The sequence below is a fragment of the Protopterus annectens genome, chromosome 10.part0, assembly GCF_019279795.1.
Source record: "Protopterus annectens isolate FY-2018-M chromosome 10.part0, PAN1.0, whole genome shotgun sequence".
Lineage (NCBI taxonomy): Eukaryota > Metazoa > Chordata > Ceratodontiformes > Protopteridae > Protopterus > Protopterus annectens.
In genome coordinates, this window is record NC_056744.1 from 1354864568 (window position 1) to 1354936656 (window position 72089).

Sequence of the window (72089 nt, forward strand, 5' to 3'; positions counted from 1 at the left end):
AAAAGTATTAACATCTGTGCATGAAGATTTAGTCAAGTGAAAGAACTATTTATATGAACAGACACCAGCCTGGTTAACAAAAAACAGGTTGGAATATATGTGAGAGATGCAACCATATTGCCAAACTGGAGGCTGAGCTCTCTCATCTCAAAACTGGTGTAACCAGTCAGGAGGAGAAGGTAACCTCACACAGCACAATTCCAGTATCACATAGTCCCACCACAACAGCGAACCAAACACATAAAAACACAAAAACACACTCGGAGGCTCTAAATAAAAATCTACCTAAGCAACAGAGACCTCCAAAGCAGACATCCAAGCAAACGCTACCCCAAAACAAAACACGTGCAACATATAGCACACAAAGTCAGTGTGCCAAGCAGTCACAGCCCTTAAGGCTGAATAACACACCTGATACTCTTGTAATAGGTGACTCTATTGTCAGACACACTGACGTCCCGCTCACCAGGCTGAATAAAGAGGTCACAGTGAGCTGCCTGTTGGGTGCTAGGATCCGCCACATAATGCAAGCACTCAGGTCACTCCAAAGCAAATACAAATATGACTCAGTCATTGTACATGCTGGAGTGAATGACCTGAGACGTACCTCCCTCGACTACATAAAAAGAGACATAGAGGAGCTCTCTGATCATGTAGCCCAGGCCGGTATGACCTGACCATGAGCAGCATCTTACCCTCACCTAGAATGATGCCAAAGTATAAAGACAAAATGATCGATTTTAACAATTGGCTAAAAGTTTGGTGTCATTCAAAGAGGATCCAGTGTCTGTCAGCCTGGGATGACATGCTTGACAAGCCACGTTGCTTCTCTAGGGATGGCTTGCACCTGTCACCCCTGGGCTTTCGGATATTGGCAAACGCTCTTGCCACCCCCATAGCGCCTTTTTTAGGCAAGGCTCAAAAGTCAAACCCACCTCCATAGACAGTACAAGGAACAAGAAACTAAGGGTAATGCTGCTGAACGCCAGAAGTCTTAACCTCAAGATGCATGCACTCGAAGCTCTCTTCAGTTTGAAGAACATCGATATCTGTGCAGTGACAGAAACCTGGTTCAAGGCTCCAGAGAGCACCCCAGCACTACCAGGTTATACCTCATATCATGCTTTTCGGCCCCAAAACCCGGACCGAACCACAAAAGGAGGGGGAGTTTCCATATTTATCAAGGATATCCACACCTCCAGGTTAGTAGCATTGCACGAAGTATCGGAGACCATCCAGGTGCAACTGACAGTGGGCAAGACTGCTTTTCAGTTTATAGCATGCTACAGACCACCCTCTCAAAGTCAGGAATCCCACTCGGCTTTCCTAAAAACATTGGAGAACATGAAGATCTCTCCAAACACCATTATATTGGGCGACTTCAACTACCCAAAGATAGACTGGGAGCATTACTCAAGCCCCAGCACCTTAGCCCAAAGGTTCCTGGAATTTATAAACTCAAATGCTATGAAACAACTAGTCACCACTCCCACAAGAGGGGAAAACATACTAGACCTGATCATTACCAACATGGGGACTCTATGCTCCATACCAGAAGTATATCCCTCATTGGTAAGATCAGACCATAAATTAATTTCACTGGATATCCACATCCCGACCCCACCCCCAGCCCAGAAAACCACAGTGAAAAACTTCTCAAAAGCGAACTTCACACTTCTCAAAACCGAAGTGGAATCCTTCAAGGCCCCAGAGCCAGTGGAAACTACGGCCCAAACTGCAGAATCCTATATAAACACATTCTACGGACATCTCCAGGAATGTATGGATCATGCTATCCCAAACAAAATCAAGACCCAATCATCCAAAGGCAGGCATCCAGTCTGGTGGACCCCAGCCATAAATAAACTGTACAACAGAAGGAGGAAGCTACTACATGATAGAGCAAAATCCCTAAAAGGGAAGGCATCTCTGATCAGTACTAGCAAAAAATTACGATCCCTCATAAAATCCTCCAAGGCCAGCTTCGAGAGAAAAATTGCACAGGACACTAAAGACAATCATAAGGCTTTTTTCAGTTATGTTAGGAACCTGGTATGCAACTCCCAGACTTGTTCTGAGTTGATTCTAAATGACAAAAAATACACTAAACCCACAGACATCGCCAATATCCTGGCAGACATGTTCAGTGCAAACTTCTCCACCCCCTCCCTCCCAAAAGAGCAAGTATCTATCCCGGCAGAGTGCAGCCTCCCAAACATCTCTGATGCTCAGGTGAAGGCCGCCCTCTCCAAAGCAAAAAACACTGCTTCCATGGGACCAGATGGCATCCTGGGTTGCGTCCTACATGAACTCCAAGAAGAAGTAATCCCTCAAGTAAAACTGCTGTACAATCTCAGCCTCACTACAGGATATGTTCCCAAAGAATGGCGTACAGCAACAGTGGTCCCACTCCACAAAGGTGGCGCCTCTGCGGACCCTGGAAACTATCGCCCCATAAACCTGACTAGCCTAGTCTGCAAGGCTATGGACAGGATCATCATGGAACTCATTAACAAAGGCATTGGGGACCTACAGACACTAGATCCTACCCAATTTGGCTTCGTCAAGGGCAGATCCTGCCTTTTGAACCTGGTCGACTTCTTCGAAAGAGTCACCAAGGCCATAGATGAAGGGAAGGTAGTCCACATAGCCTATCTCTACCTTGCAAAGGCATTTGACACAATACCCCACTCGGGCATCATAGATAAGCTATCCAGCCTAAATATAAACCCCTATGTCACAAGATGGGTCGCAAACTGACTCAAAGAGAGAACCCACAGAGTCAGAGTTGCTGGAGCCATGTCAGACTCGAAACCGGTCACAAGTGGTGTCCCACAAGGTTCTGTCCTGGGACCTCTCTTGTTCAGTATTTACTTTTCTGAGGTACAGGCCAATGTGGGAGGACTATGGCTCACCAAGTTCGCAGATGACTACAAACTGGGCGCCATAATTGACTCTCCAGCTGACACAAACATCCTTCAAAAAGGTCTTGCAGAGACGGATAACTGATGCCAGAGCCATGGTCTAAAGCTAAATGCCAAAAAGTGTATAGTCATACCCTTTGGCAAAAACAATGTGCTCACAAATTACCACATAGGTGGTAACCCATTAAGTACAGAGAAAGAAATTAGGGATCTGGGGACCCAAGTTGATAGCAATTTCTCCTTTGACAACCACATTGCCAAAGTGGTTAGAAAGACCTTCTACATAGCCCACCTCATCATGAAAGGATTCACATCTAGATCAAGAGAGGTAATCGTGCCCCTTTATTCATCCCTCATCAGGCCCATCATAGAATACAATGCCCCCTTTGGGATGTACCTTACCAGACACCTGCAGCAATTAGAAAGACCCCAAAAGTACCTCACCAGGAGGATCAAGGGACTCAAACAGATGCTATATGCTGCTCGGTTAAAAAAACTCCAGCTCTACTCAGTTGCATACCGCCTACTTCGAGGTGATCTATGTCTGACATATAAAGCTATGTCCAACCCAGAATAAATGGACATGCTCCACCTCAGTAAATCTAAATCCCTTAGAGCCACGCGCTCGAGGGACTTGAATCTCAGCACAGAAATAAATAGAACATGCTGGAGGGACAGATTCATAACCCAGAGGCTCCCTTTGCTCTGAAATAGAATTCCAATTCATGTTAGGCAGAGCACCTCACTGACTCTCTTCAAGAAGAATCTTGATGAGTGGATGGGGGATCGTAGGTTTGTCCCGGGGATTACTTCCGTGTCACTATTAGACAGAGGCACAGTAAACTAAACTTTAAAAAGGGCACAGTATACTCAAATCAAGGGGTGGCGTAAGCCAAACACAATCGGGCTAGGCTTATAAATGCCCCAGGGCAGATAGCCTAGTATGAACCTATGAACCTATGAACAGGAAAAACAATCCTCCTACTTAAGAGCGAATCTGCAAGCTATCCTAAAAACTATAGACCATTAACTTGCCTTCCAATGTCATATAAACTATACACTTGGATTGATGCCAGCAGTTTATGGTCATTTAGAAGAAAACTCAATCATGGCAATAGAACAAAATGGTAATAAAAGAAGGTCATATAGAACAAAAAAAAAATCATTTGTTGTTAAATAAAGTCATAATGAAGAACTGTAAAAAGGGGAAGAATCTAAGAATGGCATGGATAGACTACAAACAACATTTGACAGTATCCCATGTTCATGGATATGAGTGCTTAAAAATGATAAGATAGTGACTTTTTTGTCACCACTGCTCTTTTGTCTTGCCCTTAACCCATTAAGCTGTCTGGGTCACTGCTACAGTTTGGCTCCCAGAAAACAACAAAGCGTAAAGATGTTTCATCTTTTTTGTAGATGATTTAAAACTGTATAGTTCATTAGATGAGGAACTGAAAGCACAACTGCAGGTGGTCAAAACTTTTTCAGATGATGTAAGAATGTCATTTGATCTTCATAAATGTGCAAAAGTAACCTCTAAAGCAGAAAAAAATGCATCATCAACAAAACATCAGTTTTGGACAAGAATGTGAAATAAAAGAACATGAGCAAGAGGAAGTGCACAAATACTTGGGAACTGATGAAGGCTCTACAATAAAACATGAATAAATGTGAATAAAACTTAGTAAGGAATATTTTAGAACAGCGACCGGTCCCCAACCACCAGGCTATGAGCCAGTACTGGGCATGGAGTGAAATGAAAAAGTGAATGTGTGTGTGAGTGTGTGTGTGTGTGTGTGTGTGTGTGTGTGTGTGTGTGTGTGTGTGTGTGTGTGTGTGTGTGTGTGTGTTTCAGTCTGAATGTGTGAATGAATGTGTGCATGAAAGCAAAAGTGACCGTGTGTTAGAGAGAGATCAGCAGAGTGAGAGCGATGTGTGAATGAATGCATGTACGAATGAGGAAGTGACTGTGTGTGTGTATGTGTGTGTGTTTGTGTGTGTGTGTGTGTGTGTGTGTGTGTGTGTGTGTGTGTGTGTGTGTGTGTGTGTGTGTGTGTGTGTGTGTGTGTCTGAGATCTGGAGAGTGAGAGCAATATGTGAGTGATTGCATGTATGAATGAGGAAGTGACTGTGTGTTTAAGAGAGTTCAAGAGAGTGAGAGCGATGTGTGAATAAATGCATGTATGAATGAGGAAGTGACAGCGTATGTGAGATTGGGAGAGACTGTGACTAATGTATGAGCGGATGCATGAATGACTGCAAAAGAAATTGTGTGTTTCTGTCTGCATGTGTGACTTAATGCATGCATGAAAGCAAAAGAGACTGTGTGTGTGTCAGAGAGATAGAGAGAGAGACATGGAGAGAGAGAGAGAGAAAAAAGTGAGAGTGATCCCTGGCAGCATCAGCAGCAATAAAATTTGTCTAACTCTCGACCATACATAACCTCTAACACAACAAATCTGGACATCTCTCTCAACCGCTTAGATCAAGAAATCTGGACAAGCCAAAAATAATGAGGGGTACAAAGGCCCAAAAATAGGGACACTTTTAAGTACTGCTCTTACAAACTTAGAGCATAGATGGAAATACATGTTTTGCATTAACACAAATTTTCTGAAGGGTATGAAGTATGAAACTCAACTGTCTGTCATTATTTTCTGACTTCAAACTTCAATGATCTGCCAGTGATTTGCCAGAAAACAATTTTATGAGAAACAGACCAACAATATGGAGCACAAATCTGGACATTCTGCGAAAATCTGTACAGTTGAGAGCTATGTTGGACAGAGCCAAATAATAGAGACAGATTTAAAATATTGTTCTTATAAACTTAAAGTCAATAAGTTTGCCATTAGGTTTATGTACCTCTCAACCATAGTAGATCAATGCTATGCTATTAAGTAGAATGATTTTTTTTTTGGTAATTATTCCAATTGTCTTCTTATTGTACTTTGGAGCTTTTCTCACCAGGTCTCAGCTGAAAATGGATTTCTAGTTCAGTCGGGCCTACCCAGTAAACAAATATCAAATAAATAAATAAATAAATATTATGCACTTTATTATGTGTGTATGATGGCTGGTCTGCGGAAAAATTCTCTTACATGAAACCATTCCTTGGTGCAAAAAAGGTTGGAGACCACTGTTTTAGAAGACTTAAATTAATACTGAAAACAGCATTGACCACTAGGAACAAAGTCCAAGTGATAAACCAGTTTGCTCTTCCTGTCCTAGCTTACTATTTTGGACTGATTGACTGGCCCCAAAAGGTGCTAGATAGGCTGGACAGGAAAACAAGAGGGATGCTTCATGCTCATCAAATGATTTATAAAAATCAGTGCATACCAACATTATATATTCTCCATTCGAAATTGGTTATATATATGTAGATCTGCAATCGTGGCACTGCATACATATGTGCTGACCTCACAAGACCCAAGCATAGTGGAATTTTTGAAACATGAGGAGAATAAGTCTAAGATGACTTTCCTGCTTAGTTTAACAGACGCATATTGGCATCAAGCAGGAATGGAAATCAAACCAGAAGTAGATAAAAATCAGGCAGCAGCTGAATGTGCTTAAAAACAAACGAAAGCATATAAGGTAAAGGATCAGATGAGAAGGCAATAAATGTAGAAAATGCATAAATATAGTTGCAAGTATAGAAAACTCTTGGAACAACCTCATATTGATCAGGATCAAATGCAGGAATGGTTAAGGAGAGGTGAATTTAAACCAAAAGATGAAAGATTAATATTGGTGGCCCAAGATAGTGGACTGCATATACGTTGGTTTACAAGTCCATTGAACATGTGGCAGAAAGAGGCAACTCTAGGTTTTGTCAAACAGAACTTGTTGATGATTGTGATATACTAATGGTAGAAGGACTGTGCAAACATTATGGTATTGAAGTTGCTGAAAAACACTGGAAACATAAGCCAGAAAGCATTATAGAAAATGAAGTTTATATCACATGGGATCACCCATTACCAACAGTTCAAAAAATAGTTGCGAGAAAACTAGCTATAGTAATCCATGGAAAGAAGAGAAATGTAGCATTGATCACTGAAACTGCTACACCCAGTGACTACAGTGTCTTACACAGAGAGAGACAAAGTCTTAAAATACCAGGATTTGCAAGCAGAAACAATGGCAATGTGGAAGAAGGATACCCAGACAGTTCCAGTAGTAGTAGTAGGACCAATGTGTCTTATAAAAAAATAATTGACAATCATACTTAGATATGGTACCGATACATGTATCTCCATACGAATTGCAGAAGTCATCATTACTGGGTTCACTGCAGGTGCTGCAAAAAGCACTTCTGGCTAGCAGCAAAGCCTGAAACAATTCTAATTTCATGAATTTTAATCATACCATTCCTATCATGGTATTAGAAACCCAAAAGACTTGGAGAAATAAAAAAAGCAGGTAAACTTAGAAACCCTCCTACAGGCTTATATTTGTGTATGAAGTAGGTACTGCTCTCTCTGGAGTACTGATGCCCCAGTGGAACCCTACCCACTGTTATTCTAAAATTATGGAATCTGGCTAGGTATGTTCATGCCTGAATACCTCAAACCACTTACCCATCTCTTTGAGATATCTGTATAACAGTGCCACCCCCTCATCAAAAGTGCTTCAATTTCCCCTCATCTTTTTCCCCAGTCTCCTGACATGACAAAAGCAGAATATTCCATAGCCTTTAACCATTTCACCTTTTCCTTGTAATTATATCTTTCATTTACTAATCCTGTCTCCTACAAATCAATACTTCTCTCTTGATCAGTGCACCCAATTTCATCTACTAACCAGTTCTTTCCAGTCATTTAAAGACACCAGGCCTCTAATGTGTCTCTACAGCCCAGATTTCAACAAAGATGACAGGCCCCTACATGTATTTATCCAGAGGGTGACATGACCTAAACTATTATTTAGCAAGGCTATTTTCTTCGCATTATTATTATTGTAATTGATGTTTTGTTGTTGTTGTTGCTATTATTAATTTGCTAGTGGTTTAAATCTGTTGTGCACAGGTGCCTCTTTTCAGGATCAAATCAGGAACAATATGGGTGCCCCATTAATCCTCCCCTAGTAGATGTAATGGAAAGTAAAGTTTGCTCTTTAAAGGAGTATGGGTCTCAAAGCATGAGCACTTGATTTTCAAAGTTAGTGTGACTACCCTATTCACAAACTAGTTCAGATGGTGGCACATGTAGTACAATTCTGCTTAATATATAGAAGCCATTCAAGCCACAATTATTGTTATTGTTACAATGATACTAGTTGTTAATGCAGTTCCAAAAAACACCAAAACAGCAATTTAACAGGAGTTTCTTACAGTAAATAAAGGAGGAATTATTAAAATAATATAATGCAGATGGCACAGTGAACAAGAATATTTGATTATTAGAATGATATTTGTATGTATATGGGTAAACTAAGATAAGCATTCACTCAGTGATAAATCAAACCAGGTTAGCTATAAAACCTAAATATGCAAGTTTGGGTTTCTTATTTCAGAGAAGGAAGCATATTTGGAATGTACACCTCCTTACATACAATCTGGAATAACATTAATTTAATATGTAAATCATCTGTGTTTCCATTTCCATAGCCACAATATCGTCAAATGGGAGTAAACCACTAAAAAACTGTTATGGAGTAAAATGATAATGATTTTTGTTTAGTATTGCTGATTGTTCAAAAAACTGGCTAATAGTAACTGCAAAAGAACATTTTAGAACATTAAGTTATTGACAGCTGTCCGTGAATGTTTTAAAAAGACATTGGAGTTTCTATTGGTATATCATATCTAGGGAAGAATTCACTGCATCTTTAAAAATGTTTACTGCCTGAGAGCTTTCAGTAACAATGTTCTGAAATGCTGTTTAATCTATATTTGAACAATTGACAAGACCAAAAGAAAGGACATATACGAACATTGTCACTGCCATTCTGCAGGTATACCAGCAATGCACCAGTTTGTACAACAGCACTGATAAAATTATCAAACTATGGCACTTTACCTCGCTTTTCTTAAGACCCAGCACTAGCAGACAAATGAGAAAATTGGAAACTCAGATACTATTTCCAACACAAGCAATAATGTCATTGTGTAAATAATGCCTACCCAGGAGTGTTATGGGGCCCGAAGTTGCAGGCTGTATGTAAAATTGTGCTTTACTTGTTTTTTATTACTATATTATTTTATATATATATATATATATATATATATATATATATATATATATTTTTTTTTTTTTTTTTTGATGTAAAGTAGTTCCTCTGCCTAATATTTCAAACTTGCTGTTATTATATGTAAATGATGTTGGAGGAAGAATTTTATACCCAAAATATTACATTTTCAAACAAATATCCAGATAACGACTTAATTTTTTTTGGGGGGGGGTCCCTCACTCCTAAAATGTGTGGTTTGTTGCCAGTCGTTGGGGGAATGAATTCAATAAATAATGACATACATTTGATCTTCATTTTTTGTTTCCTTCAGAAAATGCACGTGAAAACAAACCATGTTATAACAACTTTGTAATTTTATAATAGCAATATTTAAAATCTGTTCCTATTCTTAATCCTTTGTATCCCCTTTGTCTTAGGCTTTATCCATATTTCTTGAGCTACGAGGTCGAGAGGTATTCAAACTTCTGAACTCTGCTGCTACAGCTCAATTGATCTTACTCCTCACCCCCAAAGATATTTGTGGTTCAGAAAATGCTAAACATAAGTCCTGTTATTCAATAATCTTTGCAATTTTCTTCAGGTATGAGGTCAAGAGGTATACAAATCTCTGAACTGCGGCTGCCACTGGTCTAGCAATCTGACTGAGTGCCTCACACACACACACACACACACACACACACACACACTCACACACACACACACACACACACACACACACACACTTCTGCTTTCACGCAAGCAAGCACACATACGCTCACACATGCAGACAAAAACAAACACATACACACAATTTTCTTTCTTTGTTTCTTTTACTTTTACACTCGCTAAACATCAAAAGTGTTCTTAGCGAGTATAAAATAACGAAGACTGATCTGCTTCTCACTGTCATGCAAGCATACACTCACATGCACAGACAAACTTGCACACATACTTTTCAGTTTTTTTTATACCTAGTAAATAGCAAAAGGCTGCTTAGCAAGTGGAAAATAATGGCAGACTTCAGCTTTCAGTCCAAGATCCATGGCAGCACTGAGGAGTCATATTTCAGTGGGCATTTAGCCAAAATACCACATATTAACTTAAAAATTCTGACAATTCTGGACAGCTGAGTGGTATGCAAGCTGTGACGCCCGTGCACTGGTCCAGCAATCAAGGAGCCTCAATCCTCTCCAGTAACACCATTGAGGGGCGTCCATTAAGGGAAAAGATAATAAATACCCACACAGTAAAGTACAATTTCCCTTAAGAGCACACAGAGATCAGTCAGTTTAGGGCTGGTTTCTCCTTTCTCTCCAGGTCCCCAATAAGACTCCGCACTGGCACAGCTACAGGGTCCAGATCTCAGCCTAGTGGGCAAGCTAAAACCTCCAGCAGCCTTTCTGTCCAACCAATGCTTCATCTCCCTGCCCAAGTAGCTGACACACACACACTTATATAAGTGTTACATACAACCGCACAGACACTCCTGGGGAAGGCTGGCACAGATTCTCCAGCTGTGCACCTTTTACCCAGATTATATGGTAGAAAACACTGCCGCTGCCCACTAATATTTATCAGCTACCAAAAGGCACTTATGAAAGGGTGTCCAATAATACTGTGCAATATTATTATTATCCAAATGGTAAGTGTGACTGAACAGCATGGCTATTGGAGTGGCTTTGTACAATATCACTACATACATGCAATGTACTCTTAGAGCTTAAATTATCTCTAAACAAAATTGCAACAATTGAAAGGTTTAAAATGTTTAATAATAAATAATAAAAATACAAGACAATACTTCTTACTACACAGTGCTAGTCAAGAGTTCAGAGATCACAGGAAAATGCTTAAAATAATATGGTAGAATAGTTCTGACATCAACACAGAAAAACACTTAGTCGAATCTTCCTATTTCCTAGCTATTTCTAAGAGAAACACTAAAGTCTAAGATGCTACTTACATACAGACACAGGCAAAATGATGAGTTGGATGTTCTCAGGACAAATGCTCAATGCCCTAATTTTTTTGTGTCCTTAAATTGATAACACAGTACCACTGATTAATTTTAGATTACATCATTTCTTTCTGGTTCCCAGGCTAACAGAAGCACATAGGTTAATAGCCTGTTTGATCTTGCAGCTGATCAGGAAGCCAGAGCAATAAAATAAATTATACATGCAAATTCTAGCCATTAACTCTGCCCTCAAAACAATAGGCAGAATGCCTTTATCTAGACATCTTGGCTCAGAGTTTTAGATCAAAGAATATCACAGTGATTGACTTATCAGCTTTGTTACAGTAGAGTGCACTGTTGTTACATTTTTGCAGTTCCACATGTAACGTCATTTTCTTCCATTTAAGAGAACAAGCCTGTGGCTTATATTAATATTTACAAATGACAGAATTATCTACAAAATTCTATCTGGCTAGGCTGGCAGCCTTCACCTATTTTCACACAAGCAATCATTTAAAACAAATTGCGGCACCAGGAAATGAAAGCACCCAAGGACTTTGTGACCTTATTTGGCTTTATGTAAAATTAAAAAACAAAATTGTATTTTCAGTTGTCTATCTTATTTTCATTGGCTTTTTTTAAGTAAAGTACAATCAGCAATTGGAAACTAAAATTATTATTTAAATATAGACATGAACTTGAACAAAAAAAATCAGACAAATTGCACTGCTATGAAATAACAAATGCCGTCTTTTAATCTAGAGTAAAATAAATGTGCAAGTGCTCACAGTCAATAGGAAAACATCAGAACTAAATTGCTTTAGCATTAGTTTTATCAGGGGAATGAAAACAATCCTGGAAGTGTCAGCATTGGTATATTTAAAGTAGGGAAAAAAAGGGTGGGAAAAGAAGGTGATGTCAGCTTGGTGGGAGGTACTCTTTGAGTAAACTCTAGAGTGAAAAGCCCTGCAGATGCAAACTGGTAAAAAAAAGAAAGAAAATGAAACCAGTAAGCAGAAATTAAAAAGCATTTGATGTCCTTCTATTCCCATGTTGCAGTATTCAAAACCTTTGGGTTATCCTCTGCTTAGCAACCCGAACGTCTGGTCAGTATACAAATGCTGTAGTCACTGTGAGGTACGTGTGACATCTGACACTGGCCGTACGGTGTGTTGGCCATAAAAGTGACATCTGCATGTACCTTTCCTCAGAACTTCTCTGCCACCAGTCGAATGCCAGCTCATCCTGCTGTTTCTGCTGTCAGATCCTTTGAATTTAAGATAAGTACCCTGTTGGGGCTATTTTCTTCTTCTCTTTTTGGTCACTGCATGCCTGCTTAGGCTCATGTCACACAGGAAAGGAAAGTGTAGGTGCAGAGGTCAGATCCCCCATAAGGATGCCCATGACCTCTGCCTTTTCTGCCGCCTAGGGCACAAACATGCCCATAAAACCTGTGTGATGTGTCAGGCCTCTCCACAGCTGTCTGCATGTTTTAAACAACTTTCTAGAAAACCAGCATCTTAAACGTCTGGCTTTGGTGATGGAAGGGCTGTCTGGTCAGACCACTGAACCACCAAAAAAGAAGGCCAAAGTTTTCAGGCCTGAATCTATTGCTGCACCTCCTCCACCTGACGTTAAGTCCCCTGTGGCTAATGTTCACCCTGGAAGAATGTACAGAATCAGCGGATTCAGGTATAATGGGTACCGTTCGGGCTGAAAGTATGTCTATGGAGGTTTTTCAGGTGTCGGGCACAAACAATGAGGGGGAACCTTGGCTCACAATGGACTCCCAGACCGGTCCTCCCACTGCTTTAGAACAGTCTGTACCTAGGCTCTCCTAAGGCCCTATGCCCTCCAGGCCTGTCCCTTCCTTAAAAAGGAAGCAACAGACAAAACATGTGTCTCGTATTCTGAAAGCTTGCCTGATTGGCAAGCTTTCTCTCAGAGCTTATTTAATGCCTTCATGGCCCTGAGGCTTTCAGTGCCAGCCTTTCTTCTCGCTGCCCCCATTTATTAGTCTTAGGCCTCAGACTGAAGATCCTCTTCCTCTTGAAGCCAAAGACTCCTCAGATTCCTCTTCAGAGGGCTCCCTTTCCTATGTCTCTCAAATGCCTTCTCCCTTGGGTATGCCTCCCCGAGGAGGACTCTGCTGAGGCAGACTCCCCAGGAGAGGACCTCACCTTTCCTGAAACTATCTCTTGAATGAGAGAATTTTTTAAATGGGATTCCACTGAGATATCTGAGGTTCAAAAGAGGTACTATGAAATCTTACAAATGGACACCCTTTCACCCTCTGCCATTCCTCCAGTCTTACCAGCCTTTTTAGACACCTTCAATGCAGCCTCTAAAACCCTGAAGCCCAACTACCAGCCCCTAGAAGGCCTGACTGGTTTTATAAGGTCCCAGAAGGGGCCACATTTCTGAACAAAATGCCCTGTTGCAGACCCTGCCACTGTTTCAGTCTCTGCAGACAAGCCCTCTAGATTACTTCCCTCCACCACTGTCCTTCCAACTGATAAGGACAGCAATACTATGGAACACATTAGAAAAAGGTATACACCTCTGCCATTTTGGCTTTCAGGGCTGTTAACTACCAGATGCACATGTCTAAGTATGCCCTGGCCCTTGTAACTCAGGTTTCTAAACTTTTGGCTGATCTCCCAGACTCGCCTTGTAAGGCTCAAATATCTAACCTCATTTCCTTGTCCTCTCAAGTGACAAGACATTCAGATGCACCTATGATGCTGCAGAGGCCTCAGCCAGATCTGCAGCTTCTGCTTCAGTGCTCAGAAGGTACTTTTGGCTGAGACACCAGCCCCTACCTGACAACATCAGGGCTAAACTTCTGGATGCTCCCCTGGAGAATTCCGACCTTTTTGGGGCCAAGGTGGCAGAGCTTTTCAAAACCCTTTAACAAAAGGGGAAGTAATTGCAATACTTAAAGCATTTGTTTGTGGCCCCAATCCCTAAATTCTATAGGAATTATCCCACCAAAACACAGTTAATCAGGAAACATTCTGCTCCTACCCCTCATTCCAGGAGCAAAAAGACCTCCAGAAAACAGCAGCCTCCTTCCAGGCCTGCTCAGACTCCTGTTCAGAAACCTCCGTTCTTCTCCTTCACCATCTCCAGATTCCATTCCCTTATCCCAAAGACTCTCTCACTGTTTCCAGTCTTTGAAAGCTTTACCTCAGACAAGTCAGTCTTGGCAATTATAGAAAAGTGTTACTTCATGACTTGGATCATTCCTGCCTCCTTAAGAGGCATCACACAGCCACCAAAGGACCAACTACCCCTCTTCCAGATAATCTTAGAAAGCCTCCTCTCACAAGGGACTATACAACTAGCCCCTCTGTCAGAAAAAGGAAAGGACTTTTACTCCAGACTTTTCCTAGTTGCAAGGAAAGATGGCCCATGGAGACCCATCCTGGATCTCTCCCACCTCAACCGTTTCTACAAGTACCCACTTTTTGCATGCTTACTCTACATACTATCCCCCCCCCCACTAATGCCTCAGACATTTCTGGCCACCTTGGACATCAAAGATGCATATCTGGATATCCCCATAAGGCCCAACTACAGGAAGTATTTAAACTTCTTTGTGGTTCCTCACATTTGCAGTTCTTTGACTTGCCCTTTGGACTATTCATTGCTCCAAGGGTATTCATCAAGTGTTTGGCTCCAGTCATAGCCTATTGCAGGGTCTAAGGGATTTAAAATTTTCCATACCTGGATGACCACCTGATCCAGACAGGTTGCTCCATTTCCCTACACATCCAGCTCCAAAAAAATGATTTCTGTCCTGCAGTCCCTTAGGGTTCGACGTCAGTTTCCCCAAGTCCAAACTAAACCCCTCCCAGGACCAAGTTTTCCTGGGATGCAAAATCAGGACAGATGTTATGAGGGCATTCCTTCTACTACAAAAGGTGGAAAACCTGAAACAATACCTGCTGTCTGTTCTCCACACCACTGTTATGACAGCAAGACAATATCTCAGACTCCTAGGACATATGGCCTCCTTTGTACCCATGTTGCCACTGGAAAGGCTCCTCATGAGAAAACTTCATGGTACTTGAGATACACATAGAACCAACACTCCCACCCCTTGGACCATACCAGTCCCTTCTTGCCATGCCTAAGGAAGGAGATCCTCTGGTGGATTCATCAAGCCTCTCTCAACGCAGGATTTCCCTTAGAACCCCTCACCCCAATGTAGGAGATGTACACAAATGCCTCAGACCTGGGTTGGGGAGAAGCTATGGGCAGCATCTGGAAAGGCACATTCAAGAGGGAACACATCAATATCAGAGAGATGAGGACCATCACCTTTGCTCTGAGGGCCTTTCAACACATTCTGAAGCAAGGCCTTCTGAAGTTGATCACAGACAACACTACAGTTCTGTGGTATGTGAACAAATGGAGGGAACAATATCCTACTTGCTATAGTGACTTGCACTCCAGGCCTGGGAATTGTCAGTCCAGCATGGAGGGACCCTGCAAGTGGTCTACATTCCCTCAGCTCAGAACATTCAGGCAGATACCTTGAGCAAGTCCATGTCATAATCTCATGAATGGATGTTTCACATAGATGTGTTCCCAGACATAGTCCACAAATGGGGTACACCACAAATATACCTGTTTTCCTCCCCTCTGAATGGACAACTTCTACATTTCTGTATCAGGGCACCCAGGCTCCAAGCGATGACAATGGAAACCTTTTCTATCTCATGGAAGGTGATGTTTCTCTATGCACCCCCCTTCCCACTTTTACAAAAAGTCCTATTGAAAATTCATCAGGACAAGCCAAGAATCATGTTGGTGACTCCCTTTTAGCCAAGACAGCATTGGTTCCCCCCTCCTTCTGCATTTAGCCAGGGGCAATCACCATAAGTTAACTCACAGAGTGGATCTTCTCTCACAGAACAAGGGATCCCTGATCCATCCTCACTTCCATCCCCACTTGGAATCTCTGAACCTAACCCTTCTGTGTGATAGAGTTTTGATCCCTTTCAGATGTCTTTGCACTGAGGACATGCTTAATATCCCGCAGGAGGTCAGGAAACCCAATACTAAGAGATCTTATTTGTCCAAATGGAAAATATTCTCCAAGTGGCATCTTCAAAGACAGATAGACTCATTTCAAGGAGAGGTGCCTTTAGTGCTGTCCTACCTGTGTGAATTGTTGCAAGCAGGGCTGGCATATTCTTCTGTTTAGGCCCATCTGGCTGCTATTTCTGCTTGCCTGCCTCTTGACCCTCCTCTTGCTTTCAGACTTCCAATGAAGTTATTCCTAAAGGGAGTACTGCATCCCAGACTCCCTAAGAGGCCAGTTCCTCCACCATGGGACCTGAACTACATTTTAGAGAAGCTCACTGTTGCTCCTTTTGGGCCAGCAGCTACAGCATCTTTAAAATATTGCACTTGGAAAAACATGCTTTTGGTGGCCCTGACATCACCCAGGCGACTGTCAGAGATCCAGGCTCTCATGGCCAACCCACCTTTTCTAATCTTCCACAAGGCTAGAGTGATCCTAAGGACCAACCCATCCTTCATGCCTAAGGTGGTAATGAGCTGTCCCTGAACCAATATAGCCACCTCATCACCTTTTTTCCACATTCCCAGAATGACAGTGAGAGAGTCCTGTATTCCCTTGATGTTCACAGACAACTGAGGTTCTACTTTGACATGACCAAGTCCCTTAGTAGATCAGAGCAATCGTTTATCTCCTTTCACCCCAGAGCTCTGGGGAAAGCAGTGACAGAGTATTTCTGCCTGGATTTCCAGGGCCATCTGCTTTTGTTACTCCTACATTGGCAAACATCTAAACTCAAAAATTAAAGCCCACACCACTCAAACCATGGCCTCATCTGAAGCCTTCTTCAAAGAGTTGGACACTGCTTCCATTCTAGAGGCACCTACCTGGACATCTGTTCGTACCTTCACCAAACACTGCAATTTGGACCACATTTCCAGATCTAGAGCAGGTTTTCTAGGGCAATCCTGAACGGATTCTTGGAAAACAGTTCCATACTACTCTCCTCTTCTTCCCTTTGAGCTTTGACACTCATCCAAAGGTTTTGAATACTGCAACATGTGAACAGAAGGACATAGAATAGGTGCGTAAATCTTACTATAACCATAGATATCCTTCTCCTCCACATTGCAGAATTGTGTCCCACCCCATACCACCTTTATAGAATTAGAAAAATGCTTTGTTGGATGACACAAGACTTGTGCATCTATCCCAGAACTGGGATCCAACTGGGGTGCTCATGTCTGAGGAAAGGTATGTGCAGATGTCACTTTTATGGCACATGCACCCTATGGCCAATGGCAGATGTCCCACCTACCTTTCAGTGACTAAAGCTTTTGTATACTGACCAGACGTTTGGGTAGCTAAGCAGAGAATAACCCAAAGATTTTGAATACTGCAACATGGAAGAGAATGACATCTATGGTTATGGTAAGATTTTACACAACTATTCCTTACTTTCATAAAGAAAGTTATGGATTGGTGCAATAAAAGAAAAAAAATGTATTTTTACACCAGAACTTTAACACTCTCCCTTTAACATCCCTCCTGGCAACAACACATCTCCACTGGAGGATATCCTACACTGGATATCCATAACAGTTCCAGAAGTAAAAATAATACCAGGGGATGTCAATATCAATAGATTGGGCATAGCCTCTAACTCCCCTACATCTAGCATGAACTTATATGGTTTCACATAACTGATTAATAACCCCTTACATTACAGCAAGACATCAAAATCCTTACTACTGCTCTAATATCATTCACTCACTCTATTGCTGCATCTCTTGACAATAATAAAATAGTCTCATGCCTATTCCTTGACCTCTCTAAAGCCTTTGACACTGTATCTCACAACCTCATTCTTTCTAATCTAGTTCACCTCAACATCTCCAACTCTTCTCTCAGCTGGTTCTCTAATTACCTATCTAATAGATTACAATCTGTCAAATGGCTTTCTGGATCCCCTTCGTTTCTCCCTATCCAAACAGGTGGCCCCCAAGGCTCCATCCTGGGACCCTTGTTATTCAATATCTTTACAAACAATCTTTACCAATCCTGCCCACACTCCACACTAATACAGTATGCTGACAATTCCACCATCATCTCCTTTTCTGACAATCTATCTCACCTACTCGCCCTCACACAAGAATCTCTTCACTCCATAGAAAAATGGCTTACATCTAATCAACTACTACTCAACCCTAATAAAACAAAACTCCTTCTCTTCCTCCCCAAGTCTCTGCATCATCTTAAATCCACCTTCTCTGTCTCCTCACTAAATAACACCACTATCAAAGCTGAATCTTATGCTAAACTACTCAGGGTTTTCATTGATGATGAGCTTAAATTTGACATCCACATAAATAATTGCATTAAAAAGACACGCCAGAAACGTGGACTACTTTATATAAATAAAAACTTCCTAACTCAAGAATCTAAATTGTCCTTAGTTCAAGCCTATCTACTCCCTACCTTATTATATGCTGCCCCTATGTTTACAAACCTCCAAAAAAATCTATCAACTAAAATGGAACTCACAATAAGATTGCCAGATTTGCTAGTAATCTCCCATATTGATCACACCACTGTCTTTCCCTGCAAAAACTTCACTGTCTAAAATTTCAACATCAACTCATCTTACCTCAGCTTTTTCTGACCCACTCCATCCATCACCAACCCCTAGCCTGTCCTTTTCTTACTACTCTTATCTCCCTCTATGCTCCCAATGGTGAACTCTGTAGCTCTGATCAACACCTCCTCCAAATATCCAAACACAAAAAAAAAAAAAAAAAAATAGTCAAAATACTATACAGTCACTCTGTTACTTCTGCTTGGAATAAACTCCCTCTCCGTATCCGATCACTTAATAGCTTAAATAGCTTCAAACCAGCACTTAAGGAATATCTGGAAAACTTCTGGATTTTCCCCTGCAATGACCATGCTTGAATACTAAACCTACCACCTCTGCCACTGTTTTTCTTCTTTCTTTTATCTCTCAGTCTAGCTATGTATTTATCAGTACTATATACTCCTGTATCCAGGGCTGGCCTTAGCCGAAATGGCACCCTAGGTGAAGTAGTGCTCCGGCGCCCCTTAAGCCACACCCACACCACACATGAAATACCCCTATTTGAGCCACACCCACTGGGTCATTCCCCAAGAAAGCCACTCCAGTCATTTCCTTAAATTATTTAAATGCTTAGGAAGAAAAATATATCTTGTAATGTAGTTAAACTGCAGCTACCTTTGCATATGTATTTTCTACTTGAAATACCAGAGCCAGATCATGGTCAGATAGGGTCCTACGAAGGGTAATAGCCCGCCACCCCAGACCAGCCCCTCCTGCAGCAAGCCCCAGCAGCAGCCCCCTCCTCAGCCATTCCAGAGTTCCATTATTTGGTTATCTCACCAGTTACCATGCATACTGTTTTATTTGCCTCTACAATGATTACAGATATTAAAATAAAATAGCACAAATACAGATAGCCACTTGCTAAACAAACAATACAATCTCATAATGAAAACAGACTTAGCATGAGCAGTAAAATTCTCTGCCCTTGAAACTCACATTCATTGAAATGGCAAAAGTCACATTCATTGAAATGGCATGAAAACCCACATTCATAGAAATGTATCTGGTTGGTGGAGAATTAAGTTTACCTTTGGACTGTTTTCAAAACAGACTCCTTACACACATTTTTAGGGCCATGCATACGTGTATTTATTCTTTAATTCACTTTCCTGATTGTATTGATTTATATTGAATTATATTCCTTGTATAATACAGCACCACTTGTTAGAATATGTTTTAAATTTGTAGTTTTAAACATTCTTTTAATAAGCAATGAAACAAAATGTATGAACCAATAACTACCCATTCCAGAAAATTTCAACAATAAAAGCCCACTCAAGACTTCTATCATTACAATCCACCAATATTATTCCACATGCACAATCTCTGCAGAAGTAAAATCATCTGAATTCCACATTAAATAAATCCTTAACTAATGAAAAGACTGCTACTAGCAAACAACTTTACATATCAATTTTTATCTACAAATTCAGTGCCTGCCTCCGTTGAATAATTAATTGCCTATATTACATTAAAACTTGGTTAACTGGTAATATTCCAACAGGAAATGACTAAAACTGACAAGCTCATAGTTGCTAGGCATCTCATACGAAGGAGGACATACTCAGGAGTGCAGAACCCCTATCTCCCCTTAAAATGCACCAAATAATCGGCAATTGAAAGAGCACCGCAATATCAGCTCTCCATCTACATAGTGTGGGAGTAGAATCCACAGTCTCCTGCACCAAAGACAATTATGCTACTAACACTGCTCTCAGATTCTACAACACAGTGTGCCATTTGATAACAAAAAAACAGCTAGTTGCGCACTGAAAACATTTACACTTGTTACAGTGTTAAATTTGTAGTTTTGAACATTTTTCCAGTAATTATTTTATTTATTTTTGCTTATTCAAACATGCATGTGCAACAATCTTATGTTTGTCAATGTTAAAATACTTCATGTTTTTAGTCCTTTATACCTGTTTGTATAACATTAGCTTATTTTTACTGTATTATGGAGTTTTTCTCCCTGGGCCTCTGCTGAAAAAGGTCTATGGCTCAGTCAGACATGCCCAGTCAACAAACATAAAATAAATAAATAAGTAATGAAACATAATGTATGACCCAATAATGACAAAACTGCCCATTTCAGAACATTTTAGCCATAAAGGCCCCTCAAACTTCCTCAAACAGTATCAGTCAGTAAGCACAATCTCTGCAGAAGTAAAATCTATCTGCATAATTCTACATTAAAGAGATTTGTAACTAATGAAGAGGCTATTACTGTCAAAGAACTTCACATTTCACTGTTCCATCTACAGATTCAGTGCTTGCTGCCCTTGAATTAATTGCCTACATTGCATTAAAGAAAAAAAAATGGTACACTGGTAATATTGCAATAGAGAATGACTGAGAAACAGACATGTTCATAGTTACTAGGCATCTTAAACAAAGGACGGCACACTAAGGAATGCAGAACCCCTATCCCTCTTAAAATGTAACAAATAATTGGCAACTAGGACATTGCAAACCATGCCTCCATACCTCTCAACCTCTTAGCACAAGAAATCTGAACAAAGCCTAAAATAATGAGGAGGAAGGTGCAAAGGCCTCCAAACGGGCAGATTATAAATATTGCTCTTATAGACTTAGAAAGTTGCTAGAATAACAGCATTTGTCTTAGCATGCATTTTCTGAAGGAAATAAAGGCTGAACATCAAATGTATGACATTTAGTTATTTAAATCCTCACTGATTTGCCAGAAAAACTACAAATTTTATGAGGAATAGGTCAAAAATATGAGGCAAAGGTCTGGACAGTTGAGAGGAATGCTTACCTCTCAATCTCTTAGTGCAAGAAATCTGGACAAAGCCTAACATGATGTAGATGCAATGGTAGAAAAAGTACAGATAGATTTTAAATATTGCACTTTTGTAACTTAGAAAGTAGATTTTTTTGATCTACAAAAACACTAACATAAAACTGCTTAGCTTAAGATCATTCTTACATTAAAATGGCCCGCAAATAAAAAAAAAACAAAACAAAAAAAAAAAAAAACTGGGTATTATACAACTAATATCAGTATTCGAAAAATGTAAACTTGAATAAAAAAACAAAGTAAACGCAACCACGCTGCTCTTTTAAATAGACACACACACACACACACACACACACACACACACACACACACACACACACACACACACACACACACACACACACAGACACACACACACCTCTCAACCTCATAGAGCAAGAAATTTGGGCAAAGGAACAAATAACGGGACAAAGGTCCAAAAATAGGAACATTTTTAAATATTGCTCTTATAACCTTAAAACATTGATAGAATAAAATGTTTTGCACTAACAAATTTTCTGAATGATATGAAGCCTAAACCTTAACTGTCTGTCAATGTTTTCTGACTTAAGTCCTCAATGATTTGCCAGAAAACCACAATTTTAAGAGTAATAGACCAAAATATGAAGCAAATATTTGGACATTCCACAAAAATCTGTACAGTTGAGAGGTATATATATATATATATATATATATATATATATATATATATATATATATATGAAAATCATTATTTTAGGTGACTAAGTGGTAAATTACAGAACTACAAAATTTGAGGACAGTTGAGAGGTATGTTGCACACACATGCAGCTGCTCTCTCTCACATTGCAACACACATACATACACACCTACTCTCTCACAAAGAGCAGTGTTGGCACTAACTTGAAGCTGCATGAATATCACCACTTCATAAATTAATGCCGATGCTGATATTGTATTTGCGGTAGTGCTGATCGCTGTAGGGCCGGAGCGCTTATTGTGTGGAGTGATTTTGTAGTAATTGTATCAAGCTATAGTTTCAGCAATCAGCTTGCTACAATGACAAACACAGTGTATGAATCAGAGATTAAATGTTATGAGGGACGCATAACAAGAACATGAAATAAGCAACCCTCCAGCTATTTTGTACGGGTCTATAATAGAACATCGAAATCTCACAATTTTGAATGTTCTAATATCGACCCCTATTCAGCGCTGAAAATAGCGAACGACAGAAAACCAAATTTTTTCCTAGGGAAAGAATTTGGTTGTCCATTTCGGTCGTTTCGCTATTTTCAGCGCTGTGGTGGAAAGTTACGGGTCGGGTGAGTTAGGGTTAGGTTATGGGTTAGGTATGTGTGCGATTGTGTGCACGTGAGGGTTAGGATGGGTTAGGTGAGTTAGGGTTAGGGCGTGGGTTAGGTATGTGTGCGATTGTGTGGACGTGAGGGTTAGGGTTTGGGTTAAGGTAAGTGGATAGCTAGTGGTGTTTGTACAGTTTAGTGTAGGGTTAACTGTAAGATTTTAGGTGTATGTGTGTGGATTGCTGTTTATTTGGTGTGCTTGTCTTGTGTGTATGTGTTTTGGAACAGCAATTTTTTTCCCTAGTAAAAAATTTGCTGTTCTGCATGTTCAATGTTGTCAGCATTCGCTGAAAAGGGGTCGATGTCAGAACATTCGAAATTGTGAAATTTCGATGTTCTAATATAGACCCATTTTGTACACCTCAAGTGCTGACTTCTAAGTAGATGCATAATTTCAAAGTGAAGATATTACAGCACTCTGCTGCAGTTCCGTTTGATTTCTGCAACTAGAAACAAAGGAAAAAAATTACTTTTCATATCACAACAGAGCTGTTAATTCTCTGTATTTGCAGTAATATACATAGCTATGTTTTCTGTTACTGTAAACAAAATAAACCTCAAGTCCGATCTATGATAACGGAATTCAAGCAGCATTGCCTATGAATGAAGAAAGTTGGGTACTTATTTACACTGAAACTTTATTTAAATTAAATGTCTTTGGAAACTTCAGCTTTGCAGCTATGTATAAACAGATTACACAAATCTGTGGCCATGCAAAGTCATGCTGTCCTTCACAGAAATAAATGCGTTTAGGAACTGCAAATATAAAATTGGTTCCTAAACCGCTGAAAGGGATAGTTATTTACATAGAAGAGCAGATCATGGATTGGTCTGAATATTTTCCAAAAGAATGTCATACCCAATAAACTTACAAGTGAAAGAACAAAACCCAGGTACTAAATGTGGACACAACTTTAATGAAGCGCTTTTGCGCTTCATTAAAGTTGTCTCCACATTTAGTACCTGGGTTTTGTTTTTTTGCTTGGTCTGAATATTAACTTAGGAGGTGGTGTCAAACTACAGAAAGCAATGGGTGTTATGAGCAATCGAGATGAGCATCTGATCCAGCACTAAAGTAATGTGAAAATAAGGAAGGATAAAACATGGCTTAGAGTACCGCTTTCCTTATATATAAGGAAAACTGCAAAATGAGGCAAAATGCACAGTACTTTGTAGTTTGTTTATATTTTGAAAGGGTGAGATCAAATGTTATGGCGGAAAGACTTGATTAATAAGAGACAATATTGATATTATACCATAGTTGTCCTTTAAAGGTAGTGGAAGCCTCCTGATCACACTGCAGGTATAAAAGTAGGAGAGCACTTGTCCCACCCCCCTCGCCCTGTGATTCCAGTGGCCTATGGTTTATTTATTAATTTTAATTAATGTACTTTTCTTATTATGTGTTCACACAATAAGAAAAGTAAATTAATTAAAATAAATAAATGAACACAAACTGCGCCCTTTACTAGGCCGGCCTGTAGCTCCCTAGGCGGTTGCCTAGTTCGCCTGTGCCTAAGACCAGCCGTGCCTGTTTCCAAGGTTGCTTGTTCTCCTACTATGTGTCAATGAAAACCCTATTTTTTCTTCTGTGTATAATATTGTGTATTTTTTAACTTCTGTCTTGACTAACTTTGTACTTCACTGTAATAATCTGTTTTTGCACTAGATTTTAACAAATTGATTTTGTAATGGAGTGTTTCTCCTCGGGTCTCTGCTGAAAAAGGGCCTTTGGCCCAGCCAGACTAACCTGCTTAATAAAAGGCAAATAAAATGTTTGTTTGTCTTTTCAGCTTTTCCCGGTTAGGGGTCATTCACAGTGGAACTCTGGTCCGCTAATGATTGGCAGTCGATTTTTATGGTGCCGAGTTGCCAGCCCGATGCCCTACCTTCAGCACGCCCATTCATGCATGTCTTTCGGAGGCCACTCGACCACGGGGAGGACATACAGACTCCACACAGAAGGCACTCCAGCAAAAGGCAAATAAAATAAATAAATAAAATAAAGAACCACATATCACTATGTCCACTTTTACCTTCAGACCTTTACCCACATCCTATATGAAACAACTCAAACGCAAACCATGCTCAGCTTCAGCTGATGACCTTCCAAGTGAGTATCTTAAAATAGCAACCAATAGCATTGCCCATCCTGTATCAATCCTTATAAGTAGGTCAGTCCAGGAATACCATGTTCTCTCTCTGGAAAAAATCATACATTATCTTTCTACACAAAGGAAAAAAATGAAACTAACTTTAGACTTGCAGTAATCTTATTCTCATAGGAGAATAGTAGGCCAATTGGCCTGAAGGGCCATTTAAGCTTAATCAGTAACCCAAGGTCAGAATCAAACCCTGTACTTTGTGTCTATATTGTGAAAACATTAACCATTATGCTGAAGCTACCCACTCAGAAATACTTGAAAAATGTATTGAAAACATTGGTAAACTATCTCCTGCAGGAAGAACTACTATCCCCACACAACACTGCTTCCATACCGCCCATAGTACTAACACTGCACTTTTAACCCTTACAGATACTGTCAATAAAGCTAGACATAATGACAAACTGGTGCCAATGCCACAGATAAAATTCAACACAAAGAAATGCATTATAGCACCTTTGAGAAATTGTCCACCCTAGTTAAATACTCCATTGATAAAACAACCCTAAGATTTGGCCAGATAGTTAGGGATCTGTGAACATATATAGACAGTAATCTGGCCTATGACCAACATGTAGCCAAGACAGTAAGAAAATCATTCTATGTCACCCAACTCATATGCAAACATGTGGCATCCAAGTCCAGGATACTCAACCCTCATCAAACCCATTATTGAGTATAATGCCCTCTTTGGCATGTACCCAACCAGGCACTTACAACAGCTGGAATGCCCTCAAAAGTTCTTCACCACGAGAATCCAGTGCATGAATGCTTTGTCCTACACAGATCACCTTAAGGACCTATATCTATATTCAGTCTCCTACAGGTTACTCTGGGACCATCTATGACCAGCATATAACGCATTCTTAGATCAGCTGTGATGGGTCTCTTGCACATCCACAAAACAAACAGCACCAGAAACACTAGATTGGAATACCTGGACTTTGACTTTGATGTAAATAGAACATACGAAGTATGTCTTAAAAGATCCCATACTATGGAATAAGTTTACCATCTACATGAAGCAGAGATCATCCCCCGATCCTATTCAAAAGAAACCTTGATCATTGGCTGGGAAACTAGAAATACACCCCGCCCCCAGTCTAGCTCTCATGTCTTTGATGGACAGAGGTCAATAAGGAAATTAATCTCCAACTAACATACCCCACCCCCACAACCCATAGCTACCTCTTCAGTAGCATACACAACCATATAGGTGTCCAAGTAACTCAAAGACAAAACTAGGTTGGATTGCATGGCTAGGCTTGTAAAGACCCTGGTGGTCTTTAGTCTACTTACTTACAAATAAAACTTGGCACAAAAATACATTGAATATATCATTCATACTTGTTTCTTCCTACAAGATATACTTCAAATTCAAAAGCTGATATAAATAACTAAATAGAATTTAAATAATCTCTCAAAATATAAAAATGTACACTAACCAGTAACATTCTTCAGTAGGCTTGTAAGCATATACCACAGTGTCTTACTGAAATCATGTTTTTGTGTGAAGCAGGCCACTGTTTCAATGGAGCCAGCAGGAAAACCTACCCAGTATTTCAACAATAAAACTTGTTTGTAATGACTACCACATACAGCAACAGGAGGCAAGTCAGAACTTATGTTTCACAACCCTCAATAAATCGGTAATCTCCAAGTGTAGTACCTTGCAGTTAGTTCTACATAGGTTTGGGCGTGCCATCATTGATTGGCATTCCAAATGGGCTGGGATATCCAGGAAGACTGACAGGCATGCAAATTTGCATGTCACTTTGTGTAAACTGCTATATATTCATTATCACAACAAACTCCATCCTATGATAAATTCTTACTTGTTCTCCTTTTCAGGGGCAAGCCCCTGCACCCCAATGGGGTGCTGCCCCCCCACACCCATGCTTTCTTGCAAGCACATGACCTTAAAGCCGTTAAAATGTAATACTATAGGTTCATAAGTTCATAGGTTCATACTAGGCTATCTGCCCTGGGGCAATTATAAGCCTAGCCCGATTTTGTTTGGCTTACGCCACCCCTTGATTTGAGTATACTGTGCCCTTTTTAAGGTTTAGTTTGCTGTGCCTCTGTCTAATAGTGACACAGAAGTAATCCCTGGGTCAAACCTACGATCCCCCATCCACTCATCATGATTCTTCTTGAAGAGATTCAGTGAGGTGCTCTGCCTAACATGAATTGGAATTCTATTCCAGAGCGAAGGGAGCCTCTGGGTTATGAATCTGTCCCTCCAGCAAGTTCTATTTATTTCAGTGCTGAGGTTCAAGTCCCTCAAGCGTGTGGCTCTAAGGGATTTTGATTTACTGAGGTGGAGCATGTCCATTAATTCTGGATTGGACATAGCTTTATATGTCAGGCATAGATCGCCTCAAGTAGGCGGTATGCAACTGAGTAGAGCTGGAGTTTTTAACAGAGCAGCATATGGCATCTGTTTGAGTCCCTTGATCCTCTTGGTGAGGTACTTTTGGGGTCTTTCTAATTGCTACAGGTGTCGGGTAAGGTACATCCCAAAAGGGGCATTGTATTCTATGATGGGCCTGATGAGGGATGAATAAAGGGCACGACTACCTCTCTTGATCCAAATGTGCATCCTTTCATGATGAGGTGGGCTATGTAAAGGTCTTTCTAACCACTTTGGCAATGTGGTTGTCAAAGGAGAGATTGCTATCAACTTGGGTCCCCAGATCCTAATTACTTTCTCTGTACTTAATGGGTTAACGCCTATGTGGTAATTTGTGGGCACATTGTTTTTGCCAAAGGGCATGACTATATACTTTTTGGCATTTAGCTTTAGACCATGGCTCTGGCACCAGTTATCCGTCTCTGTGAGACCTTTTTGAAGGATGTTTGTCTCAGCTGGAGAGTTGATTATGGCGCCTAGTTTGCAGTCGTCTGCGAACTTGGTGAGCCATAGTCCTCCCACGTTGGCCTGTACCTCGGAAAAGTATATACCGAACAAGAGCAGTCCCAGGACAGAACCTTGTGGGATGCCACTTGTGACTGGTTTCGAGTCTGACATGGCTCCAGCAACTCTCACTCTGTGGGTTCTGTCTTTGAGCCAGTTTGCGACCCATCTTGTGACATAGGGGTTTATATTTAAGCTGGATAGCTTATCTATGATGCCCGAGTGGGGTATTGTGTCAAATGCCTTTGCTAGGTCCAGATAGGCTGTGTGGACTACCTTCCCTTCATCTATGGCTTTGGTGACTGTTTCAAAGAAGTCAACCAGGTTCAAAAGGCAGGATCTGCCCTTGACGAAGCTGAACTGGGTAGGATCTAGTGTCTGTAGGTCCCCAATGTCTTTGTTTATGAGCTCCATGATGATCCTGTCCATAGCCTTGCAGACTAAGCTAGTCAGGCTTATGGGGCGATAGTTTCCAGGGTCTGTAGAGGCTCCACCTTTGTGGAGTGGGACCACTGTTGCTGTACGCCATTCTGTGGGCACATATCCTGTAGTGAGGCTGAGATTGTACAGCTGTTTTATTTGAGGGATTAGTTCTTCTTGGAGTTCATGTAGGATGCAACCCGGGATGCCATCTGGTCCCATGGAAGCAGTGTTTTTTGCTTTGGAGAGGGCAGCCTTCACCTGAGCATCAGAGATGTTTGGGAGACAGCCCTCTGCCGGGATAGATACTTGCTCTTTTTGGGGGGGGAGAAGTTTGCACTGAACCTGTCTGCCAGGATATTGGCGATGTCTGTGGGTTCAGTGTATTTTTTTGTCGTATAGAATCAACTCAGAACAAGTCTGGGAGTTGCATCCCAGGTTCCTAACATAACTGAAAAAAGCCTTATGATTGTCTTTAGTGTCCTGAGCAATTTTTCTCTCGAAGCTGGCCTTGGAGGATTTTATGAGGGATCGTAATTTTTTGCTAGTACTGATCAGAGATGCCTTCCCTATTAGGGATTTTGCTCTATCATGTAGTATCTTCCTTCTTCTGTTGTACAGTTTATTTATGGCTGGGGTCCACCAGACTGGACGCCTGCCTTTGGATGTTTGGGTTTTGTTTTTTTTTGGGATAGCATGATCCATGCATTCCTGGAGATGTCCGTAGAATGTGTTTATATAGGATTCTGCAGTTTGGGCCATAGTTTCCACTGGCCCTGGGGCCTTGAAGGATTCCACTTCAGTTTTGAGAAGTGAGAAGTTCACTTTTGAGAAGTTTTTCACTGTGGTTTTCTGGGCTGGGGTGGGGTCGGGATGTGGATATCCAGTGAAATTAATTTATGGTCTGATCTTACCAATGAGTGATATACTTCAGGTGTGGAGCATAGAGTCCACATGTTGGTAATGATCAGGTCTAGTATGTTATCCCCTCTTGTGGGAGTGGTGACTAGTTGTTCCATAGCATTTGAGTTTATAATTTCCAGGAACCTTTGGGCTAAGGTGCTAGGGCTTGAGTATTGCTCCCAGTCTATGTTTGGGTAGTTGAAGTCGTCCAATATAATGGTGTTCGGAGAGATCTTCATGTTCTCCAATGTTTTCAGGAAAGCCGAGTGGGATTCCTGACTTTGAGAGGGTGGTCTGTAGCATGCTATAAACTGAAAAGCAGTCTTGCCCACTGTTAGTTGCACATGGATGGTCTCCGATACTTCGTGCAATGCCACTAACCTGGTGGTGTGGATATTCTTGATAAATATGGAAACTCCCCCTCCTTTTGTGGTTCGGTCCAGGTTTTGGGGCCGAAAAGCATGATATGAGGTATAACCTGGTAGTGCTGGGGTGCTCTCTGGAGCCTTGACCCAGATTTCTGCCACTGCACAGATATCGATGTTCTCCATACTGAGGAGAGCTTCGAGTGCGTGCATCTTGAGGTTAAGACTTCTGGCGTTTTGCAGCATTACCCTTAGTTTCTTGTTTCTTGTGCTGTCTATGGAGGTGGGTTTGACTTTTGAGCCTTGCCTAAAAAGGCACTATGGGGTGGCAAGAGCCTTTGCCAATATCCAAAAGCCCAGTGGTGACAGGTGCAAGCTGTCCCTAGTGAAGCAACGCGGCTTGTCGAGCATGTCATCCCAGGCTGACAGACACTGGATCCCCTTAGAATGACACCAAAATTTTAGCCAATTGTTAAAATCGATCATTTTGTCTTTGTACTGTGGCATCATTCTAGGTGAGGTAAGATGCTGCTCAAGGTCAGGGTCATGCCGACCTGGGCTACATGATCAGAGAGCTCCTCTATGTCTCTTTTCATGTAGTCAGGGAGGTACATCTCAGGTCATTCACACCAGCATGTACAATTTTCTGACAAAAAGGGAATTTCGGGGTACCTGGTGTTTTGCCTTAAGGGCGGTCCCGCCCCGACGGGGCTATGTGTTTCTTTTTGTTTTGGGGAGCGGGGATGTCGTTTGGGGGTTTTGGCTTTGGTCAATTTTTTTTAACCCCAAAAGTTTTTGTGTTTTTTAGGTTTTGGGCTGTGGTGGGGGATTTATTTGGGGCATTTTTGCGGTTTTGTTTTTGGGGTAGCCCCTTTGGGTTTGGATTCTCCTTTTTGGGGGCCTGTTTTTTAGGGATTTTTTAAAATTTAGAGCCTCCCAAAATTTTTGATTTAATGGTGGGGGTTGCTGATTTGGGGCATGTGATAAAATTAGGGAAAAAATTTTCCCCACCTGGGACCAAGGGGTTTTGAGATAAAGAGTAAATAGTTTTCTTATGGTTTAAAATTCTAAAATTTTTAATTTAAATTTTTGGAAGGAAGGGGCCTTAAATGAGAATTGTGTTTAAAAATTAAAATTAAGCGGCTAAAAGGGGAAAAATTGGGGCGACCCTTTTTGGGAAGCCAGGAATATTTAAAAAAATTAAAACGGCCTGGGGAAAAATAATCCCCAAAAAGGGTTTAAGAGAAGGAAAATCAAAGGTTTAATTGCCCCAAAAAGGAAAAAAACTTAATTTGGAAACCCCTAAGGGGCCAGGAAGGTAATGTTTAAATTTAGAGAAAGAGAGTTCCCTTTTAAAAAAAAAAGGTAAGAAACTTTGTTGGAAACCGGAATAATTTTTTAAACCCAAAAAGGGGGCCGTTTTTTTTTTTGGCTTTTCAAAAAGCAATTCCCAAAAGAGGGGTTTAAAGGAGGAAAGACCCCCAATTTAGTTTGGAAGACCCAAAAAAAGGCCCAATTTTAAAAAACATTTTAAAAAAATCCCAAAAAGGGGCAGGAAACGCTCAATTTTTTAAAAACGACTAAAGCAGAAATTTTTTAACCCCAAACCCAAAAAAGGCCCCCAAGAAACTTAAAAAATTAAAAAAACCCGAAGAAAAAAATTTTTTAAACCCAAAAAATGGGGCTTTTTTTTTTTTTTCCCCTTTTGGTGGGGTTCACAAACCCCAAATTAAAAGTGCCAAAAACCCCAACATTTAAAAGGAGGAAGACAAAAAATGAATTTTTAAAAACCAATTTTAAAAAAAAAGTTTTTAAACAGGAAACCCCTAAAAAGGGCCAGGGGTGCTCAAATACGACTAAAGCAGAAATTTTTTAACCCCAAACCCAAAAAAGGCCCCCAAGAAACTTAAAAAATTAAAAAAACCCGAAGAAAAAAATTTTTTTAAACTCAAAAAATGGGGCTTTTTTTTTTGTTTTTTCGGTGGGGTTCACAAACCCAAAAAGTTAAAAGTGCCAAAAACCCCCCGAGGCAAGGGAAAGAAAAATAAAGTTTTGAAAAAAATGGAATTTTAAAAAAAAAGTTTTTAAACAGGAAACCCCTAAAAAGGGCCAGGCGGCTCTAAATCAGACTAAAGCAGAAATTTTTTAACCCCAAACCCAAAAAAGGCCCCCAAAAAAACTTAAAAAATTAGAAAAACCCGAAGAAAAAAATTTTTTTAAACTAAAGTGGGGCTTTTTTTTTTGGGTTTTTCAGGTGGGGTTCACCAACAGTTAAAAGTCGAAAAAAGCCCCAAAAACGAGGCAACCGGGATTTTAAAAGGAAAAATTTTAAAAAAAAATGGTTTTAAAAAAAGGCCAGGAAATTGTAAAACTCAGGCTTTTGCCCTAAAAAACATTTCCCTTTTTTCGAAAAAAGTTTTAAAAACCAAAAAATTCAAAGTAGGGGCGGCCAAAGCAAAAAAACTTAGCCCCAAATTTGAAAAAAATACTTTCCCCCCAAAAGGGGGGGTTTTCTTCCTCTCAGGTTTTCACTTTGGGGTTACCAACAACCAAATTTTAAAAATTTTCCCCAAAAAAACAAAAGGCCCAAAAAGGGGGTTTAAAAAAATTTAAAAGAAAATTTTAACCTTTTGGCAAAATTTAAGGAAATTAAAATTTTTTGAACATTTTAATTCCCCTAATAAAAAAATTTCCGGTACCAAATAATTTAAATTTCCAAAACAACATTAAATTAATGTCAATTTTGGGGGCTTTAAAAAGAAGCTGAAAAAATTAAACCCTTAATACAAACTTTAATAATCCCTACTGTGTGTACAGGGGTACAATTTTTTTTTTGTAATTATACCAAAAACGGAAAAATTAACCCAACAATTTAGTTCTAAACTTAAAAAATTTACTTTTCCAAAAAGGGGAAAACAACCCAATTTAATTAATTTTTGGTTAAAAATTACCTTCTAAAAAGCACAAAACACCTTCTACTAAAACCCCAACAAATAAAGATTAAAATGAAAACCTTCTTTCAAAACCCCCACCTTTAAATAATTAAGGAAAAATTCCAGCACCAAAGAAATAAAACCCCTTAAAAAAACAAAAACAACTGAAAAAACCCCCTCCAACCCCCTGATGCAATTAAAACCCAGTAACTGTAAAAAATAAACCTATAATAAAAAGCTTTTCCCCCCTAAAATTTAAAAAAATCCTTTTTTTAAAATAAGACAAGCAAATTTTTACTTTTAACTTAAAATTCCTAGTAAAAATTAAAAAAAACACAAGAAATGAAAAAAACAATTTAAAAAGTTTTGATTTTAAAATTTTTCCCAAAATAAAAATTTTACTTAACCAAAACCTGTGTTTGTCTAAAAAAAATTAATTTAATTAAATTTTTCTGGGCCCCATTTTAACCAAAATTATGTTCCTCCAAAACAAATTCACAAAAATTCTACAAAATTTTTTAAAAAACAACAAATTATAGGCCTTCCTTAAAAACTGAAAATTAAGTTTCCCATTTTAAATATTTAATCAATTTTAATTAATGTAAAAAACCAAGAAAAGTAAAATTTTAAAAAGTGAAAATTATAAACAAGGGTCAAAAAAGTTTTCCAAACCCCCAAAATTTTAGGGAATTAACCTACTTGGGAAAAATTAAAAATAAATTTTATAAAACACCTCCCACCCCAAACCCAAATTAAGCCAAAAACCTTTTGCCAAGGATTACCAGCAATTTTGGGAAATTTCTACTTGCTAGGTTCCTTTTTAAAAAATTAAATTTTGTAACAATTTTTTTTAATTTTTTAACCTTTTTTTAAAAGAAAAAACTTTAAAAAAGTTGGATTTTAAATTTTCTTCCCGAAAAAGAAAATCACTTAAAACCCGAAACCAATTGTTTGGCAAAAACATCAAAGTTTAAAAAAATTTAGTTAAATCTGGGGAAACCCAAATTTTTTCCCGTTTTTCCCAAAAAAAATTTAAAAAAATTGCCCCAAATTTTTTGAGCAATTTTTAAAGAATTAAAAAATAAAATTGGGCCAAGGGCCTTCCCTTCCATAAACTGAAATTATGGGCATTTTAAAAAAAAAACAACCTTTTTTAAAGTAACCCCCAAACCCCTTTAAAAAATGTGGGTTTTCAGTAAGGTTTTTATTTCTGAAAATGATTTGCCCGTACCCCCCTTAAATTTTTCCCCTTTTGGAGGGCCCTATCATACTTGGAAATTTTTTAAAAAATTTAATTTTGGGAAAAATTTAACCCCCTGGAATTTTTTTCCAGAAAAGGGGAAGTCCAAAATTTAACCCTACCAAGGATTTTTAGTTTTGAAGAATTCTTTTAAATTGCTGGCTTTTTTTAATAAATAAATTATTAATATTTTTATATATTTAATAATTTTAGTTTTGGAACAAACTTTAAAGAAAATGTATTTTAGTAAATTGAACCCCGCCCCAAAAAATTTTAATGCACTTTAAAAAAAAATTTTTTCCGCCCTTTTACATAAATACGGAAACATTTAAAAATAATTTTTTTGAAAACTGGGGGAAAACCCCAAAACACCAAAAAAAAAAACAAACACAAACACCCACAAAACAAAACCCAAAACCCCAAACAACAAACCCCACAACCCCATCTCCACTCCCAACACCTGAAAACCATAACATTAAACACAAGGAAACACCTTTAACATTTAACCCCAAAATAACTCCCTTCCAATAAGGGAAAATTGGCCAAAATCTTTTTCCCCCGGGTTTTTTTTAGGTCTCAAGGAAAATTCCAAAATTTCCAACCCACCCTTGAAATTTTTCCCCTTTTCAAAGGAGGGCCATCAAAGCCCAACTGGGGGTAATTTAAAAGGGAAAATCCAAATTTAAATTTGGGAAAGGGTTTAAGGTGGAAGAGTTTTTGTTCCCAAGGGGAAAAGTGGGGAAGTTTCCTTTTACAAATTTATTTCCCCCCCCCCAAATTTTTTTTATAGTTGGGGTTAAATTTTAACTTGGTTTAAAAGCGGACTTTTTCGATTTTTTGTTTATTTAATTTATTTATTAATTTTTTAAATTTGAGGGCTCTGGTTATTTAACCCGAAATTCCCGGGTCCAAGGGGCAGGCCCCCCTTTTCCCTTTTCTTGTTCTTAAATTAAAAAAAAATTGTTCCAAAATCCCCTAAGAAGACCTTTAGAAAGTTTTTTTTTTTTAACCTGCCAACATTGGGACAACCACACACAAACACACAACAAAAACAAAACACACAAAAAATACCCACACACAAAACCAACCACCAACAACACACAAAAAAAAAAAAAACCAAATTTTTTATTTTTTTTTTTTTGTAAAAAAAAAAAAAAGGGAAAACACTTAACTATTAAATAAATTTTCCAAAAATACAATTTAAAAGGGTTCTAATAATGGGAAAAAAATCCTAAAAGTGTGGTTTTTTTATCAGAAAACCCCAAAAAATTAAAATTTCCCAAAAATCACCTTCTGACAACATTAAGTTGCCCCCCTTTTGTCCAAAAGGGCCAAAAAAACAAATGGCCCGGGGCTGGGGATTTGGGGAAAGGGGAAGAGTCAAATTTAGTAGTGACTGAAAACAAGGGTTTAAAAAGGGTTGGGGTAAACCCCCTTTTTTGAGGTGCTTCCCTTCAACCCCCCGGGAAAATTTGTCCCAAAATTTTTTTCAACCATTTTCCAAAAACCAAAAAACCCCCAAAGGATTTTTTTTACAAAAGAGGGCCCCCTTTTTTGCAGAAGTTTTTTTAAATTTTGGGTTTTTTGATTTTTCAAAAAAAAAAAAAAAAAAAAAAAAAAAAAAAAAAAAAAAAAAAAAAAATGAAAAAAAAAAAAAAAAAAAAATAAAAAAAAAAAAAAAAAAAAAACAAAAAAAAAAAAAAAAAAAAAAAGGGGGGGGGGGGGGGGGGGGGGGGGGGGGGGGGGGGGGGGGGGGGGGGGGGGGGGGGGGGGGGGGGGGGGGGCCTTTTCAGGGTATTTAAAAAAAACCCCTTTTCCAAGGGGAAAAAAATTTTAAGGGGGGATAAAAAATTTTAAAGCAAACAAAAAGTTTTAAAAAAAGAAAAACCCCCGGAAAAAAATTCCAAAAACAAAAAAAGGTTTGTAAAAACCACTTCTTGCAAAAAATTTTTGAATACTGCAACATGGAAGAGAATGACATCTATGGTTATGGTAAGATTTTACACAACTATTCCTTACTTTCATAAAGAAAGTTATGGATTGGTGCAATAAAAGAAAAAAAATGTATTTTTACACCAGAACTTTAACACTCTCCCTTTAACATCCCTCCTGGCAACAACACATCTCCACTGGAGGATATCCTACACTGGATATCCATAACAGTTCCAGAAGTAAAAATAATACCAGGGATGTCAATATCAATAGATTGGGCATAGCCTCTAACTCCCCTACATCTAGCATGAACTTATATGGTTTCACATAACTGATTAATAACCCCTTACATTACAGCAAGACATCAAAATCCTTACTACTGCTCTAATATCATTCACTCACTCTATTGCTGCATCTCTTGACAATAATAAAATAGTCTCATGCCTATTCCTTGACCTCTCTAAAGCCTTTGACACTGTATCTCACAACCTCATTCTTTCTAATCTAGTTCACCTCAACATCTCCAACTCTTCTCTCAGCTGGTTCTCTAATTACCTATCTAATAGATTACAATCTGTCAAATGGCTTTCTGGATCCCCGTTTCTCCCTATCCAAACAGGTGGCCCCAAGGCTCCATCCTGGGACCCTTGTTATTCAATATCTTTACAAACAATCTTTACCAATCCTGCCCACACTCCACACTAATACAGTATGCTGACAATTCCACCATCATCTCCTTTTCTGACAATCTATCTCACCTACTCGCCCTCACACAAGAATCTCTTCACTCCATAGAAAAATGAAGCACATCTAATCAACTACTACTCAACCCTAATAAAACAAAACTCCTTCTCTTCCTCCCCAAGTCTCTGCATCATCTTAAATCCACCTTCTCTGTCTCCTCACTAAATAACACCACTATCAAAGCTGAATCTTATGCTAAACTACTCAGGGTTTTCATTGATGATGAGCTTAAATTTGACATCCACATAAATAATTGCATTAAAAAGACACGCCAGAAACGTGGACTACTTTATATAAATAAAAACTTCCTAACTCAAGAATCTAAATTGTCCTTAGTTCAAGCCTATCTACTCCCTACCTTATTATATGCTGCCCCTATGTTTACAAACCTCCAAAAAAATCTATCAACTAAAATGGAACTCACAATAAGATTGCCAGATTTGCTAGTAATCTCCCATATTGATCACACCACTGTCTTTCCTGCAAAAACTTCACTGTCTAAAATTTCAACATCAACTCATCTTACCTCAGCTTTTTCTGACCCACTCCATCCATCACCAACCCCTAGCCTGTCCTTTTCTTACTACTCTTATCTCCCTCTATGCTCCCAATGGTGAACTCTGTAGCTCTGATCAACACCTCCTCCAAATATCCAAACACAAAAAAAAAAAAAAAAAAATAGTCAAAATACTATACAGTCACTCTGTTACTTCTGCTTGGAATAAACTCCCTCTCCGTATCCGATCACTTAATAGCTTAAATAGCTTCAAACCAGCACTTAAGGAATATCTGGAAAACTTCTGGATTTTCCCTGCAATGACCATGCTTGAATACTAAACCTACCACCTCTGCCACTGTTTTTCTTCTTTCTTTTATCTCTCAGTCTAGCTATGTATTTATCAGTACTATATACTCCTGTATCCAGGGCTGGCCTTAGCGAAATGGCACCCTAGGTGAAGTAGTGCTCCGGGCCTTAAGCCACACCCACACCACACATGAAATACCCCTATTTGAGCCACACCCACTGGGTCATTCCCCAAGAAAGCCACTCCAGTCATTTCCTTAAATTATTTAAATGCTTAGGAAGAAAAATATATCTTGTAATGTAGTTAAACTGCAGCTACCTTTGCATATGTATTTTCTACTTGAAATACCAGAGCCAGATCATGGTCAGATAGGGTCCTACGAAGGGTAATAGCCCGCCACCCCAGACCAGCCCCTCCTGCAGCAAGCCCCAGCAGCAGCCCCCTCCTCAGCCATTCCAGAGTTCCATTATTTGGTTATCTCACCAGTTACCATGCATACTGTTTTATTTGCCTCTACAATGATTACAGATATTAAAATAAAATAGCACAAATACAGATAGCCACTTGCTAAACAAACAATACAATCTCATAATGAAAACAGACTTAGCATGAGCAGTAAAATTCTCTGCCCTTGAAACTCACATTCATTGAAATGGCAAAAGTCACATTCATTGAAATGGCATGAAAACCCACATTCATAGAAATGTATCTGGTTGGTGGAGAATTAAGTTTACCTTTGGACTGTTTTCAAAACAGACTCCTTACACACATTTTTAGGGCCATGCATACGTGTATTTATTCTTTAATTCACTTTCCTGATTGTATTGATTTATATTGAATTATATTCCTTGTATAATACAGCACCACTTGTTAGAATATGTTTTAAATTTGTAGTTTTAAACATTCTTTTAATAAGCAATGAAACAAAATGTATGAACCAATAACTACCCATTCCAGAAAATTTCAACAATAAAAGCCCACTCAAGACTTCTATCATTACAATCCACCAATATTATTCCACATGCACAATCTCTGCAGAAGTAAAATCATCTGAATTCCACATTAAATAAATCCTTAACTAATGAAAAGACTGCTACTAGCAAACAACTTTACATATCAATTTTTATCTACAAATTCAGTGCCTGCCTCCGTTGAATAATTAATTGCCTATATTACATTAAAACTTGGTTAACTGGTAATATTCCAACAGGAAATGACTAAAACTGACAAGCTCATAGTTGCTAGGCATCTCATACGAAGGAGGACATACTCAGGAGTGCAGAACCCCTATCTCCCCTTAAAATGCACCAAATAATCGGCAATTGAAAGAGCACCGCAATATCAGCTCTCCATCTACATAGTGTGGGAGTAGAATCCACAGTCTCCTGCACCAAAGACAATTATGCTACTAACACTGCTCTCAGATTCTACAACACAGTGTGCCATTTGATAACAAAAAAACAGCTAGTTGCGCACTGAAAACATTTACACTTGTTACAGTGTTAAATTTGTAGTTTTGAACATTTTTCCAGTAATTATTTTATTTATTTTTGCTTATTCAAACATGCATGTGCAACAATCTTATGTTTGTCAATGTTAAAATACTTCATGTTTTTAGTCCTTTATACCTGTTTGTATAACATTAGCTTATTTTACTGTATTATGGAGTTTTCTCCCTGGGCCTCTGCTGAAAAAGGTCTATGGCTCAGTCAGACATGCCCAGTCAACAAACATAAAATAAATAAATAAGTAATGAAACATAATGTATGACCCAATAATGACAAAACTGCCCATTTCAGAACATTTTAGCCATAAAGGCCCTCAAACTTCCTCAAACAGTATCAGTCAGTAAGCACAATCTCTGCAGAAGTAAAATCTATCTGCATAATTCTACATTAAAGAGATTTGTAACTAATGAAGAGGCTATTACTGTCAAAGAACTTCACATTTCACTGTTCCATCTACAGATTCAGTGCTTGCTGCCCTTGAATTAATTGCCTACATTGCATTAAAGAAAAAAAAATGGTACACTGGTAATATTGCAATAGAGAATGACTGAGAAACAGACATGTTCATAGTTACTAGGCATCTTAAACAAAGGACGGCACACTAAGGAATGCAGAACCCCTATCCCTCTTAAAATGTAACAAATAATTGGCAACTAGGACATTGCAAACCATGCCTCCATACCTCTCAACCTCTTAGCACAAGAAATCTGAACAAAGCCTAAAATAATGAGGAGGAAGGTGCAAAGGCCTCCAAACGGGCAGATTATAAATATTGCTCTTATAGACTTAGAAAGTTGCTAGAATAACAGCATTTGTCTTAGCATGCATTTTCTGAAGGAAATAAAGGCTGAACATCAAATGTATGACATTTAGTTATTTAAATCCTCACTGATTTGCCAGAAAAACTACAAATTTTATGAGGAATAGGTCAAAAATATGAGGCAAAGGTCTGGACAGTTGAGAGGAATGCTTACCTCTCAATCTCTTAGTGCAAGAAATCTGGACAAAGCCTAACATGATGTAGATGCAATGGTAGAAAAAGTACAGATAGATTTTAAATATTGCACTTTTGTAACTTAGAAAGTAGATTTTTTTGATCTACAAAAACACTAACATAAAACTGCTTAGCTTAAGATCATTCTTACATTAAAATGGCCCGCAAATAAAAAAAAAACAAAACAAAAAAAAAAAAAAACTGGGTATTATACAACTAATATCAGTATTCGAAAAATGTAAACTTGAATAAAAAAACAAACAAAGTAAACGCAACCACGCTGCTCTTTTAAATAGACACACACACACACACACACACACACACACACACACACACACACACACACACACACACACACACACACACAGACACACACACACACCTCTCAACCTCATAGAGCAAGAAATTTGGGCAAAGGAACAAATAACGGGACAAAGGTCCAAAAATAGGAACATTTTTAAATATTGCTCTTATAACCTTAAAACATTGATAGAATAAAATGTTTTGCACTAACAAATTTTCTGAATGATATGAAGCCTAAACCTTAACTGTCTGTCAATGTTTTCTGACTTAAGTCCTCAATGATTTGCCAGAAAACCACAATTTTAAGAGTAATAGACCAAAATATGAAGCAAATATTTGGACATTCCACAAAAATCTGTACAGTTGAGAGGTATATATATATATATATATATATATATATATATATATATATATATATATATGAAAATCATTATTTTAGGTGACTAAGTGGTAAATTACAGAACTACAAAATTTGAGGACAGTTGAGAGGTATGTTGCACACACATGCAGCTGCTCTCTCTCACATTGCAACACACATACATACACACCTACTCTCACAAAGAGCAGTGTTGGCACTAACTTGAAGCTGCATGAATATCACCACTTCATAAATTAATGCCGATGCTGATATTGTATTTGCGGTAGTGCTGATCGCTGTAGGGCCGGAGCGCTTATTGTGTGGAGTGATTTTGTAGTAATTGTATCAAGCTATAGTTTCAGCAATCAGCTTGCTACAATGACAAACACAGTGTATGAATCAGAGATTAAATGTTATGAGGGACGCATAACAAGAACATGAAATAAGCAACCCTCCAGCTATTTTGTACGGGTCTATAATAGAACATCGAAATCTCACAATTTTGAATGTTCTAATATCGACCCCTATTCAGCGAATGCTGAAAATAGCGAAACGACAGAAAACCAAATTTTTTCCTAGGGAAAGAATTTGGTTGTCCATTTCGGTCGTTTCGCTATTTTCAGCGCTGTGGTGGAAAGTTACGGGTCGGGTGAGTTAGGGTTAGGTTATGGGTTAGGTATGTGTGCGATTGTGTGCACGTGAGGGTTAGGATGGGTTAGGTGAGTTAGGGTTAGGGCGTGGGTTAGGTATGTGTGCGATTGTGTGGACGTGAGGGTTAGGGTTTGGGTTAAGGTAAGTGGATAGCTAGTGGTGTTTGTACAGTTTAGTGTAGGGTTAACTGTAAGATTTTAGGTGTATGTGTGTGGATTGCTGTTTATTTGGTGTGCTTGTCTTGTGTGTATGTGTTTTGGAACAGCAATATTTTCCCTAGTAAAAAATTTGCTGTTCTGCATGTTCAATGTTGTCAGCATTCGCTGAAAAGGGGTCGATGTCAGAACATTCGAAATTGTGAAATTTCGATGTTCTAATATAGACCCATTTTGTACACCTCAAGTGCTGACTTCTAAGTAGATGCATAATTTCAAAGTGAAGATATTACAGCACTCTGCTGCAGTTCCGTTTGATTTCTGCAACTAGAAACAAAGGAAAAAAATTACTTTTCATATCACAACAGAGCTGTTAATTCTCTGTATTTGCAGTAATATACATAGCTATGTTTTCTGTTACTGTAAACAAAATAAACCTCAAGTCCGATCTATGATAACGGAATTCAAGCAGCATTGCCTATGAATGAAGAAAGTTGGGTACTTATTTACACTGAAACTTTATTTAAATTAAATGTCTTTGGAAACTTCAGCTTTGCAGCTATGTATAAACAGATTACACAAATCTGTGGCCATGCAAAGTCATGCTGTCCTTCACAGAAATAAATGCGTTTAGGAACTGCAAATATAAAATTGGTTCCTAAACCGCTGAAAGGATAGTTATTTACATAGAAGAGCAGATCATGGATTGGTCTGAATATTTTCCAAAAGAATGTCATACCCAATAAACTTACAAGTGAAAGAACAAAACCCAGGTACTAAATGTGGACACAACTTTAATGAAGCGCTTTTGCGCTTCATTAAAGTTGTCTCCACATTTAGTACCTGGGTTTTGTTTTTTTGCTTGGTCTGAATATTAACTTAGGAGGTGGTGTCAAACTACAGAAAGCAATGGGTGTTATGAGCAATCGAGATGAGCATCTGATCCAGCACTAAAGTAATGTGAAAATAAGGAAGGATAAAACATGGCTTAGAGTACCGCTTTCCTTATATATAAGGAAAACTGCAAAATGAGGCAAAATGCACAGTACTTTGTAGTTTGTTTATATTTTGAAAGGGTGAGATCAAATGTTATGGCGGAAAGACTTGATTAATAAGAGACAATATTGATATTATACCATAGTTGTCCTTTAAAGGTAGTGGAAGCCTCCTGATCACACTGCATGTATAAAAGTAGGAGAGCACTTGTCCCACCCCCCTCGCCCTGTGATTCCAGTGGCCTATGGTTTATTTATTAATTTTAATTAATGTACTTTTCTTATTATGTGTTCACACAATAAGAAAAGTAAATTAATTAAAATAAATAAATGAACACAAACTGCGCCCTTTACTAGGCCGGCCTGTAGCTCCCTAGGCGGTTGCCTAGTTCGCCTGTGCCTAAGACCAGCCGTGCCTGTTTCCAAGGTTGCTTGTTCTCCTACTATGTGTCAATGAAAACCCTATTTTTTCTTCTGTGTATAATATTGTGTATTTTTTAACTTCTGTCTTGACTAACTTTGTACTTCACTGTAATAATCTGTTTTTGCACTAGATTTTAACAAATTGATTTTGTAATGGAGTGTTTCTCCTCGGGTCTCTGCTGAAAAAGGGCCTTTGGCCCAGCCAGACTAACCTGCTTAATAAAAGGCAAATAAAATGTTTGTTTGTCTTTTCAGCTTTTCCCGGTTAGGGGTCATTCACAGTGGAACTCTGGTCCGCTAATGATTGGCAGTCGATTTTTATGGTGCCGAGTTGCCAGCCCGATGCCCTACCTTCAGCACGCCCATTCATGCATGTCTTTCGGAGGCCACTCGACCACGGGGAGGACATACAGACTCCACACAGAAGGCACTCCAGCAAAAGGCAAATAAAATAAATAAATAAAATAAAGAACCACATATCACTATGTCCACTTTTACCTTCAGACCTTTACCCACATCCTATATGAAACAACTCAAACGCAAACCATGCTCAGCTTCAGCTGATGACCTTCCAAGTGAGTATCTTAAAATAGCAACCAATAGCATTGCCCATCCTGTATCAATCCTTATAAGTAGGTCAGTCCAGGAATACCATGTTCTCTCTCTGGAAAAAAATCATACATTATCTTTCTACACAAAGGAAAAAAATGAAACTAACTTTAGACTTGCAGTAATCTTAGACTCATAGGAGAATAGTAGGCCAACTGCCATGAAGGGCCATTTTAAGATTAACCAATAACCCAAGGTCAGAATCAAACCCTGTACTTTGTGTCTATATTGTGAAAACATTAACCATTATGCTGAAGCTACCCACTCAGAAATACTTGAAAAATGTATTGAAAAAACATTGGTAAACTATCTCCTGCAGGAAGAACTACTATCCCCACACAACACTGCTTCCATACCGCCCATAGTACTAACACTGCACTTTTAACCCTTACAGATACTGTCAATAAAGCTAGACATAATGACAAACTGGTGCCAATGCCACAGATAAAAATTCAACACAAAGAAATGCATTATAGCACCTTTGAGAAATTGTCCACCCTAGTTAAATACTCCATTGATAAAACAACCCTAAGATTTGGCCAGATAGTTAGGGATCTGTGAACATATATAGACAGTAATCTGGCCTATGACCAACATGTAGCCAAGACAGTAAGAAAATCATTCTATGTCACCCAACTCATATGCAAACATGTGGCATCCAAGTCCAGGATACTCAACCCTTATCAAACCCATTATTGAGTATAATGCCCTCTTTGGCATGTACCCAACCAGGCACTTACAACAGCTGGAATGCCCTCAAAAGTTCTTCACCACGAGAATCCAGTGCATGAATGCTTTGTCCTACACAGATCACCTTAAGGACCTATATCTATATTCAGTCTCCTACAGGTTACTCTGGGACCATCTATGACCAGCATATAACGCATTCTTAGATCAGCTGTGATGGGTCTCTTGCACATCCACAAAACAAACAGCACCAGAAACACTAGATTGGAATACCTGGACTTTGACTTTGATGTAAATAGAACATACCGAAGTATGTCTTAAAAGATCCCATACTATGGAATAAGTTTACCATCTACATGAAGCAGAGATCATCCCCCGATCCTATTCAAAAGAAACCTTGATCATTGGCTGGGAAACTAGAAATACACCCCGCCCCCAGTCTAGCTCTCATGTCTTTGATGGACAGAGGTCAATAAGGAAATTAATCTCCAACTAACATACCCCACCCCCACAACCCATAGCTACCTCTTCAGTAGCATACACAACCATATAGGTGTCCAAGTAACTCAAAGACAAAACTAGGTTGGATTGCATGGCTAGGCTTGTAAAGACCCTGGTGGTCTTTAGTCTACTTACTTACAAATAAAACTTGGCACAAAAATACATTGAATATATCATTCATACTTGTTTCTTCCTACAAGATATACTTCAAATTCAAAAGCTGATATAAATAACTAAATAGAATTTAAATAATCTCTCAAAATATAAAAATGTACACTAACCAGTAACATTCTTCAGTAGGCTTGTAAGCATATACCACAGTGTCTTACTGAAATCATGTTTTTGTGTGAAGCAGGCCACTGTTTCAATGGAGCCAGCAGGAAAACCTACCCAGTATTTCAACAATAAAACTTGTTTGTAATGACTACCACATACAGCAACAGGAGGCAAGTCAGAACTTATGTTTCACAACCCCTCAATAAATCGGTAATCTCCAAGTGTAGTACCTTGCAGTTAGTTCTACATAGGTTTGGGCGTGCCATCATTGATTGGCATTCCAAATGGGCTGGGATATCCAGGAAGACTGACAGGCATGCAAATTTGCATGTCACTTTGTGTAAACTGCTATATATTCATTATCACAACAAACTCCATCCTATGATAAATTCTTACTTGTTCTCCTTTTTCAGGGGGGCAAGCCCCCCTGCACCCCCTTGTGGGGGTGCTGCCCCCCCACACCCATGCTTTCTTGCAAGCACATGACCTTAAAGCCGTTAAAATGTAATACTATAGGTTCATAAGTTCATAGGTTCATACTAGGCTATCTGCCCTGGGGCAATTATAAGCCTAGCCCGATTTTGTTTGGCTTACGCCACCCCTTGATTTGAGTATACTGTGCCCTTTTTAAGGTTTAGTTTGCTGTGCCTCTGTCTAATAGTGACACAGAAGTAATCCCTGGGTCAAACCTACGATCCCCCATCCACTCATCATGATTCTTCTTGAAGAGATTCAGTGAGGTGCTCTGCCTAACATGAATTGGAATTCTATTCCAGAGCGAAGGGAGCCTCTGGGTTATGAATCTGTCCCTCCAGCAAGTTCTATTTATTTCAGTGCTGAGGTTCAAGTCCCTCAAGCGTGTGGCTCTAAGGGATTTTGATTTACTGAGGTGGAGCATGTCCATTAATTCTGGATTGGACATAGCTTTATATGTCAGGCATAGATCGCCTCGAAGTAGGCGGTATGCAACTGAGTAGAGCTGGAGTTTTTTTAACAGAGCAGCATATGGCATCTGTTTGAGTCCCTTGATCCTCTTGGTGAGGTACTTTTGGGGTCTTTCTAATTGCTACAGGTGTCGGGTAAGGTACATCCCAAAAGGGGCATTGTATTCTATGATGGGCCTGATGAGGGATGAATAAAGGGGCACGACTACCTCTCTTGATCCAAATGTGCATCCTTTCATGATGAGGTGGGCTATGTAAAAGGTCTTTCTAACCACTTTGGCAATGTGGTTGTCAAAGGAGAGATTGCTATCAACTTGGGTCCCCAGATCCCTAATTACTTTCTCTGTACTTAATGGGTTAACGCCTATGTGGTAATTTGTGGGCACATTGTTTTTGCCAAAGGGTATGACTATACACTTTTTGGCATTTAGCTTTAGACCATGGCTCTGGCACCAGTTATCCGTCTCTGTGAGACCTTTTTGAAGGATGTTTGTCTCAGCTGGAGAGTTGATTATGGCGCCTAGTTTGCAGTCGTCTGCGAACTTGGTGAGCCATAGTCCTCCCACGTTGGCCTGTACCTCGGAAAAGTATATACCGAACAAGAGCAGTCCCAGGACAGAACCTTGTGGGATGCCACTTGTGACCGGTTTCGAGTCTGACATGGCTCCAGCAACTCTCACTCTGTGGGTTCTGTCTTTGAGCCAGTTTGCGACCCATCTTGTGACATAGGGGTTTATATTTAAGCTGGATAGCTTATCTATGATGTCCGAGTGGGGTATTGTGTCAAATGCCTTTGCTAGGTCCAGATAGGCTGTGTGGACTACCTTCCCTTCATCTATGGCTTTGGTGACTGTTTCAAAGAAGTCAACCAGGTTCAAAAGGCAGGATCTGCCCTTGACGAAGCTGAACTGGGTAGGATCTAGTGTCTGTAGGTCCCCAATGTCTTTGTTTATGAGCTCCATGATGATCCTGTCCATAGCCTTGCAGACTAAGCTAGTCAGGCTTATGGGGCGATAGTTTCCAGGGTCTGTAGAGGCTCCACCTTTGTGGAGTGGGACCACTGTTGCTGTACGCCATTCTGTGGGCACATATCCTGTAGTGAGGCTGAGATTGTACAGCTGTTTTATTTGAGGGATTAGTTCTTCTTGGAGTTCATGTAGGATGCAACCCGGGATGCCATCTGGTCCCATGGAAGCAGTGTTTTTTGCTTTGGAGAGGGCAGCCTTCACCTGAGCATCAGAGATGTTTGGGAGACAGCCCTCTGCCGGGATAGATACTTGCTCTTTTTTGGGGGTGGAGAAGTTTGCACTGAACCTGTCTGCCAGGATATTGGCGATGTCTGTGGGTTCAGTGTATTTTTTGTCGTATAGAATCAACTCAGAACAAGTCTGGGAGTTGCATCCCAGGTTCCTAACATAACTGAAAAAAGCCTTATGAGTGTCTTTAGTGTCCTGAGCAAGTTTTCTCTCGAAGCTGGCCTTTTAGGATTTTATGAGGATCGTTATTTTTGCTAGTACTGATCAGAGATGCCTTCCCTATTAGGGATTTTGCTCTATCATGTAGTATCTTCCTTCTTCTGTTGTACAGTTTATTTATGGCTGGGGTCCACCAGACTGGACGCCTGCCTTTGGATGTTTGGGTTTTGTTTTTTTTTGGGATAGCATGATCCATGCATTCCTGGAGATGTCCGTAGAATGTGTTTATATAGGATTCTGCAGTTTGGGCCATAGTTTCCACTGGCCCTGGGGCCTTGAAGGATTCCACTTCAGTTTTGAGAAGTGAGAAGTTCACTTTTGAGAAGTTTTTCACTGTGGTTTTCTGGGCTGGGGGTGGGGTCGGGATGTGGATATCCAGTGAAATTAATTTATGGTCTGATCTTACCAATGAGTGATATACTTCAGGTGTGGAGCATAGAGTCCACATGTTGGTAATGATCAGGTCTAGTATGTTATCCCCTCTTGTGGGAGTGGTGACTAGTTGTTCCATAGCATTTGAGTTTATAATTTCCAGGAACCTTTGGGCTAAGGTGCTAGGGCTTGAGTATTGCTCCCAGTCTATGTTTGGGTAGTTGAAGTCGTCCAATATAATGGTGTTCGGAGAGATCTTCATGTTCTCCAATGTTTTCAGGAAAGCCGAGTGGGATTCCTGACTTTGAGAGGGTGGTCTGTAGCATGCTATAAACTGAAAAGCAGTCTTGCCCACTGTTAGTTGCACATGGATGGTCTCCGATACTCGTGCAATGCCACTAACCTGGTGGTGTGGATATTCTTGATAAATATGGAAACTCCCCCTCCTTTTGTGGTTCGGTCCAGGTTTTGGGGCCGAAAAGCATGATATGAGGTATAACCTGGTAGTGCTGGGGTGCTCTCTGGAGCCTTGACCCAGATTTCTGCCACTGCACAGATATCGATGTTCTCCATACTGAGGAGAGCTTCGAGTGCGTGCATCTTGAGGTTAAGACTTCTGGCGTTTTGCAGCATTACCCTTAGTTTCTTGTTTCTTGTGCTGTCTATGGAGGTGGGTTTGACTTTTGAGCCTTGCCTAAAAAAGGCACTATGGGGGTGGCAAGAGCCTTTGCCAATATCCAAAAGCCCAGTGGTGACAGGTGCAAGCTGTCCCTAGTGAAGCAACGTGGCTTGTCGAGCATGTCATCCCAGGCTGACAGACACTGGATCCCCTTAGAATGACACCAAAATTTTAGCCAATTGTTAAAATCGATCATTTTGTCTTTGTACTGTGGCATCATTCTAGGTGAGGGTAAGATGCTGCTCAAGGTCAGGGTCATACCGACCTGGGCTACATGATCAGAGAGCTCCTCTATGTCTCTTTTCATGTAGTCCAGGGAGGTACATCTCAGGTCATTCACACCAGCATGTACAATGACTGAGTCATATTTGTATTTGCTTTGGAGTGACCTGAGTGCTTGCGTTATGTGGCGGATCCTAGCGCCCGACAGGCAGCTCACTGTGACCTTCTCTTTATTCAGCCTGGTGAGCGGGATGTCAGTGTGTCTGACAATAGAGTCAACTATTACAAGAGTATCATGTGTGTTATTCAGCCTTAAGGGCTGTGGCTGCTTGGCACACTGACTTTGTGGGCTATGTGTTGTGCGTGTTTTGTTTTGGGGTAGCGTTTGCTTGGATGTCTGCTTTGGAGGTCTCTGTTGCTTAGGTCGATTTTTATTTAGAGCCTCCAAGTATGTTTTTGTGTATTTATGTGTTTGGTTCGCTGATGTGATGGGACTATGTGATATTGGAGGTCACCTTCTCCTCCTGACTGGTTTCACCAGTTTTGAGATGAGAGAGCTCAGCCTCCAGTTTGGCTATATGGTTCCATCTCTCACATATATTTGAACCTGTTTGGAGGAGGAGAGGGTTGTCCATGTACATGAGACAGTTGTAGCATTGCCTCAAAATTCCCAGATTCACCAGCTGGACTGGAGAGGAAACCATTGACTGACCTTTGGACATGCTAGAGTAATATAGGGAAACTGAATTAAGACGGACCAATAGGGGACAAGGTAATCGTAGAGAGTATAAGAGTAAGTAGTGCTTATGGTTTAATAGTGCTAACTTGTATAATTACTTATTTGGACCAGTGAAGGGCCTTAGAATGAGAATATAGTGTTTAAATTGAGAGATAGAGCAGTTCTAAGGGAAAAAGTGAAGAGCAGACTTTGTGGAGCCAGGAATAGTTTAAACCCAATTAGGCGGCGCTGCCCGTTGTTGCGCTATGCACAAAAACGCACATAATCGCGCAAAAGAGGGATTTAAGAGAGGAAGATCAATGAGTTTGGAATTGACCCAAAATGGCCAATAAAACTACAGTTTCAAGTCAGTAACCACTCCCACAGGGGCAGGCAAGCTGCTCAATGTTTATCACTGCCACTGATGAACAGAGAGACTTCCCTTTAGCCCAAGCAAAAAATGGCCTCCAAGAAACTTACAAACAGTTCAGAACAGCAAGCCTGTAACTGAACTTTTTTAAATCCCAGAAAAGTGGGAAAAAAGCAAGATTTTTTTGTTTTTTTTGTCTTTTTCAGAGATAGCAGAGGTTCACAAGTATCAGCTAGTTATAACAGTGCAGTAAATGACCCCACACTTGAGTGCTAGGCCAGAGACATATAAAATGCAAGTTTTGAGAAAAAAACGATTTTAAAAATAAGTGCAAACAGGAAATTCAGTAAACAGCTCTAGGTTGTGCTCTAAATACAGTTACTAATGCAGAAATCAAGTTTAACAAGCCAGAAAATGCTCAGAGTAGGTGGCTATGCAGAAAAACTTAACAAATAATCTGAAGAAAAATACTTAAAATCTCAAAAGTGGCTCCTTTCTTCTCTCAGTGTTTTCTCCTCTTGGTGGGTGCTTCATCAACAGCCAACAAGTCTGAAAAGATGCCAAAACCACGAGGCAATCGGGATTTAAGAGAGGAAGATCAAGGAGTTATGAATTGACCCAAAATGGCCAATAAAACTACAGTTTCAAGTCAGTAACCACTCCCACAGGGGCAGGCAGGCTGCTCAATGTTTATCACTGCCACTGATGAACAGAGAGACTTCCCTTTAGCCCAAGCAAAAAATGGCCTCCAAGAAACTTACAAACAGTTCAGAACAGCAAGCCTGTAACTGAACTTTTTTAAATCTCAGAAAAGTGGGAAAAAAGCAAGAGTTTTTTGTTTTTTTTCAGAGATAGCAGAGGTTCACAAGTATCAACTAGTTATAACAGTGCAGTAAATGACCCCACACTTGAGTGCAAGGCCAGAGACAGATAAAATGAAAGTTTTGAGAAAAAAATGATTTTAAAAATAAGTGCAAACAGGAAATTCAGTAAACAGCTCTAGGCTGTGCTCTAAATACAGTTACTAATGCAGAAATCAAGTTTAACAAGCCAGAAAATGCTCAAAGTAGGCGGCTATGCAGAAAAACTTAGCAAATAATCTGAAGAAAAATACTTAAAATCTCAAAAGTGGCTCCTTTCTTCTCTCAGCGTTTTCTCATCTTGGTGGGTGCTTCACCAACAGTCAACAAGTCTGAAAAGATGCCAAAACCACGAGGCAATCGGGATTTAAGAGAGGAAGATTTAAGAGAAATGGTGTGAACTCTGGCCGATTGATTGAAATGTAATTTACTGCAGGCATTTTAATGTCCCTAATAAAACATTTCCTTTTTGGTACTGAATGAAGTTTTATGTTCCTAATACAACATTACATTAATGTCATTTGGGTTGCTTTTGGCACAGATGCTGAATATTAATTAACTTCCAGTCCACACACTGTTGAATAATCATACTGCTGCTGCCTCCACAGGGCTGGAGGCAATTTTGGGGTGGGTTTTGCTACTGCGCATCCTGCGAGGTACTACACTTGGAGATTACCAACAACTCTAGTTCTAAACTTATTGTCACTATCCACAAAAGGAAAACACAATAAGTATTGTAAAAAATACCTTACTAATAAGACACAATAACACCTTCTGAGCTAAAATCCTGCAGAGCAAATCAAAGATAACATGATACACCTCTTGCAAACCCAGACTCCCAACTAATCAAGGAAAAATAGCCAGCTACCAAAGTAATAACACCCTTACACAAACACACACACACTGAAATTACTGCTCACACTGAGTGCAGTAAAACTAGTAAGCTGTAAAAAAATAAACCTATAATACAAAGCTTTACACTATATAAACCATACAATGTGAAAATAAGTACAGCAAATACATACTTTCTACTTAAAATTCTCTAGTAATTATACCAAACACAAGAAATGCCATCAACAATTCACAGTTTAGATAAGAATCTCCCAAACATAAAAATGTTCACTTACCTAAAATGTCCGTGTGTAGTCTAAACAAGTCCAATTAATTAATTTTTCTAGCCGCCATCTCCAACAAAGTTGACTGCTTCTCCAAACAACTTGCACAAAATCTACATACTACTAAAACAACAGAATATAGCCATTACCTGTAAAACTTACTGCAAAATTCAAGTTACCTATGGTAAATATTGACAGTCATTAATAATTCCACTGTCACCAGCCACAGAAAGTAAAATTCTTAAAAAAGTAGAACATTATAAACAAGGCTGCAATAACGTCTCCTCCAACCTCCATCATGACTGCAACTTCCACACCTGAGCTGAACAATGTAGAAAAGTGACACGTATCATTTCATAAAACAGCATACCCACCTCCAAACAATTAAGCCAATCCTTTTGTCTTCACAGGATGCACCTAGACAATGTCTGAATTTGCTACTTGCTGATGAATTCGTGAATAGATTACACTAGTCAACACATTCAAATAAATACACACATTGAAATGAATAAAACATCTTAAAACAGCTTAGCATTTAAACTTCTTCTTCACTGAAATGAAAATCACTGTGAAGCCAGAAACCAATGTAGTTAGTGCATCATCAAGTTGAATAAGTGCCATGTTCACCTCTGCTGGCACCCATTGTTTAATCCAGTATGTCCAAGATCAAAATCACTTAACACATAGCCAAGGATTACTGCAGCAATTTTAGAAGAATTAACATACAATTGACTCAGGCTTCTCTTACCATAAACTGAGAATTATGTAACTATTTTTTATATATTTAATCAACCTTTTAGTTAATGTAACAAACTTTAAGAAAATGTGGATTTTCAGTGGAGATTGATATCTGCTGAAAATGATAATGCAGCTACAAATACAGTTTTAACCGACCTAATTGTAGGCATATAACATACTTGGAACAGCTATTAAAAAATAATTTTAGTGAAAATGTTCACCTCTGCTGGCACCCATTGTTTAATCCAGTATGTCCAAGATCAAAATCACTTAACACATAGCCAAGGATTACTGCAGCAATTTTAGAAGAATTAACATACAATTGACTCAGGCTTCTCTTACCATAAACTGAGAATTATGTAACTATTTTTTATATATTTAATCAACCTTTTAGTTAATGTAACAAACTTTAAGAAAATGTGGATTTTCAGTGGAGATTGATATCTGCTGAAAATGATAATGCAGCTACAAATACAGTTTTAACCGACCTAATTGTAGGCATATAACATACTTGGAACAGCTATTAAAAAATAATTTTAGTGAAAATCTGGGGAACCACAAATATCAGCTGTTCAAGAAAAGAGTTGTAGAAACAGAGGTTGACATTCATTTTAGTGATGCACTTTTCTACAAGAATCAAAACCCCTAAAGACCTCTCAGAGACAACAAGGCAGCACATACTCCCATCTCCACTCCCACACACTGCAAATCCATATAGGTCATTCAAGAGTCACAAGGAAAGCAGGCCTAAGCATGTAAGGCCCACTAACTCTGCTTCTATACAGGGATGTGACTTAGTCATGTCACAGGTTTGTAGGTGCTGCAAGGACATGTCCACTTTGCCAGTACCCACCCTTGAGTTTTTCCTCCATTTTCAAGGAGGGCCAGGTCAGTCATACTAGGAGGTGAATTTATGAATATCCAACCATTAATTTGGGTATTGTTTAACGTGGAGAGTTACTTTGTTCCAGAAAAGTGGGTAAGTCCTGTGTTACAAATTTATCCCTCCACCATGTTTTATTTATATGTTGGAGTTGATTTAGAACTATGGCTTTAATATTAGCTGGACTGTTCGATTTATGTATATATATATATATATATATATATATATATATATATATATATATATATATATATATTTGAGTTTTTGGACTACTGGATTCATTATAACCAGCAAATCCTCCATGATCCACTTTAGTAACATGTGCAACCCTGCCCCTAATTCTAACTCGCATCTTAAAATAAAAAATAAATCTGTTCCCTTTACACTACCACTACAGAAGACATTTGAGACACGCAGTACTTGACCGTGCACACACATGCACACACACACACACACACACACACACACACACACACACACACACACACACACATACACACACACACACACACACACACACACACACACACACACACACACACACACACACACACACACACACACACACACACACACTCAATCCATTCTCTTACCTAATCTATCCTGTAACCTAACCATAACACTAAACACTTACAGTGACACACACACTTAATCTACCCCCTTACCTAATCCTTACTCTGAAACTAACTCACACATTCACACTCAAGGGCTTCTCAATACTGGCCAAAGTCTTTGCTACCCCCAGTGTGTCTTTTTTAGTCAGAGCTCATCTAATGAACATCTCAACATAACCAACCAATCACCTGCTAGACAACATTAAGTTGCCCCTTCTCAGTGCCAGGAGTCTTCATAACAAACTGCCAGATCTGGGGGTATATATGTAAATGGAATGAGTCTATATTTATGTAGTGACTGAGACAAGGTTCATAAGGAATGAGTACACCCTCCTCTTTGCCTAGTTTTTGTGCTTCCTTCAAGCCCTCTGGAAATAGTGGTAATGTCTCCATTTTCATCAGGGATCTCATTCCTTCCAAATTATACTCAGTGACCCTCAAAGTGAGCTTAGTTTACAACAGCAGCACTTGTTGCAGATCCCCTTTTAGTCTTATTTAGATTTAGTCTTCACCTTCGACCTTTTTTTGACACATTGTGAGCAGGCTGCATGGTTGGATCTGTGAACAGAGTGCAGGATCCAGAGGTGTCAGCCAGCCTTTCCCGGGGCTCTTTCTTGTTGGGCTTGGAGGGTTGAGCTCCAGATAGTGATTCCGAGAAAGTCATAGGGAGAAGACCTTTCAGAATTAGTTTGTTCTTGCAATCTGCCAATGCTGTAGTTAAAGGCTTTACATATCTCACAGTCTACTTTTAAGTGAGCAGGGCACAAGCAATATAGACATAAATCATGTGCATCAGAAAGTGGAATATTTTGCCCACAGTGCTTACATTTTTAAAGCCTGAAGGCTTTTCAGCCAACTTAACTACATTTCTAATATTAAGAATAAGGAAAAACTTAATTTAATATTTTTTTTTTTTTTTTTGTGAAAGAAAGAAAGAGAAGAAGAAATTACTACTGACTATGGTAAATAAGATTACCAAAAGGATACAGATGGGTTAAAAGAAAGGTAAATACTAATAATGGTAGAAAGAAATACACTAAAATAGTGTAGGATAATGGAGGATATAGAATAAGTAAATATCAGAAGGACAGAAAAATATAAGTAATTAGGCAATTAAATCACTTAACTGACTAACACTCGAGAGCTCACAGTGACCATGTCTGTACACAAAGGTGACAAATAAGATCTGAGGTATGGCAGGGGACTGGGGCATTGTGGGTAAGGGAAGAGCTCAACAGTTTCCAGTAGCCATGAGCTGTAAAAAGCAGCTGAGTTATATCCAAGGGTTGGATCCAAACCCAATCATTGAGGAATGACTAAAACTTGACAACATCAGATCCAACATTTGTCAAAATTTACTGCAACCATAAATTTGCCACAAACCAAATGCTCACCGGATTTTAATAAAAAAGTTACACAGAGTGCCTGCCTGTTTAAAGCTATGAGTGAATAAATAGGTAAATAAATGATACATACAGCCTACAGTATAAAGCATTCCAGTACTTAAGTATAAAATTTAGCAACAAAAAGTATAGACAGAAGTCCAAAAACAAAAAGGTTGTATACACTCTGCAGTAAAAATGTGTGATTCAGACACAGCCCTACCACAGTACTACAACATGAAAATGTGCATCATCACTGGGGTTGTCTCCATGAATATGTTACATGCTAATAAACAGTCTGAGAGAGAGGCATATACAAATCAGCCATGTGTTCTCCTCTGGGACTGCCTACCATAAGGCATTTACACAGTTTAGTGATTCATAAAACTTCTCTGCTTTGTAAACTTGTATGGCCGCTTTCTGCGATGAACATGACCAAAATGTGGTATAGGTAAGTGCTGGGGAGTTTAGTAGTCAAGTAGTGTGGGGGATGGTGATTGTGTGTATGTGGGGGGGCTGCATGTTCATAGGTAGATAGGTGTGTAGTAGGCTAATGGCCCTAGAGTATTTACAAGCCTAGCCCATAGGATTACCCTGGCATAGTGCCACCCGACCTTAGTTCCCAGTGCCTCTGTCAAGTAGAGTCACTGGACAGATCCCAGGGTGAATTTTCTGTTTCCCATTCACTCATCAAGATTTCTCTTGAAGAGGGTCAGGAGGTGCTCTGTTTGACATGTATGGGAAGTTTATTCCATAGTATGGGCAGTCTCTGGGTTATGAACCTGTTCCTCCAGCATGTTCTGTTGATTGTGGTAATGAGGTCGAGGTCTCTGGAGCATGTGGTGTGGAGGGATTGGGATTTAGATGTAGCATTTCTAACAGAGCTGGGTCAGACATGACTTTGCAATTCAAGCAGAGATCGCACCTAAGTAGGCGCTATGAGACAGAGAATAGTTCAAGTTTTTTGAGTCTGTCCATATAGGACAAGTTTTTAAGGCCTAGGATCCTCTTTGTGAGGTACTTTTGCAGCCTCTCCAGTTGTTGTAGGTGTCTAGTGAGGTACATGCAAAATGGGGCATTGTACTCAATGATTGGCCTAATGAGGGAAGAGTAGAGGGAGACAATGACCTCTTTCTTCCTGGATGCAAAACCCTTAATAATGAGGCGTGTCACACAGAAGGACTTTCTGACCACAGTGTCAATGTGGTGGTCAAAAGAGAGGTTGCTGTCAACCTGTCTTCCCAGATCTCTTCTAACACCTTCTGTTTTCAGTGAACTACCATCGATGTGGTAATTCATGAGAACTGGGTTTTTCCCGTAGGGGATGATGACACAATTTTTGGCATTGAGCTTAAGGCCATGGTTCTGACACCAGTCATCAGTCTCAGTGAGGCTATCTGAAGGATGTCAACATCACTTGGGGAGTTAATAATAGCTCCCAACTTGCAATTGACTGTGAACTTTGTCAGCCAGAGTCCCTTCGTGTTGGCCTGGACTTCAAAGAAGTTGATACCAAATAGGAGAGGACCCAGGACCGAACCCTGTGGGACTCCACTCATGATTGGTTGGCAGTCTGACTTGGAGTCAGCTACTTTCACATTGTGGGTTTTATCTGTGAGCCAGTTTACAACCAACATAGTGATATAGGAGTTGATGCCTAGCTTAGTGAGTTTTTCTATGATCCTGAGTGGGGAATGGTATCAAAGGCCTTGACCAGATGAAGGTAAGTTGTATGAACCACCTTGCCTTTATCCACAGCTCTGGTGACTGACTCAAAGAAGTCAACCAGGGTGAGCAGGCATGATCTACCCTTCACAAAACCAAACTGTGTGGGATCCAGAGTTTGGAGATTCCCTATATAATAACAACCCAGTTTCTACGCAGGTTTCAAAAAATGGTGAGAAAGGGGGCGTGGCCAAGGATGAACACAGGATAGCAGCAGATTTCTTCAGCTCCACCAATTTCATTACATTGACAGGAATTAATTACTTTAAAAATTAATTTTTGAAGTAATTTTCTTTCTAAATATGTTTGTTTTATATAGTTCTTGAACTATATCTAAAAAAGAAAGGAAATCTTAATAATATTCCTGGCAGAAATTACTTTGGAAATTTTCCTGTCAGTTTATCAGTCTGAAATGAGTTCCAGTAAGACAAATTCTCAAGACTCCAGCATCAAGAAAGAACTTCAGTCTCTGATAATTATAGTCCAGCAACTTACTGCTAAGATGGATAAAATGGATACTAAAATAGACACTTTCATAGAAAAACTACAAAACAAATAGACTTGTTACATATGGACCTGCAACAACAGAAGATCCAGATGACAGGCATAGAAGAAGCTGTGAATGACATGGAAAATAGAATACAAGAAGAGGAAATCAACATTGAGTTTCTGCTGAAACAAAATACACATTTACAAACAAAGCTGGATGACCTGGAAAATAGATCTAGGCGCAATAACATTAGGATTTTTGGACTGCCAGAAAATATTGAAGGTAACAATATTACTTCTTTTTAACAACATGGCTCCCTAAAACTTTAGATTTACCAGAAGCATTCTCTTTTGGTATCGAAGAGCACATATATCTATAGCTAATACTAACTCTAACAAAAACTATCCTAGATCAGTTATAGTTAGATTTCTATCATCTTTGATAAAGAGATGGTTCTTAAATCTGCTTGGGCTAAAGCTCCTGTTAAGATTAATGAAACAACTGTGCATTTTGACAATGACTATTCTTCCATGGTATTAGCTAAAAGAAAAGTTTTTCTGCCACTAATAAGGGAGCTTAAAAGCACAGTTTAAAACATACCTTCTGTTTCCTGCCAAGCTTAAAATCTTCCTTCCTGATGGTCCTAAAATTTTCGATGACTTAGACTCTGCTTTACTGTTTATCAAAAAATAAGATTTTGAAGAAAATAGACAAAATGGTATGGACTAGCACTTCGTTAAAGAGACCGCCACCTGTAACTTCGTGCAAGAGTTCAGCGAAGAAGAAGAGACTAAAAACAAATGATTTGTACTATGTTTTTTTCTCTCTCATCATTTTATTTTATTATTAATCTTTTTAAATATAGTTCCTGCATTTCCAAGAAGCAACAAATATTTTGAAAAAGATTTAATCAAAGTTATTCTCTGTGTGCAAAGAAATGTTTTGTTTCATAACTAGTCAAAATATCTGGAGATTTAATGGCAAGCTGTGATTTAACTTGTATCTCTTTCTGAAGAGGAAAAATAAGGTCAGTAATTTGATACATTTTTTTTCCTTTAAAAGTTTATATGTTCTTCAAATGCTATTCCTAATTATACTTTCTTGATTACACTGCTTATGCTTGTTTGTAAATAATCTGTCATGCTTTAACTAATAATAATTAGAACTAAATAATAGTAAATAATATGTTTTATTTTTAACTCTATTAATATAAACAGTAAGTAATATTCTATTGTATATACTTCTTATAGCTTTCTCTTGCATTTTTTTATTTCTGCCTTACACCCTTTTACTTTCTACTCTCTTTTTCTTTTCTTTATTAATATATAGAAATACTTTTGATCATATAGACACAGTAAATAATAAGATTCGCATAGGAGTTGAGTTGGGACAAAAATGTTGAGTTTTGTTACTTATTAATAATTTTGGGTTTGATTTCACTTACATAGAGTCTGTAATAACCTGTAGAATGCATTGTGAAGGTTTTGTCATGTTTAGATGCATTTACACTGCTAAATGAATGTTTGTCACTAGTTTTTAATAAGTTTCCCGCCAAAATGTTAAGAGAGACAATCTGGGATGTGGGCTGTCTCATGCACAGTGTCCATGAGCTACTTCAAAAGCTTCAACTCTCAGAATTCTCACAGAGAAGCTGAAAGCAGCTGGTCTCACCTTTGACCTAGATATCACACTGACACATCACAGATACAGGAATAGCAGATTAATAATATGTGTTAAAAACCTATGTCCCAAACATATACATTACTATAACTCATTTAATTCATCTGATTGACAAGCATAAATAATTTTATAACTCTATACTGGAAGAAATTGTCATGTGATATATTTTAAAGCAGTAGTATAACATGTTTGTAAAATCTGGTTACTAAAATGTGTTTGCTGTGCATTATTTTGTATAAAGCAGACAGATTTATTGAAGGGACAGCAATGTAAGATGGTGCTCAGTAAAGATACAACTCAGTGAGATCAGATATATATATATATGTATGTGTGTGTGTGTGTGTATGTGTGTGTGTGTGTTTGTGTGTATGTGTGTGTGTGTGTGTGCATGTGTAAGAACACATATTTTATGTGCTAGGAATATATATTGATGTATATGATGCATTGATCTGTGTCATTTATCTCTATATTTATATATTTATGTGTTATTTATACACACTTACATGTTTTGTTCCTGGACTTAGACATGATTTAAATACTGCCATATATCTGCTTCTGTAATGTTATTGATTATATTATGATAGCACCATTTAATGATTCTTCAGTGTTTTTTATATCTAGGTATCTTTTCATGATACATAAACCAGCATTTCTAGTATTTTTACTAGTGAAGTAGAATATTTATGCATTATGACAATAACTGACATATATGACACGTTGATCTATTTTTTATATTTTTTATATTCATACACACTGTCATATAATATAGATAGTATACAGACATTTTATTATACATATATATTTTATATATTTTTTATATATATAGCCTCACAAGTTAAATTTAATTGTTAATATAGGTGTATTGCTATATATGTTTTTAGATTCATACACCTTACACACATATATTTTGTTTTTTACATTTCCCTTTTAAATCTGTGATTGCTTCATATATTGGTTGATTGACATGCCTATATATTGAAGAATTTTTTTCTTTTATTCATTAAAGTGACCTGAAGAAGCTATGTTTAGCGAAAGCGCTTGTCTATTGAAATAAACCATTTGTGTGAACCACAGAACTTCGAGCTTTATTTGGATATACTTTGCTTGCTTTACTTATTTTGGAGTTATCCAGAGCGACATACCTGTGGACTACCTGGCTTCACTCCTTCCTTAACTGATTTACCTAATGTTTATTCTTTAACTCCTTTGGGAGGAGTGTTTGCCTGTCAGGGGAACTATACTTTATTTTTGGATTTATATTTTACTTCTAAGTTCACCTGCAGGAGCTGGCAGTCACCATATTCATTTAACCAACATCATTCTCTACAAGAACGGAGAACGGAGAATTAACCAACACTATTCTCCACAAGAACGGTGAACGGAGAATAGACCTGGTATAAGAATTTAAAATAATTCTAAATATTTATTTATTCAATAATATTTGCATTTATAGAAACGGACAACAAATTCGTTACTTTCTCCTTTGAATAATGGCCAATATAGAACTTGACTACGTCCCTCGAGTTGAATACCAGAGGAACGTAGACCTACTTAAGAGATTTAAGCAGACTTTGGAGTGTACTGCTATTTCGGCATGGCAACTTGACAGCCTGGCGCCGAGAGATGACATCATTGCCGAAAGCGCCGACATGGAGAGACTCCATAAACTTCTTGACGAAATCGAGAAGAGCTTCTTTAAATTGAAGAGGCTCCAGGCGCAACGCATGCACCTACAGTTTTGCATCGACAACAGTATCGTGCCTCGAGGTCTCCGCATATTCAATATGCCGAGCCAGGGTCGCGAATACCCTGAACTCTTAACCGCATGGCAGAAATTGAATCTGGACACCAGTCGGAGGTACCTGGATTTACTTATTAACTATTTTGGGCCAGAAGAAAGTGTGTTAGCAGAGGAAATAAACAGAAAGCAATCCATGCTATTTAAAGACTACGCACAAGGTATAGTACAACCACTGTTTGAAAATCTCTTGGATAGTGTACTAGCCTTTGAACGGAAACTGTCACAACAGAAAAGGCACAAAATAATTAGGGATTTAAATGACTTTAAACTAGGCCAAGTCTTTGCTTGGCCTAGACATGGACATGGTTCTGATAATACTAATGTTAATAATTCTGACTCTAGTAGCTATGTGTATAGTAATGCACCAATCAATAGTAATGTCAGAAGAAATGCATATAGGAACAATAGGGGTACTAACTATGACATCTTTAATTCTGTGAGAACTCCGCCTGTTGATTTGAGGGCAATGAACAATAAGACTTGCATAAATAATAATCTGCAGAATGTAGAAGTTATCAATAACACTACTGTTACAGACAATGATACTAGAACTGTTAATCACACTTCTACTGTTGCCAGTGTCAGGCAGGAGGACTCACTTGGAATACAAGCTAGTGACAAAGGGGAGAAAACAGTCACACCAGACAATGATTCTACCAACCATATGGATTCAAATGCTGTCACCAATATAAGTAACATATCTAATATTGGTGACAACAATGATTCCAATGATGTGATACATATAATACATCCTAGCATGCATACTGAAACTAATTTATATCCTAAAGTACAGGTTGTCAGAAATAAGCCTGTTACTCAAGATCATGTAACAGACACTGCAGTTAGACCTAAAGTACAGAGTACCTTAGTGAATCTATTACCTGACACAGGCTTGAATGTTTCTTTTCCCTTACCCATCCGTCTAGAGAAGGGTCCCAGATGTACACGCTCTATGAGCCGTGGACGACAGAAAAGGAAACTGTCAGAGGATCTACCACAGGATCAGACCCTGAAGAGGATGTGGAACAAGGACAGACGCTAGTATACAACTTATCAGATAAGGAATTAACCTGTGATGACCTCAAACTATTGAGCAAGGGGTTGAACTTTATTCCAAAGAGTAGAAGTGTGATTACTGAAACCATGGTAGATCTGAAGTTATTCTGTAGAAATGTTATGCTCAAATTACTCTATAAGGGTTCTACCACCAGAGATCAAACAAATAAGGAGTTTAATTTTAAAAACCTCAGTGAATATGTCCCTATAAATCATCCATTAGTAGAGACTTTCCAACGCCTGACAGAAGAAGAGCTCTATAAATATTACTATAAAGATAATAGGAATAAGAAATGTTGTAAGAAAGACAACTTAACACATAATGAGAGGGCCAGTCTGAAGAAGCTACAGAATGATGATACAATAGTTGTCAGACCTGCCGATAAAGGTGGTCGACTGGTAGTTATGAATACTTCACACTACTATAATTCTATGAAGGACATGTTGAATGATAGTTTCTATCAAGAAATTACCTTTGACATGTCCTTGGATATTATAAAATCAATAAGGAATACACTATTAGACATCTATATGGGTGGACTGATAGAGAAGGATCTATATGAATATCTAACCATTAAAGAACCTCTGATCCCAGTTATACACGGACTACCAAAGATCCACAAGGATGCTCAGAACCCACCCATGAGACCAATAGTCTCTGGTTGTGATTGGGTTACTGAACACCTATCAGTATATATAGAAAAGAACCTGAGACCCATCCTAAATGATAATAGTTTTGTCTTAAAAGATTCTAAACAATTCTTGTTAGATTTTTATGAATGCATTAAGAATGATGTCAGCCACAATGACTATATTTTTGTTACACTTGACATCCAATCTTTATTTACTGTGATTCCTAATACCCTTGGCCTTACTTATGTCTCTGAATATTTACGTATGCATAGTGACTATGATGTTGTTAAGATAGATTTGGTTGTACACTTTTTAGAATTAGTACTGGAGAATAATATCTTCATTTTTGATGACACCACTTATAGGCAGGTCGATGGCGTAGCAATGGGGACACCCTGCGCTAATAGCTATGCAAATATGTTCTTGGCCCATTGGGAAGAGATTGTCCTGTTTAATGTACAAGCATTTAGAGAACATGTAGCCTTCTTTCGACGTTTTGTGGATGATGTTTTTATTCTTTGGAAAGGGAAACCAGAGCAGTTAGAATTACTATTGAGTGAAATGAATAAACTAACTGACTATCTAAGATTTACTATGAACTATTCGACAGATAGGATCGAATTCTTAGATTTGTTTTTGGAGAAATTACCTAATGGTTTGATTAACACAGGTGTTTATAGGAAGGCATGCTATAGCAACTCCTTATTGCTAAGATCTAGTATGCATCCTTCCTTTGTGTTTAAAAATATTATCAAGGGTCAGGCCATTAGAGCTTCCCGCCTGAATCCAACTGAAGAAGGCTTCTGTATGGAACTAGAGAATCTTAAGGGCAGATTAATTGATAGAGGCTATGATATTAATGAAGTGAATAATAGCATGCAGAATATGTCAGATTTAAGGCTTACCACAGCCATGCCATATTTTGGACCTATTGCCCAAGGTTGTCAATCAAAAGAGAATTTATCCACTACTTTATCTACAGTGAAATTTACAACTGCTTTTACCTCTCTTCATTCCGAAATCAGGGATATAATTAGTAGATTCTGGGCAGTTCTCCAGATTGATGATGATTTAAAGGAGATAGTTGGTGAATTTCCAAAATTTCAATATAAGAATAAGAAAAATCTTAAGAGAATGCTCTGTTATTCGCGACCTAGGAGAGTTGGAATGACTACAGCTTCTACTGTTCCATGTGGACAATGTAACTTTTGTCACTATATTGATTGTGAATCTGATTTTATACATCCTGACACACAACGCACTTTTTACACCACAGCAACTGCGGACTGTATGACAAGTAATGTGATCTATCTTGCAGTCTGTCAAGTATGTAGGAGTTTTTATGTAGGAAAGACGAATCGAAAATTTAGAGACAGAATAAGAGAGCATGTGTATCACATTAGGAAAGGATCGCTACATAATGCCCTAGCCAAGCATGCTAATACTCACGACCATACACATACTTTCCTATTTAGGGCCCTTGAAGTCTTAATACCTAGTATAAGAGGTGGTGATATTAGAACTGATACTGAGAACAAAGAAAGTGATTGGATTGTTCGATTAAGGGCTGATAGTGGGTCAGGCTTGAATGAAAGAGCCTCGATCAAGCCTAGACTTAGGAAACGTAGAAACATCAAGTGATTTGAGTGCTATTAATATCAATATTACTGTCATGCATAAATATCCCTCAGATATTGATTTGCATATACCTATCCTTCAGTGAGTCCCCGAATTTTATATTATATTTGATATATTTAATATATATATATTTAGCATTTTTAGCATATTTAGCATTTTTAAACATGTATACCTTCTATGAAGTTTTTATGTCTTTGAAGTAATGTGATATCTATGTTTTATGTTTTTGTCTATTTATGTGTGTTCGTTTCTGGCTCAATTCATTATGCATGTACTAAAAGAAAAAAAATATATATATATGTATAGTTTTGTAACGTGATAGACCACATTTGAAAGCATTTTTTAATGATTTTTAGTATATTTATCTATATTCTCTTTTTTAACATTTTAAACATTTTAACATATAGATCAGTTAAAAAGAATACCTATGCAGTAAGAACACATATTTTATGTGCTAGGAATATATATTGATGTATATGATGCATTGATCTGTGTCATTTATCTCTATATTTATATATTTATGTGTTATTTATACACACTTACATGTTTTGTTCCTGGACTTAGACATGATTTAAATACTGCCATATATCTGCTTCTGTAATGTTATTGATTATATTATGATAGCACCATTTAATGATTCTTCAGTGTTTTTTATATCTAGGTATCTTTTCATGATACATAAACCAGCATTTCTAGTATTTTTACTAGTGAAGTAGAATATTTATGCATTATGACAATAACTGACATATATGACACGTTGATCTATTTTTTATATTTTTTATATTCATACACACTGTCATATAATATAGATAGTATACAGACATTTTATTATACATATATATTTTATATATTTTTATATATATAGCCTCATAAGTTAAATTTAATTGTTAATATAGGTGTATTGCTATATATGTTTTTAGATTCATACACCTTACACACATATATTTTGTTTTTACATTTCCCTTTTAAATCTGTGATTGCTTCATATATTGGTTGATTGACATGCCTATATATTGAAGAATTTTGTTCTTTTATTCATTAAAGTGACCTGAAGAAGCTATGTTTAGCGAAAGCGCTTGTCTATTGAAATAAACCATTTGTGTGAACCACAGAACTTCGAGCTTTATTTGGATATACTTTGCTTGCTTTACTTATTTTGGAGTTATCCAGAGCGACATACCTGTGGACTACCTGGCTTCACTCCTTCCTTAACTGATTTACCTAATAGTAAATAATATGTTTTATTTTTAACTCTATTAATATAAACAGTAAGTAACATTCTATTGTATATACTTCTTATAGCTTTCTCTTACATTTTTTTTATTTCTGCCTTACACCCTTTTACTTTCTACTCTCTTTTCTTTTCTTTATTAATATATAGAAATGCTTTTGATCATATAGACACAGTAAATAATAAGATTTGCATAGGAGTTGAGTTGGGACAAAAATGTTGAGTTTTGTTACTTATTAATAATTTTGGGCTTGATTTCACTTACATAGAGTCTGTAATAACCTGTAGAATGTATTGTGAAGGTTTTGTCATGTTTAGATGCATTTACACTGCTAAATTAATGTTTGTCACTAGTTTTTAATAAGTTTCCCACCAAAATGTTAAGAGAGACAATCTGGGATATGGGCTGTCTCATGCACAGTGTCCATAAGCTACTTCAAAAGCTTCAACTCTCAGAATTCTCACAGAGAAGCTGAAAGCAGCTAGTCTCACCTTTGACCTAGATATCACACTGACACATCACAGATACAGGAATGACACTACCTAATTATACTTTCTTGATTACACTGCTTATGCTTGTTTGTAAATAATCTGTCATGCTTTAACTAATAATAATTAGAACTAAATAATAGTAAATAATATGTTTTATTTTTAACTCTATTAATATAAACAGTAAGTAATATTCTATTGTATATACTTCTTATAGCTTTCTCTTGCATTTTTTATTTCTGCCTTACACCCTTTTACTTTCTACTCTCTTTTTCTTTTCTTTATTAATATATAGAAATACTTTTGATCATATAGACACAGTAAATAATAAGATTCGCATAGGAGTTGAGTTGGGACAAAAATGTTGAGTTTTGTTACTTATTAATAATTTTGGGTTTGATTTCACTTACATAGAGTCTGTAATAACCTGTAGAATGCATTGTGAAGGTTTTGTCATGTTTAGATGCATTTACACTGCTAAATGAATGTTTGTCACTAGTTTTTAATAAGTTTCCCGCCAAAATGTTAAGAGAGACAATCTGGGATGTGGGCTGTCTCATGCACAGTGTCCATGAGCTACTTCAAAAGCTTCAACTCTCAGAATTCTCACAGAGAAGCTGAAAGCAGCTGGTCTCACCTTTGACCTAGATATCACACTGACACATCACAGATACAGGAATAGCAGATTAATAATATGTGTTCCTATGTCCCAAACATATACATTACTATAACTCATTTAATTCATCTGATTGACAAGCATAAATAATTTTATAACTCTATACTGGAAGAAATTGTCATGTGATATATTTTAAAGCAGTAGTATAACATGTTTGTAAAATCTGGTTACTAAAATGTGTTTGCTGTGCATTATTTTGTATAAAGCAGACAGATTTATTGAAGGGACAGCAATGTAAGATGGTGCTCAGTAAAGATACAACTCAGTGAGATCAGATATATATATATATGTATGTGTGTGTGTGTGTGTATGTGTGTGTGTGTTTGTGTGTATGTGTGTGTGTGTGTGTGCATGTGTAAGAACACATATTTTATGTGCTAGGAATATATATTGATGTATATGATGCATTGATCTGTGTCATTTATCTCTATATTTATATATTTATGTGTTATTTATACACACTTACATGTTTTGTTCCTGGACTTAGACATGATTTAAATACTGCCATATATCTGCTTCTGTAATGTTATTGATTATATTATGATAGCACCATTTAATGATTCTTCAGTGTTTTTTATATCTAGGTATCTTTTCATGATACATAAACCAGCATTTCTAGTATTTTTACTAGTGAAGTAGAATATTTATGCATTATGACAATAACTGACATATATGACACGTTGATCTATTTTTATATTTTTATATTCATACACACTGTCATATAATATAGATAGTATACAGACATTTTATTATACATATATATTTTATATATTTTTATATATATAGCCTCACAAGTTAAATTTAATTGTTAATATAGGTGTATTGCTATATATGTTTTAGATTCATACACCTTACACACATATATTTTGTTTTTACATTTCCTTTTAAATCTGTGATTGCTTCATATATTGGTTGATTGACATGCCTATATATTGAAGAATTTTTTTCTTTTATTCATTAAAGTGACCTGAAGAAGCTATGTTTAGCGAAAGCGCTTGTCTATTGAAATAAACCATTTGTGTGAACCACAGAACTTCGAGCTTTATTTGGATATACTTTGCTTGCTTTACTTATTTTGGAGTTATCCAGAGCGACATACCTGTGGACTACCTGGCTTCACTCCTTCCTTAACTGATTTACCTAATGTTTATTCTTTAACTCCTTTGGGAGGAGTGTTTGCCTGTCAGGGGAACTATACTTTATTTTGGATTTATATTTTACTTCTAAGTTCACCTGCAGGAGCTGGCAGTCACCATATTCATTTAACCAACATCATTCTCTACAAGAACGGAGAACGGAGAATTAACCAACACTATTCTCCACAAGAACGGTGAACGGAGAATAGACCTGGTATAAGAATTTAAAATAATTCTAAATATTTATTTATTCAATAATATTTGCATTTATAGAAACGGACAACAAATTCGTTACTTTCTCCTTTGAATAATGGCCAATATAGAACTTGACTACGTCCCTCGAGTTGAATACCAGAGGAACGTAGACCTACTTAAGAGATTTAAGCAGACTTTGGAGTGTACTGCTATTTCGGCATGGCAACTTGACAGCCTGGCGCCGAGAGATGACATCATTGCCGAAAGCGCCGACATGGAGAGACTCCATAAACTTCTTGACGAAATCGAGAAGAGCTTCTTTAAATTGAAGAGGCTCCAGGCGCAACGCATGCACCTACAGTTTTGCATCGACAACAGTATCGTGCCTCGAGGTCTCCGCATATTCAATATGCCGAGCCAGGGTCAATACCCTGAACTCTTAACCGCATGGCAGAAATTGAATCTGGACACCAGTCGGAGGTACCTGGATTTACTTATTAACTATTTTGGGCCAGAAGAAAGTGTGTTAGCAGAGGAAATAAACAGAAAGCAATCCATGCTATTTAAAGACTACGCACAAGGTATAGTACAACCACTGTTTGAAAATCTCTTGGATAGTGTACTAGCCTTTGAACGGAAACTGTCACAACAGAAAAGGCACAAAATAATTAGGGATTTAAATGACTTTAAACTAGGCCAAGTCTTTGCTTGGCTTAGACATGGACATGGTTCTGATAATACTAATGTTAATAATTCTGACTCTAGTAGCTATGTGTATAGTAATGCACCAATCAATAGTAATGTCAGAAGAAATGCATATAGGAACAATAGGGTACTAACTATGACATCTTTAATTCTGTGAGAACTCCGCCTGTTGATTTGAGGGCAATGAACAATAAGACTTGCATAAATAATAATCTGCAGAATGTAGAAGTTATCAATAACACTACTGTTACAGACAATGATACTAGAACTGTTAATCACACTTCTACTGTTGCCAGTGTCAGGCAGGAGGACTCACTTGGAATACAAGCTAGTGACAAAGGGGAGAAAACAGTCACACCAGACAATGATTCTACCAACCATATGGATTCAAATGCTGTCACCAATATAAGTAACATATCTAATATTGGTGACAACAATGATTCCAATGATGTGATACATATAATACATCCTAGCATGCATACTGAAACTAATTTATATCCTAAAGTACAGGTTGTCAGAAATAAGCCTGTTACTCAAGATCATGTAACAGACACTGCAGTTAGACCTAAAGTACAGAGTACCTTAGTGAATCTATTACCTGACACAGGCTTGAATGTTTCTTTTCCCTTACCCATCCGTCTAGAGAAGGGTCCCAGATGTACACGCTCTATGAGCCGTGGACGACAGAAAAGGAAACTGTCAGAGGATCTACCACAGGATCAGACCCTGAAGAGGATGTGGAACAAGGACAGATGCTAGTATACAACTTATCAGATAAGGAATTAACCTGTGATGACCTCAAACTATTGAGCAAGGGGTTGAACTTTATTCCAAAGAGTAGAAGTGTGATTACTGAAACCATGGTAGATCTGAAGTTATTCTGTAGAAATGTTATGCTCAAATTACTCTATAAGGGTTCTACCACCAGAGATCAAACAAATAAGGAGTTTAATTTTAAAAACCTCAGTGAATATGTCCCTATAAATCATCCATTAGTAGAGACTTTCCAACGCCTGACAGAAGAAGAGCTCTATAAATATTACTATAAAGATAATAGGAATAAGAAATGTTGTAAGAAAGACAACTTAACACATAATGAGAGGGCCAGTCTGAAGAAGCTACAGAATGATGATACAATAGTTGTCAGACCTGCCGATAAAGGTGGTCGACTGGTAGTTATGAATACTTCACACTACTATAATTCTATGAAGGACATGTTGAATGATAGTTTCTATCAAGAAATTACCTTTGACATGTCCTTGGATATTATAAAATCAATAAGGAATACACTATTAGACATCTATATGGGTGGACTGATAGAGAAGGATCTATATGAATATCTAACCATTAAAGAACCTCTGATCCCAGTTATACACGGACTACCAAAGATCCACAAGGATGCTCAGAACCCACCCATGAGACCAATAGTCTCTGGTTGTGATTGGGTTACTGAACACCTATCAGTATATATAGAAAAGAACCTGAGACCCATCCTAAATGATAATAGTTTTGTCTTAAAAGATTCTAAACAATTCTTGTTAGATTTTTATGAATGCATTAAGAATGATGTCAGCCACAATGACTATATTTTTGTTACACTTGACATCCAATCTTTATTTACTGTGATTCCTAATACCCTTGGCCTTACTTATGTCTCTGAATATTTACGTATGCATAGTGACTATGATGTTGTTAAGATAGATTTGGTTGTACACTTTTTAGAATTAGTACTGGAGAATAATATCTTCATTTTTGATGACACCACTTATAGGCAGGTCGATGGCGTAGCAATGGGGACACCCTGCGCTAATAGCTATGCAAATATGTTCTTGGCCCATTGGGAAGAGATTGTCCTGTTTAATGTACAAGCATTTAGAGAACATGTAGCCTTCTTTCGACGTTTTGTGGATGATGTTTTTATTCTTTGGAAAGGGAAACCAGAGCAGTTAGAATTACTATTGAGTGAAATGAATAAACTAACTGACTATCTAAGATTTACTATGAACTATTCGACAGATAGGATCGAATTCTTAGATTTGTTTTTGGAGAAATTACCTAATGGTTTGATTAACACAGGTGTTTATAGGAAGGCATGCTATAGCAACTCCTTATTGCTAAGATCTAGTATGCATCCTTCCTTTGTGTTTAAAAATATTATCAAGGGTCAGGCCATTAGAGCTTCCCGCCTGAATCCAACTGAAGAAGGCTTCTGTATGGAACTAGAGAATCTTAAGGGCAGATTAATTGATAGAGGCTATGATATTAATGAAGTGAATAATAGCATGCAGAATATGTCAGATTTAAGGCTTACCACAGCCATGCCATATTTTGGACCTATTGCCCAAGGTTGTCAATCAAAAGAGAATTTATCCACTACTTTATCTACAGTGAAATTTACAACTGCTTTTACCTCTGATCATTCCGAAATCAGGGATATAATTAGTAGATTCTGGGCAGTTCTCCAGATTGATGATGATTTAAAGGAGATAGTTGGTGAATTTCCAAAATTTCAATATAAGAATAAGAAAAATCTTAAGAGAATGCTCTGTTATTCGCGACCTAGGAGAGTTGGAATGACTACAGCTTCTACTGTTCCATGTGGACAATGTAACTTTTGTCACTATATTGATTGTGAATCTGATTTTATACATCCTGACACACAACGACTTTTACACCACAGCAACTGCGGACTGTATGACAAGTAATGTGATCTATCTTGCAGTCTGTCAAGTATGTAGGAGTTTTTATGTAGGAAAGACGAATCGAAAATTTAGAGACAGAATAAGAGAGCATGTGTATCACATTAGGAAAGGATCGCTACATAATGCCCTAGCCAAGCATGCTAATACTCACGACCATACACATACTTTCCTATTTAGGGCCCTTGAAGTCTTAATACCTAGTATAAGAGGTGGTGATATTAGAACTGATACTGAGAACAAAGAAAGTGATTGGATTGTTCGATTAAGGGCTGATAGTGGGTCAGGCTTGAATGAAAGAGCCTCGATCAAGCCTAGACTTAGGAAACGTAGAAACATCAAGTGATTTGAGTGCTATTAATATCAATATTACTGTCATGCATAAATATCCCTCAGATATTGATTTGCATATACCTATCCTTCAGTGAGTCCCCGAATTTTATATTATATTTGATATATTTAATATATATATATTTAGCATTTTTAGCATATTTAGCATTTTTAAACATGTATACCTTCTATGAAGTTTTTATGTCTTTGAAGTAATGTGATATCTATGTTTTATGTTTTTGTCTATTTATGTGTGTTCGTTTCTGGCTCAATTCATTATGCATGTACTAAAAGAAAAAATATATATATATATATGTATAGTTTTGTAACGTGATAGACCACATTTGAAAGCATTTTTTAATGATTTTTAGTATATTTATCTATATTCTCTTTTTTAACATTTTAAACATTTTAACATATAGATCAGTTAAAAAGAATACCTATGCAGTAAGAACACATATTTTATGTGCTAGG